The 72,089-nt window shown below is 34.7% G+C and overlaps 1 pseudogene; it reads left to right on the top strand.

Moving 5' to 3' along the window:
• Window positions 1-27,995: 27,995 nt before the first annotated feature.
• LOC145267264 (U2 spliceosomal RNA) lies at window positions 27,996-28,133 on the top strand (annotated as a pseudogene).
• Window positions 28,134-72,089: the final 43,956 nt, after the last annotated feature.

Here is a 72,089-nt window from a genome sequence, read left to right as displayed (position 1 = left end):
GAGAAAAAGTAGGAAAATAAAGTGTGAAAAAAAAAAAAAAAAAAAAAACATCTGCAACGTTAACAGTTCGGCCACCAAGAAAAGTCCATTCCAGTTGTTTAGGAAAAAAAAAACCGACTACGGTAGGTCGGCGCGAACGTGAAAATATAATGTGAATTGTCCAGCACGCTAACCACTACGCCACAGAGCACTGCAGCTTAGTTTAGTGATTTTAAATAACTTCACATGAAAGAACTACGAAGCCAAACCGGTGTTCTCTTCTCAACTGTTCCTTGTGAACGATCCCCAAACGGTGTTAAGTGGTGGCAGGGGGAGGAGGAATTTATTAGAGAGAAAATATTTTACCACTTCCATTGATCTTAACCGATTTTGGCCGTGACTTCTCAGCAGAAAAAGTATAGAAATCTAAGATTATCGAGGAATTTGAGAAATAATAAGCCTATAACACACCTCAGATATTGTTCTGCCGTTTGTGCATATTATATTTGCATGAAATATCTTGATTTTTAATCCTATTAATGTCAAAATCCGACGGGAAAAATGAGTTCATTTTATTTATATAGAAGACTAGCGGGGGTACCCGGCGTTGCCCGAGTGTTTGTTTCCGGGACGGGGGGGGTTAAAAAATGTTATGGTAGGTAAGTAGGAACGATCAAACCCGGAGCCATGAGAAAAAGTAGGAAAATAAAGTGTGAAAAAAAAAAAAAAAAAAAAAAACATCTGCAACGTTAACAGTTCGGCCACCAAGAAAAGTCCATTCCAGTTGTTTAGGAAAAAAAAAACCGACTACGGTAGGTCGGCGCGAACGTGAAAATATAATGTGAATTGTCCAGCACGCTAACCACTACGCCACAGAGCACTGCAGCTTAGTTTAGTGATTTTAAATAACTTCACATGAAAGAACTACGAAGCCAAACCGGTGTTCTCTTCTCAACTGTTCCTTGTGAACGATCCCCAAACGGTGTTAAGTGGTGGCAGGGGGAGGAGGAATTTATTAGAGAGAAAATATTTTACCACTTCCATTGATCTTAACCGATTTTGGCCGTGACTTCTCAGCAGAAAAAGTATAGAAATCTAAGATTATCGAGGAATTTGAGAAATAATAAGCCTATAACACACCTCAGATATTGTTCTGCCGTTTGTGCATATTATATTTGCATGAAATATCTTGATTTTTAATCCTATTAATGTCAAAATCCGACGGGAAAAATGAGTTCATTTTATTTATATAGAAGATAGATAGAAGAAAGAAGAATAGAAAAGAATAGATAGAATAGAAGAGATGAAATAAAATTCCACCTCCAAATCTGTCTTAAAATGGTTTCTTCACCTCATGGAAAAAAAGAAACAGTTATTCTTGGCCTTCGGCCCAAGAACAACTGTTTCTTTTTTTCCATGATCAAAGGGCAAGGATCAAAGTTTAGTATCTGTTATGATGCCACACTTCAAGTTTTTCACTTCACTTTTTTTGGTCTCGATTAACGAAAGAGAAACCCTTCATTAACAATACATTTTTTTATTTTTGTTACTAACCAGAGTACCCCTTCTAACTCTGCCTTCCTGGGGTAGCAAGATAAAAAATTTTTTTCATAACATTCGATATTAGTAATTACTATCAGTCTATCTTCCCAGTACTTCTTAATAAGGCCGTAATTATCGTTAAAAGCCCCGTGAATATCACAATTTTGGAACTAAAACTAAATCTCTTGATGAGTTTTAATGGAAAATATTAGACTAGAAAGGACACCCAAACAAAATACACGATTAAACCCGAATCTCCATCTTCCAACGCAAACACCAACTATCATGTCTCCTTCTCCAACATCAGGGGTCTACGTTCTAACCTTCCAGAGGTGGAAACCCAATTACAGGAGAATAAACCTGACCTTTTCCTTTTAAGTGAAACTGGCATTGGGCACGCTATATCCCTAGATGGGTTCGTAATTAAAGGATACTCTAACTTCACTTCTAAATCTGACACACAAGATCGCCATGGGCATGGAATATGTGCCTATATTAAAGATGGCTTCCGGGTTACACTAGCTCACACTACTGCATTTATATTTACTCTCTATCGCCCCTACGACAGCAGAGTTACTATCTTTAAAAGCATATCTGAGAAAATTTACCATGTCCTATCTGCTTATACTTCAGCTAACTTTCACGTATGTGGAGACTTCAATGTTCACAATGTGGAATAGTTGACTCACTCAAACAAGACCGATGATGAGGGGAGGTTCTGTCATGATTTCTCCATTGCTTATGACCTCACTCAGATTGTTCACGAACCCACCCATGTGCCCTACAATGACAGCCAGTATGCGAGTCTACTATACATTTTCTACAACTTGCCCTGAACTATGTTCAGTTTCTGTTCTGTCTCCTCTTGCATCTTCCGACCACTATGTTGTATCAATTAAGATCAAAATGAAATATAATAAGTCCCCAGAGGTACCTCCATCATACAGTATATCGATACAATATGGCTGACTGGGATAGCTTCCGTACATTTATATCGGATCTACCTCTGTGTTCCATGTTTAAAAAGGATGTGTCCTCTATTGTATCAGACCTGACGGAATGATTAATTGTAGGTATAGACCGTTTCATACCCTCGAAAAGTTCCAGCAAAAACCTAACAGCCAGCCATGGTTCTCTCCAGAATGTGCTTCTGCCATTGCGCACATAAATCACTTTTTCCACTGCTTCCAACGTAATAGATGTATGGAAACTAAACCCGCTTTCAGGACTGCCAGCAACCATTGTAAGAAAGTAATAAAGAACGTTAGAGAGTTGTATGCTTAGTCTATCAAGCCAAAAGTAGCTGAGCAGCAGCTTGGTTTTTTACCAGTTTTGGCAAATAGCAAACAGAATCCTGAACAGAAGCGTGTGCTCTATCCCAACTATCATCAACGGACCTGAGATAATCTCGTCAACATCAGACAAAGCCAAACTCTTTGCCAAGAACTTTGCAGCCAATTCTGCCCTTTACGACCAAGGCCACCAACCCTCAATCTTTCCCCCTGTATCAGAAAACACGCCAAGTAATATACATATATCTGTACGTGATGTTGCCAAACTAATCAAAAACCTTGATTCCAGTAAAGCAACTGACCCTGGCGGTATTCCAATTATAGTACTCAAAAAACTTCAACCAGAACTAGCGCCCATACTTACAAAACTGTTTGAACGTTGCTTTAAAGAGAATAGCTTCCCATCACCCTGGACAATCTCATCAATATGCCCTGTATTTAAGAATTCAGATGATCGCTCATCCCTCTCTCAGTATAGGTCAATAAGTCTGCTGTGCGTCATGAGTAAGTTGCTGGAATCTTTGTTAAATATAGAAGTAATCAACCATTTCAACAAAAATAACCTTCTTAGTGACACTCAAAATGGTTTCCGTTTTGCTAGATCTACAGCAGATGTGCTTACAATTATATCTCATAGGATTAACAAATCTCTCGACGGAGGCAACCTTTCTAGGGCAATTCTCTTGACATATCATATGGTATGGCATAAAGGTTTATTTCACAAGATCTCTAGCTATGGTATCGCTGGAAATGTCTTCTCAATTAATAAATCAGTTCTTTCTGATAGGTTCATAAGAGTGTAGTTGATGGGCAAAAATCTAAAGCTCACAGTATTAATGGTGGAGTCCCTCAGGGGTCCATCCTGGGCCCAACTCTTTTCCTGATCTACATTAATGATCTTCCAAATCACATCCTTACATCATTTGTGGACATTTATGCTGATGACACTACCATTTATGGTAGCACATCTTAGACAGTAAACGACCAAGTTCTCTCCAATTCTCTCTCTTTTGATCTTGAGCACGTAGTACAATGGGGAAAGGAGTGGTTGGTTACTTGTAATGCATCTAAAACTCAGCTTCTCTCTTTAAATCATCAACACTCTGATCCACATCTGGCATCAATTGAAATGAATGGCTCTCGTCTTCAGGAGGCCTCTAGTTTCGACAAGCTTCTGGGATTGAGCGTTACTCCTGATCTTAAATAGAACACGTACATCAAATCTGTTGCCAAGGCCGCTGGGAAAATGGTGAAATCTTTCTATCGATTCAGTAGATATCTCAATGCTGATGGAATTCTTTATCTATATAAGAGCCACGTAGTCCAAGGATGGAATAGTGTTACCACAGCTGGGCAGGAGCTGCTAGAAAGGACTTGTCCTGCCTTGATAGTGTTCAAAATAGACTTCGTAGCCTCGTGGGAGATATCTATTTATCTTTCCTACAATCTCTATCTCACAGAAGAAATGTTGCGAGTTTGTCACTGATTTCTCGTTATTTTCATGGAAAGTGTTCGACTGAGCTTCAGTCTATGGTCCCCACCTCGCCAAACTTTCACAAGAAACACCGTCTAGCTGAAAACACGATCACTAATTTCCCCCACTCTTTATCTGTGCCTAAACCTAAACGTAGATTCCATGAACAAAGCTTCTTTCTTAGAACTGCACGCCTGTGGAATTGTCTTCCGTTTCCCTGCTTTCCTGCTGACTACAATATGGTTGTGTTCAAGTCTAACGTAAACAAGTTCTTGATGAACCGTTTCATATAAGTTAACAAATTTACCGAATTTTCATTACTAATGATTACTATATTGTCCAATTTCAACTGTACACTCTTTAACCCTTATCCTCGAGTAGCCTATTGGCCTTGATAATGTGGTGATGCCTGTGTAAAAAAAACTTTATTAGCGTGAATCGAAGTAAAAATAAAAACTTATGAAAAAAATATATGTATATATATACACACACATACATATACACACATACATACATACATATATATATATATATATATATATATATATATATATATATATATATAAACTAGTTACTTAAGCCATAATCGAAACCGAAATCAAAACTTATGAAGAATTCTTGTAAAATTATTATTAAAAAAACTAGATGATTAAAATCTCATCAGCTATAGTCGAAACCGAGACTAAAACTTGTGAAGAATTCTTGGTAAAATTATTTATGATAAGAAATAGAACTTAACAATTAAACGAACCGGATGTAAGCGTGAAAAACAGGAGAACACACACGCTATCGTATTAATATATACATTAAGGCGGAAAAATTTATCTTGTCCAAGTCACCATCTAGCTCTAATGTTAAAACTAATGTACTAAGGAATTTTATAACTTAAAATATTGCAGCGTTAACAATTGTTTATATAATGTTCGAAAGTGAATTAAAAAAAAAATTCTTAATGCTGCAATATTTTAAGTTATAAATTTAATATTTTCTCATTTTCTTTTCCAGTTTTACCAACTAGTCCTTAACTTTTCCATGTTTAAGCTTAGCCATGTTTCTTTTCATGCTCGCATTTTTCTATTGTAATCCATGATTTTTCCAGGCTTCAAGTAAATTCACTTGCTCCTTGTTTAATTTCAGTCTTATTTTTTGCCCCCATAAACATAACATACACATATGTAATAACAATGTACGGCACTCGTCTGCTTTTAATAAAATCCAACAATTATCTCCCTTTCATTCTTTCCTTCCCTCTGTTTCAATTTTTCTTTTTCTTTTCGAGAGAGCGGTGAACTGGTAGCAACAGTAGTCGCTGAAGCGACGTGTTTGCTATGCATACCAATTATAAAATTACCAATTATAAAAAAACGTCGCTCACCTCCTTACGAATTTTTACGATTCTTACAACCAGTAAATTCGCCATAACCTTTGTTTTACTGAACAATAATTGAATATTTTTCACATTATAGATGAGAAGGTGATCTATAAACTGTAATAACTGTTTGAAATTTGGTCGAAAAATGAGTGAGCGGCGAAGCTTTAAAGCAGTTCTAAATAACTAAAACTGCCACTTAACCATATATTAAAACACTACCGTGTTTGAATTATATATATATATATATATATATAGTTGTATTCATCGACATAAAGTACTATTTCGTTGTATCACAACTCATCAATGCCGTTAGACTACCACTTCTCCCAAGCCGAGGATTGGACCTAAAACCATCGTGTTGACAGTCGGCAGTTCAACCCATCGACCCAGGTTGCCCGATAGTAAGTTCCCAAAGATCTATTTCAAACAAACATTCGTCCACCACGTTTATAGTGCTCAAACCGCTTATATATATATATATATATATATATATATATATATATATATATATATATATATATATATTTCCCCAAAACTTCTAGCCTTGATGGAGGGGTGACTAAAACTTGCTGCTATGGTTTTAAATGATCAGAAATACCAGCAAGGGGAGACTGTTATATCTCCTCTCGTCTGAGAATAGTGTACGATTATGAATATCTCCAGTATCAAATACTCCTTATGCACTGTGAAATTTAATTATGTATGGCAACCAAGCAGGGGAGATATATAACATATGAGAAATATTTGCAATCAAGTCTCCCCTTACTGTTATTTCAGATCGTTTGAAACTATAACATCAAGTTTTAGTCCACACCCCCCCATCAAGCCCAGAGGTTTGGGGGAAATATCAAATATTTCGTAATTCATATAAAAAAAATAGGTAAAAAATGACTATAATTGAATTATTTTCATGGCTTTAAAAAAGTGCAAAAAATAAGCTCTGGATGATGGATGTGAAATTTACTTTATGTATGAAAACCATCTATTATATAAATCTCAGCTGTTTGTATGTATGTATGTATGTATGTATGTATGTGTGTATGTATGTCTGCCTAAAACTCTCCACAGACATCACAGATTTTCATAATATCAGTATCATTTTGAAGCTCGACCCTTCGAATGACAAATATCGAAAAATTGGCTAAAAACATTGATTGCTTCACCCTCAACTGGGCACTTTTCTACATTGAGGGGTCGATTTTTCACTGACATTTTTGCAAGTCATTCAAACTTCGCGTCAACGACATCGCATAAAAGGCGTTATTTCGACCGCCCCTGGCGTCACAATCGCGGTGGGCGTATCGATAAGAACGTTTAGTTTTTTCCCCTCTTTTTCCGGCGCGTTAGGGGTTCGAGCCTGGTTACTACTCCTTTTATTTCTGATTTTTGCACTTGAATTTTTCCCTTTTTTTTTTTTTGTTTTTTTTGTCTAACCAACACTCTTACACACACCATTTTTTTTCCAACTTCCGATCACGGGTTCGAGCCTGCCTGCCTACTACAACGTTTATTTATTTATTTTTGCTCGCCACACACCTACAAACACCCAGACAACGCTGGGAACCCAGACTAGTTATTATATAAAACGAAGAGTAGTTTCTCTACAGTGCAATGTAGACTACAGTTTATTGTAGACAAAGCTACCACGGTTAGGCATGTAAAGCTTTTCCCCGGGGCACAGTGATGTGTCCCCACCAATATTGATTGAAAAATGGGCAATTCCACCGTTTTCAAAGACAATAAGAATATGGGACTGTGAAACATCTGTTGATCATCATTCAAACCCGGGCAACGTCGGGCCCCCCTGCTAGTAAAAATATAACGGGTATGGAAATGGATAATTGCCGCAAGAGGTTATATGATTTATCGGTATTTGTGCGTATTTCGCACCGGATTCCTGTAAATGTCCGCTCAGGATAGACCGATACCTGCGGTAAACAGTCAGAATATGCCGCTTAACTTATTCCGTCCTCAAGTATTCACATTCAATAAACGATGTTTCTGACAAATAGCGAAAATTGCTGTTTTCTCCGTGAGAATCCATCCATCTCACACTTAGTGTTTGCTAGTTTTTGACCTTGAACTAGTGTTTTTACTGCCTTAGATCAAGTGGCTTTACACATTGTCTAAGACAATTTCCATTAAAAATATCTTTATCTTTATATTGTGTTCCCTGCACGGGATCACGGTCATACATAGGAAAAGAGAAGAAAAAGAAATGAAAAATAAGCGACCGCGCACGTATGTATACAAGATTTTTATTATTTGACGTTACTCGGCCGTACAATATTGTAATTCATGCAGATTGCATCTGTAATATTACTGAATAAATCATCTATTGAATATTATATATTACGAGGAATAATTTGCCCGGTGGGCTTATTCGAAAAAAAAAAATAAATAAATAAAAAATAATAATAATAATAATAATAATAATAATAATAATAATTTCGTTCCTCAAATTCCGTCTGTGTTTGTTTACAATATCACGTCAGCTGATATTTAGTCTTGACGATCTGAAAAATTGCGTTTGTTCTCTTGTAGATAATAAAAAAGATTTCTTACAGTGGAATATTTTTCTGCTACATCAGCCACCGGTGTAACGTAAAATATTCCCCGTGCATTTTTTTTATATTATCTATAAGAGAAAAAGACTATGCTTACGATCGGATTTTTCGATTATCTATACTGATCAAATGAATTTCGGTACAAAGCTTATCTAAGGACACTGCCAGAAATATAAGTTAGCTTTGTGTGAAATTTGAAAAGATAAGCGCAGCAGTTTCGGAACCTCTGAGGAAGAAACTCACACTCACACACACACACACACACACACACAAAATGTGACTTTGTAATAGACTAGCGAGGGGTACCCGGCGTTGCCCGGGTGTTTGGATGTGTGTGTAGGGTGTAAAAAGTAAGTATGAGGATCGAACACGAACCGTTGAGGCAAAGTTGTAAATTAAAGGGTGAAAAAAAAACGTGCGACGTTAACCATTGCTCCACCGTGAGATGCTAACGGAAACACGTTTGAATTTATTTAATTACTTGGATTTCGCAGGTGCCTGTTTTAATGAGTTAATGAGGTCAAGTTTGACTGCGGGATGGTATTCATTTACTGCTGAACGCTCAGCCCCCACCCCAAGATGTTATAGGAAAAAGACTAACCCACATGTGGCGAGCGACAAATATTGAATACTTATCTTCCCGAAATCGAGCAAATTAAATAGACAGGCGAGCTTCGTTGTAAACTGTGAGATATTACGATTTATATGTGATATAAAAAGTTTTAAAAAGTTGTGAAGCGAGCGACCGATTCTCTGAAAAAAGCCTTTTGTTGACATACAGAAAAAGTGAACACACATACATACATACATTTTCGCTTTTATATATATCTATATATATATATATATATATATATATATATATATATATATATATATATATATATATATATATATATATATATAGATGATTTATATCTTGGTCGTTCATTAGCAAAAACCACAAAGTACAGATAGTGCCCGTTTGTTTATGAAAACGATATAATTAAACCAGATTACACACTGGCAAGGTCATTCTTAATATCATCAGACGCTTAAGTGAGACCAGTGATCAAGTAGGATATATTAATAAAATTTTCGATTGTTTTCGACAACACCCACAGCAAAACAACAGTACAAAAACGAGTTAATAGCATAATAAAATACCAAATCAATAAACTAATCGATTGAAAGAAAAACAATAAAGATTAACGAAAACCATTCGATTATTTGATGCTCTTCGCTAACCAATCATTCAAATTGCTTCACGAAAAATTTGAAATCGTTTCAATTTAGTTAAACACCTCAAATCACTGCTTCTTTTTGTTTGTTTTTTTAAATTTTATCCGGTTTCTTTTTTTTTACCACACCAATCAATCAATCAAGTGATCGATCAATCGCTGATTTTTCTCTATTATATTTTTTGAAACTCCCGTGGCAATGTTACATAAGACCTGAATAGAACACCATGCATGTAATTACTTTTATTAATTTCAAATTAAAAATTGAAAATTATTGCGCGAGAGGAAACGGTTTCTTTATTAATTTTGCTATTAGGCTGAGAAGAAAGCTATTGCGAACTTTTTAATTTCAAATGATGTATTTCCGAATGTCTCTTCGTTATTATACCTTTAATTTATATATCATTTTAAAGTAATGTTTTCGTTCTATTAATCGTCCAAATTACAATCGTTTTAAGACAAGTGCGTCTTTATTTCAGAACGTTAAATACAAGATGGAAAAAAAAACGCAAATTCGCCCAATTTTAATATTTCAATCCAAGCTAGGCCGAAAAGCTGCCGTAATAGCTTGCGATATCAACGAAGTGTTTGACCCAGGAAACACTACTAAACGCATTACACAATGATGGTTTAAGAAATTTCCTGGCACCGACAAGAGTCTTGAAGTTTATGAGCGTAGCGATCGGCCGTCGGATTTTAACATCGATCAATTAAGAGCCTTAGTCGAAGCCAATCACCGTACAGCTGTTCGAGAACTTGCTGCCGAATTTGACGTTATGTAGACGACGATTTTCAGCTATTTGGGAGAGAGTTGAAAAAGTCGAAATAAAAAAAAGACTTGATAAATATATGCCCGACGAATTGGACAAAAAACAAACAAAAAAAAAAACAACAACAACCGTTATGAAGTGCAATCTTTTTTCTCTTATGCAACAAAAACGACTCCTTTCTCGACCGTGTTTTGACTTGCCATGAAATGTGAGGTTCTTTAAGACAATGGGCGACGCTCAGCTCAGTGGTTAGACGCCGACGAAGCTCCAAGACACTTCACGAGTTTCAGTAAAAGAAGGTCATGCTGACTGTTTGGTGGTTTCTGACCAGTCTCATCCATTAGTTTATATGAATGCAGGCGAAACCGTTACGGCGGATAATTATTGTCAATAAATGGATGAAATGTATCAGAAACTTCAACAACAACACCCAGCATTAGTGAACAGAAAACGTCCAATTCTCTTTTACGACGTTGAAAAACGGACCCAGCAGAAGTTGAACGAATTGTGCTATGAGGCTCTGCCTCGCCCTCCATACTCTCCAAGCCTCTCACCTACGGATTACTACTTTTTCAAGCATCTCGACAACTTTCTGCGTGAGAAATGCTTAAAAAAACCTTAGACACTTACAAGGTCAGCAAGATTTTAAGTGAAAGCGATTTTTGTGGAAAAAACTGCATTCGAAGTTAGCAAAACCAAGTTGTCAGTCTCTGTCTTTAACTACTGACTGGCCGTCACCTCAAGGTCAGTAGAGCTGGAACTAATCGTTAGCTGGATCTGAACTTTGAGCATCCAGGTCGTCAGTCCGTGTGGTTGACAAGTGCACCACTATCATCTCCCAGAATTCTCAATAGAAAGATATCGGAGGAACGAACGCCAACAAAAATCGTAGTTATGACTGATTTCCCAAAAGAACAACGACAATCCACCACAATAAAACAATAGTAAAAAAAAAACAACAAAAATTATTATAAAATACAAATCAATAAAGTAATCGATTAAAAAAACAATAAAGACTAATGAAAACCATTCGATTACTTGACGCTGTACGCCAACCAATCATTGAAAACGTTTCGCGAACAATTTCAAATCGTTTAAACACCAGAAATCTTTTTTTCACACTTTTTGCATTTGACTTGTTTTTTTTCCTACTTTTTTTTTAGCAAATCAATCAATCAAGTGATCAAGTGATCGATCGATCAATTGATTGATGTTTCTATAAATTTAGTTTGATTGTTTTTAGCATTAGACTCCACTACTTATTATAGCGCCTATTGAGACGGAGTTTAAAATAATTGGATCGGGTTTCGAATCGTCTAGAAATGCTTGGACGTGATAGTCCTGGATATGACCTTAAACTATATCCAGTGGTGAGGCCTCAGCTTGCGGGCTTTGGGGAGTGTGGAGCCACCCTTTAATTGTCATTGCTCCCAGTTCCACTCTGACCCGGAGTGGTAGTACCTGTTAGAGTCCCAACTATGGGTTAAATAGAAACCGACTTGAAAACAACAAATATATTCTATTAAAAAATTTTCTTCAAAATCTTTGGATTCGGCATTAAATAACCCAAAAAGAGTTAATATTGCGTAAAAGAAAAACAACAAACCGTGAGTTTCGAATCGTCTGAAAAGTCATAGGACTACGTAATTCTATACGTATTACACTTATTTGGGGTTTCAACGTCTGGCCAATCGAAAATATATCTGACCCAACTTTGGTCTTTTGTTAACGAGAAGTTATAATTGAAACTCTCCCCGGGTTTTATTTTCGGCAAATGTAAAAAGAGTGGGGGTTTTCCAGAGTTCTTTCTCCTCTTTTCCAAAGTTGCAAGGTTTTATTTTCAACAAATTTAAAAAGAGTGTTCTTTTCTTTTTTTCCAGAGTGTTTTCCCCCTTTTCGTAAGTTGCAACGCAAATACTGACTATTGCCATTTCTGCCACCATCTCTTTCTTTCACTTGATTCGACTGACTTTTAACTAATTTTCACGTATCTCAAAAATCCTTCTCCTCTTCTTAATGGCGGTATTTAATATACGCCACTAAGATAATCACCTGATGTTTTTACATGTCATTATTTCTAAGTAGTCAACTAAATATTTATCATTACATTTTTACGTTACATTCCTAAATGAATGTAAATATTCTAAATATTTTAATTATCTAAAACATATTTTAGCTGAGAAACATTTTGACTTGAAAAATCATAAGAATTTCGACCAGCCACATTTCGCCATTGCCCGCTCAATATCTAACATATTGACGGTTACCGAAAATACTACATTTATATATTGTTTATTTGGATGTATCTTTGTCAAATCCTTCTACTTTTTCGCGAAAAATACTGAGTCGATCTATTTGAAATTTTGTACGAAGCTTTTTTTATAATACGAGGCAGATAACAAAGTATTATGTTATTAATTATATCGCAACTATTATATAAAAGCCAATTTGTGTGTGTGTGTGTATGTGTGTGTGTGTGTGAGAGAGTTCTTTTATCATAGGCTCTGAAACGACTGAGCCTATCTTTTGTAAATTTTACAAAAATGTAATTTATATGTTCTTAGAAAATTCCAAACAAAAAAAAATCCGATCTTAAAAATAGTCTTTCTCTCTGAAAGATAAAAAAAAATAATTTTTACAGGAGACTATTCTACGTTACATTGGCAAGGGAGATAATAAAATCTCAACAAATCATTCCTTCTTAAAACAACAGAACAGCGACATCTGGAAATATAGCTTAGTGGAAACTCATTCGATTACAGATTACGGGTATTCCTCATCATTTTATTTTTAAAATTTCAGATTTAATTATATGATGCTAAATTGAATTTAAAAGAAAACTCTTAATGCTGCAATATTTTAAGTAATACATTTATTATATTTTTTACTAGAATATCTTGCCCTTTTCTTTTCTGGTTTTAACAACTAGTCCTTTACTTTTCCATGTTTAAGCTTAACTATATTGTTTTTCATGTTCGCATTTTTTTTATTGTGATCCCTTATTTTTCCAGGCTTCAATAAATTCACTTGTTCATTGTTTAATTTAAGTCTTATTTTTTGGCCCTCATAAGCATAACATATGTAGTAACAATGTACGACACTCGTCTGCTTTCAATAAAATCGTCTCCACTTATCTCCCTTTAATTGTTCTATTCTGTCTTTTTCACTTGCATCTTCTCTTTTCGTGACAACAGTGAATTAGTAGAAACACTAGTCGCTTAAGCGAGGTAGTTGCTATGGAAACCAGTCATGAAAAAACGTCCCTCACCTCCTTACGTTTTTTTTTTTTTAAGATTTTGAGCAACACTCAATAAATCATGAGTTTCACTTTACTGGAGGAAAATTAAAACAGCCGAGAAGTTGGTCTATAAAATGTAATACTTGTTTGAAATATTGTAAAAAAAGTGACCTGCTAAGTTTTAAAGCAGTGCTAACTAAATAAAACTGCCACTTAACCATATATATATATATATATATATATATATATATATATATATATTTTATATATATATATATATTTATATATATATATATATATAACTACTTAATTTACTCACATAAAATTAGTATACGAAGGTATAGATTTATGCGTAAACTTTAAGTATTTACTACAAAATTGCTTCAATAGGTAGGTAGAGCTAGTTAGTAAGTTATAAAATGTATATGGCGATTAAGCTACGCTGAATATTCCGCGTTTCATTCACTCTAGGACTTTTCAGGCTTATGCGCATAAGCCTGAAGAGTCCTAGAGTGGATGAAACGCGTAATATTCAGCGTAGCTTAATCGCCATATATATTTTATAACTTACTATATATATATATATATATATATATATATATATATATATATATATATATATATATATATATAAGTGAACGTGTCTGTGTGTGTGTGTCTGTGCACATTTCCTCACGCAACAACTCTGTCAATTTTAAGTCGACAGACTCGAAATTTGATATACATGGTACTGAGACTTGGAAAAAATCTTTGTAATCCATTTTCGGCCAGAAATTTAGCTATTAAGGGGTAAAAGTTAAAAGATTTGACTTTTGAGAACTCTACCAAACTCCTCCGACAATTTTGGGTCTAAACACTTGAAATTTTAGATACAGGTTCCTTGGACATGGATCTAACTAAATAACTGGATTTGAGCCCAAAACAATAAAACGGGTCATAATATGGGTCAAGGTATAAAAAAAAATTGGCCGTTTTTTTTTTTTTTTTTTTTTTTTTTGCTTAACATACACCTCCAAACACACGGGCAACGCCGGGATGACATGCTAGTATTATAAAATTTTTTTTATAAAATCAGCAGAAATTCTCTATATCGCTATGCAATCAATCGATTTGATTGAAAAGTGGACGATTTTATCGATTGCGATAAGGATAAATATATGAGATTGATCATCATTAAATCCCGTGCAACGTCGGATCTCCATGCTGTTTGGCATTAAATTGCGCATCGGTTAAAACCAATTAAACTAATATAAACGTCGCGTGTTCGATTCTCACCTTAGTTTCATCTCTTTGTTTTAATTTCATTTGTTCATCTAGATTGATAGATAAAAAATCCGACAAATAGATTTTTAGAAAATCAAAAGAAAAAAAAGAAAGAGTTCGCGAGGCGGATCGCAAGTGCCCGCAAACAAATCCTCGTGCCCGTTTATTAAAGGGGTCCTTTCATCGTCAATTGTTCTACTTCCCCACCCACGTAATAGTGTGCCCTACTCGTCTTGAACTCCTGCTTGTTTGCCCCGACCCCTTATTCTCTTATCTAATCTTTTTTCTTCATCTAATCCACGCCTATTTTTAGCTTCCACAGCGACCACCATGCTGCTCACACGCCGGTCCCCAGCGTAAAAAAAAAAAGAAAAAGAAAATTAAAAAAAATATATATATAAAATTAAAAGAAAAAAAAAGGTAAAAAGAAAAGAAATAAAAGAAGACCTTCCGGACTCGCTATTCGAACCTCTTACCAGCTCGATTAGCGCCTTTTCTATTGTCACTTCTTGATTCCCGCCTTTTCGCATTTCGGCATTTTTCTTGCATTTTCCGCCATTTTTTTTTTTTTTTTTTTTCATTTGCTCTTTTCTATGTTCGGTGTTTTGGTGAAAATATCACCCCAACGCAAAAAAAAAAACCCAAAAAAAACACAAAAAAACAAAAGAAATCTAGCACAGCTTTATCCCATCTATATAATACTAGCAGGGCGCTCGGCGTTGCCCGGTCGGAAACACGCTTAAATGTTATGTTTTAATTCAGGCCAATTTCTTATTTTTTATAGAGGCAATTCACTAGCGATTATTCAATGAGGCGCTGAATGTCATAACTCGGTAAACGCCACAAAAAAAACAAACAAAAAAAAAAACAGAGAAAAACGCTGCTAAAATTTAGTTTGTTTTGTATACTGTGCATTAGTCGCTTTCGACCAATTTTCCAGTCTTAATTAAACACTAACTACTATTTTACGTGTTAGAGAAAACTGTGGGGAATAAAATGAAATACTAACTTGATATTTTTCGCGATGACGCTTATCGAGTTATGACATTAAGTGACCCATATTGTACATATAATACATAGTAGAGACTTCAAAAGTAAAAAAAAATGACTTGTTTGCCATCAGCTAGAATCGAACCCAAAACATATAGCTTACCGTTACAGACGTAGCTATAAAAAAAGAACGTTGTTTAACCTATAACTTTTAGTTTGCGCATGCGAAAATAAAGGGTATTGTCGACTTCCACTATGCCAATTAAAATGGTATTTGTTGTTGTTGTTGTTGTTGTTGTTTTAATTTTGAATCTTTTGCAACTATTTAACCGGTTAAAATCAAACACAAAAATGTGCTACAGGTCAAAATAACTCACATACACACGCACACACATATATATTAAATGAGTTCCTGACTAAATAGTTTTCTAACGAATGATAAACAATATTTTTGTATAGTTTTCAAGGTTAGAAACTTCCAAGACATATATATATATATATATATATATATATATATATATATATATATATATATATATATATATATATATATATATATATATATATATATATATATGCTAGCAGTTTAGCCCGGCTTTGCTCGGACCCTGTGTACCGTTCATATCTTTATGTGAACATGTATTTATATATTAAAAGTTTTGACTTAAGTCCAGGTAATCTACATCTAAAATTTCAAGTGTTTTAGACCAAAATATGGCTAAAGAGTTTGCTAGATACTGCAAAGGTAAAATCTTTTGAACTTTGACCCCTAGGCAGATAGATATTTGGCCAAAAACGGCTTAAAAAGCTTGCTTTATGTCTGAATAGACTTTGTTTAAAATTTCAAATGTTTAGACCAAAAATTGACTGCGTAATTTGGTAGAGAACGCAGAGGTATTTTTTTCTTTTATTCGACCTCAATTTTGACCCGTTTACATTTATTGTGTAAGGCTCCAATCAAATTAAAAAGTTAGATCTATGTCCAAGTAATCTATATATAAATTTCAAGTGTTTCGAAAAAAATTGGAGGAGGAGTTGGGTAGATTTTTCAAAGGTCACATCGTTGAACTTTGACCGCTTCAGAGCGAAATGTCCGGCCTAAAACCAATTAAAAAAGTTCCCAAATCTCAATTCCTCTTATATGTCAATCTCGAATCTGTAGATTGACAATTGTCAGAGTAGTTAGATAGGGAAATGTACACACACAGACAGATAATTTCACTTATATATATATATATATATATATATATATATATATATATATATATATATATATATATATATATAACAATTTTTGACCCTTTAAAAACTATTTTAACCGGCTAAAGACCCATAAAAACGATCCATAAAAATACAATCATCTGAGGCCCCCAGCGCTGCTCTACGAATTTTAGTTTCGGAGGAGATAGAGTTTGAATACAGACATACAGACCTGATATATATATATATATATATATATATATATATATATATATATATATATATATATATATATATAAAATTTTACCTCTGTAGAAAATATTCAGAGAGAAGTTTGGTAAAGACCTTTCGAAAACGTCGACAAGTTGTTACTAATATATATATATATATATATATATATATATATATATATATTTCTGAAGAAATATATTTTCTTATAATATATATCAATCCTTGTTTAAGAAGCTCAATGTAATTATAGAGCAATATAGAGAATAAATGACAAAAATATTCCAAAATTCATGATGTTGACCAACATCTTATAATTTATTTCTTTTATTCAATTGACTCATACAATTCTTTACAGTATCTGTTTCGTATCGCAAAATCAATCAATTAATTATTATATCAATCAGTGAATCTATTATGCCCTTAACTCATCAGAAGAAATAGCAACAATCAATCCGTCAAAGGGAAATAAAGTGCGTTTTGACCTGATTAAAATCGGAAAATTTTAAGAAAAGCTGCAAATACCTTTATATTTTTCCAGGAGAGAGAGAGAGAGTGAGTGTCAGGTGCTTACACGGTTTCATTTTAAAGTTTACGCAATTATGCAGAATGTAGAAACTCTACTTAAATTAAACCAATCGTCTAATAAGAAACGATAAAAAGAATTTTGTAATTTTTTAATGCTCGCTTTTCAAAGGAATGCGCAAGTTATTCAGCCTTCACGAAGTCGCTCGCATCTCCATGACTGAGTATATTAAAGTTTGTTTTAATAACTTTAAATAGAACAAAACGGTAGGTTTTCATATCAATGTTACAGCGAGATAAATAGTCAACTTTATTGATAGATTTTATTCCCTCCTTCCTTAGTTTGTCCGGAAGGTAGAAGAAAAAGCTGTATTCTAGGTTGGCAGTATTTTGCGTGAACAGTCGACAGAGATGGCGGAAATTTTCTGTTCTATGTCTATCCTTGTAGCCATGTCACTAGTAAGGGTGCTGGAGGTAAACGTTTTATCTGGGCTGACGTTACCCGCCTGATAGTCAGGGACCCGAACCTTGGATTAACCACTAAGGAGGCTGTCCTATCAGCAGGCGCAAAGTACTGGGGCTGCTGTATTGCCATTTGGTGAATGGATTCTGAACGATGCAGTAGTCTCTGGTGGGGCCTCTCGATGCAATACTAGTGGAAAATTGTTACGGCTTTACCTTATCATGTGCTACAAAAAAAATTCTTCGTTACTTTTCTCTCTTTGTTTCCCCTCTCTGTCCTGCTCTAAGCAAGTCTGACGACCTAGTCCACAAACTCCAAAATTCCATCATGACAAGTTTCAATAAAAAATACACGATTAAACCCAGATCTGAAACTTCCAACGTAGACCCCCACTACCATGTCTCCTTCTCCAACATCAGGGGTCTACGTTCTAACCTTCCAGATGTTGAAGCCCAATTACAGGATACTAAACCTGACCTTTAATTTTTAAGCGAAACTGGAATTGGACAGACTATTTCCCTAAATGAGTTTGTAATTAAAGGATACTCTAACCTAACTTCCAAATCTTACCCCCCAAGATCGCCATGGGCATGGAATATGTGCCTATATAAAAGATGGCTTTCAATGTGGTAGGGACATCTCCAGAGAAGATCCTAACTTACCCTATATGTGCTTCCGAGTAGCACTAGCTCACACTACGGCATTTATATTTACTCTCTATGTCCCCCATAACAGCGGAGTTACTATCTTTAAAAGCATATCTGAGAAAATTGACCAAGTTCAATCAGCATATCCTTCAGCTAACATTCACGTATGTGGAGACTTCAATGTTCACGATGTGGAATGGTTGACCCACTCAAACAAGACCGATGATGAGGGGAGATTCTGTCATGATTTCTCCATTGCTTATGACCTCACTCAGATTGTTCACGAACCCACCAGTGTGCGCGACAATGACGGCCAGTTTGCAAGTCTCCTAGACCTTTTTCTTACAACTTGCTCTGAATTATGTTCAGTTTCCGTTCTGTCTCCTCTGGATCTTCCGACCACTCAGTTGTATCAATTAAGATAAAAATGAAATGTAATAAGTCCTCAGACGTACCTCTCCATCGTACAGTATATCGATACACTATGGCTGACTGGGATAGTTTCCGTACATTTATATCGGGTCTTCCTCTGCGTTCCATGTTTAAAAAGGATGTGTCGTCTATAGTATCAGACCTGACGGAATGGTTAATTGTAGGTATAGACAATTTCATACCTTCGAAAAAGTTCCAGCAAAAACCTAACAGCCAGCCATGGTTTTCTCCAGAATGTGCTGCTGCTATTGCGCATAGAAATCACTTTTTCCACTGCTTCCAACGTAATAGATGTATGGAAACTAAACCCGCTTTCGGGACTGCCAGCAACCACTGTAAGAGAGTAATAAAGAACGCAAGAGAGTGGTATGCTCAGTCCGTCAAGTCCAAAGTAGCTGAGCAGCGGCTGGGTTGCCACCAGTTTTGGAAAATTGCAAACAGAATCCTGAACAGAAGCGTGTGCTCTATCCTCAATCTATCATCAATGGACCTGAGATAATCTCGTCAGCATCAGACAAAGCCAAACTCTTTGCCAAGAACTTTGCAGCCAATTCTACCCTTTGCGACCAAGTCCGCCAACCCCCAATATTTCCTCCTGTATCAGAAAACACACTATGTGATATACATATATCTGTATATGATGTTGCCAAGTTTATCAAAAACCTTGATTCCAGTAAAGCAACCGGCCCTGACGGTATTCCAATTATAGTACTCAAAAAACTTCAACCAGAACAAGCACCCATACTTACAAAACTGTTTAAACGTTGTCTTAAGGAGAATAGCTTCCCATCACCCTGGACAATCTCATCAGTATGCCCTGTATTTTAGAATTCAGGTGATCGTTCATCCCCCTCTCAGTACAGGCCAATAATCTCCTGTGCGTCATGAGTAAGTTGCTGGAATCTGTGTTAAATATAGAAGTAATCAACCATCTCAGCAAAAATAACCTTCTTAGTGACACAAATATGATTTCCGTTCTGCTAGATCTACAGCAGATGTGCTTACAATTATATCTCATAGGATTAGAAAATATCTCGACGGAGGCAACCTTTCTAGGGCAATTGCTCTTGACATATCAAAGGCCTATGATAGGGTATGGCATAAAGGTTTACTTCACAAGATCTCTAGCTATGGTACAGCTGGAAATGTCTTCTCAATTATTAAATAATTTCCCTCTGATAGGTTCATAAGAGTAGTAGTTGATGGGCAAAAATCAGAAGCTCACAGTATAAATGCTGGAATCCCTCAGGGGTCAATCCTGGGCCCAACTTTTTTCCTGATCTACATTAATGATCTTCCAAATCACATCCTTACATCATTCGTAGACATTTATGCTGACGACAGTACCATCTATGGTAGCACATCTAAGACAGTAAACGACCGAGTTCTCCCGATTCTCTCTCCTCTGATATTGATCACGTTGTATAATGGGGAAAGGAGTGCCTGGTTACTTTGAATGCATCTAAAACCCAGCTTCTATCTTTACATCATCAACGTTCTGATCCCCATCTGGCATCAATTAAAATGAATGGCTCTCGTCTTGCGGAGGCCTCAAGTTTTGGCTTCTGGGCTTGACCTTTACTCCTGATCTTAAATGGAATACGTACATCAAATCTGTTGTCAAGGCTGCTGGAAAAATGGTCGGATCCTTCTATCGATCCAGTAGATATCTCACTGCTGATGCAATTCTCTATCTATATAAGAGCCAGATACGTCCAAGGATGGAATACTGTTGCCACATATGGGCAAGAGTTGCTAGAAAGGACTTATCCTGCCTTGATAGAGTTCAAAATAGACTTCGTAGTCTCGTAGGAAATATCCTTTTCTCTTCCCTGCAACCTCTGTCTCACAGAAGAGGTGTTGCGAGTTTGTCTCTGCTTTATCGTTATTTTCATTGAAAGTGTTCGACTGACTTTCAATCTATGGTACCCCCTCACCAAACTTTCACAAAAAAAACACTCGTCTAGCTGAAACCACTATCAATAATTTCCCCCACTCTATATCTGTCTAAACCTAAACGTAGATTCAATGAACAAAGCTTCTTTCTTAGAACTGCACGCCTGTGGAATTGTCTTCCGTGTTCCTACTTTCCAGCTGACTACAATATGATGGTCTTCAAGTCTAACGTAAACAAGTTCTTGATGAGCCGTCCCACTTGTATCCAAAGTTACCGAATTTCCATTACTAACGATTACTATATTGTCCAATTTCTACTGTACACACTTTAAACCTTATCCTCGAGTGGCCTCTTGGTCTTGTTAAGTGGTCATGCCTATGTAAATAAAAAAGAAAGAAAGAAAAGGATTTATTTCCGACGTCGGCTTTTATAAATGTGTATCAAGCAACACTGGACAAGAATATGAGAGTGACCTCCCTGTGATGTAGCCTCGTTTCCGAATATTATTATAATAATAAGTGATCAATGTTGTTTTGATACTGTGACAAAGCAACTCGATTGTATTACAGGCGTGTGAAGTGAGAATCAAGCTGAATAGCCATTTGCATTAGTTGAAGTGTGACGCAGATTATAGAAAACGTTATTTTCGTGAACATTTCTATTCCTGTTTTTCTTTTTTTTACTTAGAAGTCACTACTTATCAAGGCCCGAAGGCTGCTCGAGGAAAAGAGTAAATAAATGTAAAGTAGTAGTTTAGTGATCGTTAATGTGGTAAATTTAGTAGAATATGATTATTTATGAGGACGGCCTAACAATAACTTGTTTCCATTGGACTGTAAGGCTACTACTTTTTATTTAATCGGGAAGCAGGCCAGCGGAACAGCGTTTCACAGCCTTGGGGTTCTGAAAAATAAACTTTTTTAATGGAATATGCGTTTAGATTAAGGCACTTATATATCGTGGGGGTAATCGTATATAGTTGTTGTAGCTAGTCGAGTGTTTCTTGTGAGAGTTTGGCAAGGGAGGACTATAGATTGAAGCTCAATCATGAACATTACGATAGAACAGAGACAGGCTCGCAACGACTCTTCTGGGAAAAGAGGTTTTAGGGAAGAGGAAAGAACATAACTTATTAGGTTTCGAATCCGGTATTAAACTCTATCAAGGCTGGATAGAGCGTTCCGAGCAGCTCCTGTTTAGATGTGCTAACAGTTGTCTTTCTTAGGACGTGCCTGGCTATTATACAAATAGATCATATTATTTCTATTTCTTTTGTTTTTCATTTCAGTTATAGGGTAACCTGGGGCAATACCCTCTTAGCTGTAAAGCTGGTCAGTTAAAGAAAAAGTAATCCCGTACTTTAGATTGTTGTATTGTTGGTATCATAGAAGGGTACCGTTGTGTTATCGTTTAAATGTTACTGTCTATTTATGATATATTCATATCTAATTGTTCATATGCAGTTGTGTGTGCCTGTGTGTGTGCGTGTGTGTGTGTGTGTGTGTCTCTGTGTGTGTGTTGTACATGTATTTTGGACATACCTTCCTCATGCGTCGTTGATCTTGTCCACCTGGAATTCATCTCGTTCTTGGAGTGGAGACTGGAAACCTGTTTTGTACGAATATTCATTCACTCCAAGACGATGAATGGTTTTATATAGTTTTTTTTTTTCACCTTCCAGATGTCGATAGCAGAAGAATGGAAAGTGAATATCTTTGCTTGCATAGGTCTTATTTTCACACACGTCAACGTGACCCCCCAGTAAAGCGGACGGGACGACCTGTTAAGCTATACGCTGTTCTCTACGTCCAAATCCAAACTCACTGAATCCAGCTAACCTGATCATGTGACTCACACGCAGATCCGATCAACTGACCCTCACTTCCGGTAAAACGTGTCTACAATATGATTTAACATATTTCTGTCTTATTTTCTATCTATTTCCTAAAAGGAGGACGTTTTTCAAGGAGATAGGTTTGTTGATGGGCATCAATTTATACAGCACTTTTCAGTCAGTTAATATACTAATATTCATTCCATCTATACTGTTCTAAGTTATATACTCTTTGTCATATACAAAAAAGAAAAAAACACATAAAAGACAGCTAAAAAAGATTTTAGGAGTATGCTTTGTCAGATGAACATGTGCTTATGGGTATTCCATGCCCCTGGTGTATAGAATTTCCCAAAGGATTCCAACACACAAACTGACCATGTAAAAGGCTTTCCTTGTATATATCTTAACCTGTTCTCCTATTTCCAACTAATGCATTTGCAATTATTCTAGATTTTATCATTGTTTGGTTCACCAGGAAGAATCTTGTCGTGTTTTTTGAAATGTCAAATCTTTATGGCAGTCAAATTGCTTCTCAGCGAAGAACATCAAAGTCGATTCAAAAGGTAATTCCATGGGATCCTACACAGATGCCACCTTCTGTGGATGGTTCTACAGAACTGTTTGATCGACCGGCACGCCCACTAACATACCTGACCAGATTCTGACACAAATCTGTTGCCAGAGACGCTGGGAAAATGGTGGGATCTTTCTACCGCTCCAGAAGATATCTCACTACTGATGCAATTCTCTATCTGTATAAAATCCAAGTACGCCATTGATTACTGTACACGCAATAACCCTTATCCCTGAGTGGCCTTCGAGCCTTGATAAGTGGTGACCTCCATGTGAAAAAAAAGCCAGAAGAAACATTTTTGAGCGTTTCTCTTCTGCTATGAAGGAAGGTTTATGCAGTTGGTAATTTGTCAGAGACAATTGACAGTCGAATAGTCTCTTTTCTCTTTTCCATTCATTCCTATACCTATAGTATGATGTCAAATAAATGTTTAGTTTACTGGTTGGCTTTATGTCGACGAGGTGCCTTCAATAAATTTCTAGACGTTTTTGTACAGGCATTTAAAACTGATGCAGACACTTTAATATTCAGTATGCGTTCGTTTCTGCTTTGATCACGGAATTTGTGTGTAGATTAAGGCAAAGATACAGGTTGTGGGAAATTGTTGACATTAGTGATAGTTAGACGTGTGCTTTTTATTAATGTTTTGCAGGAAGATCTATAGATTGAAGCTCAGAGGAACACTTGCAACGAAAATGTCGATAGAGCAGTCTCGCAACGCCCTTTCTGTGAGAAGCATACAAAACTTTTTTTGGTCGTCTTCAAGTTCAATGTAAACAAATTTTGTATACCTAACCCTAACCCTAACCCTAACCCCATTAAATAATCATGTTTTACCCAACTTGCATCACCACCGCTAAGCTAACGTCTCCATGACCACATTACACGCATTAACCATTATCCTCGAGTGGTGATCGGGTTTTGATAAGCGGTGGCTCCCATAGTGGGGTATCAAATTATCGAGGAATAATATTTTACTTGACCTGTACTGATACGATGACGTGAACATATCGACATATTATTTTGAGAGGGATAACAAATACTTGCAGATGAGGGAGCTTCAAACGACGAAAGGAGATAATGTGCCATTGATCGAGAGTTAGATAAATGTTCTTTGGCGAAGAAGAAGAAGAAGAAGAAGAAGAAGAAGAAGACGAAGAAGAAGAAGAAGAAGAAGTGCATATAATAACAACGGTCTATATTATAGACAGGGCCTGTAAACATTAAAAAGTTCGATAAACAGTTAACTCGGCAGCAACAACCGGGATAAATTCACATACCTGTTTCTTCGAGAGATGACAGCACACAACGTTATTTTTCGTATAACATTTATTCACACGCCGTCAACATTTCAGAGATTACAACATATTAATTTCACATTTTGGATCTGGACTTCACTGGCTTCCACGGTGTGTTCTCCCTGACTTTTTCGACTGACGTATCCGCCTGACTTCGACTGACTTTCAACTCACCTAAGTCCCTGTATATATGAAAACTATTTCTTTATGATTGCGTCATTTGCACGTCCACATATCTTATCAGCCGACATCTGCATTACATAGGTATTATTATTCTTAGCACATATTCCTTTTTCGGAAAAAAAATTTGTTTTTATTCATCTAAAATTCCTTCTTGTTATTGTTTTTAGAATCTAGTCAAGTTAAATCGCTAAAACGTCATTAAACATATTTGTCCTTGAATTATTTTTTCGTCTTTATAACAAATTTAATTCAATAATAATAATAATAATAATAGTAATAATAATAATAATAATAATAATAATAATAATGATAATAATAATACCTAGCAGAACCCGTGGAAATTCCACGGTAGTTGAAAATTTTTAAAAACACATAAATAATATAAAATGAATAAAAAATAAAATAAAACAAATAACGACGAATTTCAAACAATTTTTTTAGCAAATTCTTTTTTAAAGCTATATTATATTTTTCAATTAAAATTCAACACCCAACATATTGTTTTTTTTTTTACTGAAGAATTTTTAATATATATATAAAAGCAGATAGATGTGTTTTTTTTTTAATTTTTGGAAAGGAAATATGTTTAATAATTTTTAAATTATGAAGAGCGACTATGAAGGGAGGTAACTCGTTTCTCATTAATAAATGTTTGCGATGATGGTGTTTCTTTTTTTGTGACACCGGGCGTTTGACAAGTAAATTAATATATTGATGGCGATGATACCAACAACAGCAACAACAAAAACAACAATAATAATGATAATAATGACAATAACAATAACAACAACAACAATAACAATAATAATGATAATAATGAAAATAACAATAACAACATACAATAACACTAATAATGATAATAATAACAATAATAATAATAATAACAATAACAACAATAACAACAACAACAATAATAATAACAATAACAACAACAATAGCAACAACAATAACAACAACAATAACAACAACAATAATAATAATAATGATAACAATAACAATAATAACAACTATAACAATAATAATAATAATAACAATAATGATAATAATAATAACAATAACAACAATAACAACAACAATAATAATAACAATAACAATAACAATAGCAACAACAATGACAATAATAATAATAATAATAATAATAATAATAATAATAATAATAATAACAATAATAATAATAACAACAACCTGGCCTTCGGGACAAGATCAAAGTGTAGTATCTGTTCTTCAGATGCTGCACTTCTATTTCTTGTTCTCTTTCGGTGGAGGAGAAATCCTTCACGACTGAGACAATTTTTATTTTTGTACCTTTTCTCCACGTTAAAAAAACGACCCTGGTGTCTAACTCTGTCCCGTGGGGAGGCATAGTAAATAGGTACAATAATAATAATAATAATAATAATAATAATAATAATAACAATAATAACAATAATAATAATAATAATAATAATAATAATAATAATAAATAAGGCATAGTAAATAGGTACAATAATAATAATAATAATAATAATAATAATAATAATAATAATAATAATAATAATCTTGCTCAGATAATTCGACGGTACCCCAGCAATACTAATTAGCACCACCATATAAAACATACATTTCTTAATAATAACAACAATAATAATAATAACAATAACAATAACATATAAAACATACATTTCTTTTCTCACCTCTTCCATTTTTTAGATGTTCGTTTCATTTCTTTAGAGAAAAATGCTTTCTTTTACCTAATATATAATTATTATTAAAATATTCTTCACGGCAGCAAGATCTCCATCAATCTATGCGTCTCCCCATCTAAATCAAGACTTAATTACTCCAATGAGACCTTTGTACGGCGAGTTGACGGCTAATATTCAACCGATGTTAGCCTTCACACAAGATCAGTTGATAATCGCCTTGGGGTACCGACGAATTTCGACGCTGTTTCGACTCACCCTTCGCCCGCGTCTTCGGCACCTTTTCGCGTCTACCAACACCAATATGGGTGTGTCATCGACCGGTGTCATTATTTTTCTCGTTATTGTCAACGAAGACAAGAAGAAAGTCCGCGCAGGGTTAGGGAGTTGCCTTATTGTCGATGTCAAAATATTTCTCTTAGCCCTTCCCCCACTCCCCGGAGTTCTTTTGCGCTGAAATGTCGCGTGTCTTGGCGTCTCGACTAAGCGGCAACCAATACGCGAGGCCGCCTCCAGTTGCTTCCGGCGACTTCGTACGTTTTAGCCCTTTTCTTTGTTTTCTCCAGCAATCATCATTTTCAACGAATATGGATCATCATCATCATCATCATCATCATCATCATCATCATCATCATCATCATCATTACCACCACCATATGTTTCTTTTAGTCTTTACTGTTTAATATATTTTTCTACTTTTTCCTGATTTTCTTTTTCTCTTCCTTGTTTACTACGTTTTCTTCTTCATCTTCTGATTATAATTATCATCATCATCATTGTTATTATTATTGCTATTATTATCATTATTATTATTATTATTACGTGTTCTTCTTATCATTATTACGTTTTATTATTATTATTATTATTATTATTATTATTATTATAATCCTCATTATTATTGTTTTTGCTATTATTATCATTGCTATTATTGTGAGTATCATTATAATTACTGTATTTATTGTTTTTATTTTTATTATAATTAGTGTCATTATCATTATTATGTTTAACATTATTATCATTATTGTTATTATTATCATAATAATTATTATTATTATTGTTATTATCATTATTGTTACTATTATCATTATTATTATTGTTATTATTATTATTATCATTATTATTGTTATTATTATCATTATCATTATTATTATCATTATTATTATTGTTATTATTATTATTATCATTATTATTGTTATTATTATTATTATTATTATTATTATTATGGTTGCTGTTGTTATTATTATTGTTACTATTATCGCTAATATTAGTATTCTTCTTGTTATTATTATGATTATTATTATTGTTTTTATTATTTCTATTACTCTATTTAGTCTTGGCCTTTTGGCCAAGATCAAGGTGTAGTATCTGTTCTTCAGATGCTGCACTTCCATTTCTTGTTCTCTTTCGGTGGAGGATCAGTCCTTCACGACTGAGACAATTTTTTTTTTATTTTTGTACCTTTTCTCCACGTTAAAAAACGACCCTGGTGTCTAACTCTGTCCCGTGGGAAGGCATTGTAAATAGGTACTCTATTTACTCTTGTTATTATTTTTGATAATAGGGCAATTATCATTATCATTGTTATTATTATTGTTATTATTGTATTTATCACTATTATTACCATTATTATTATTATTATTATTGTTGTTGTTGTCATCATTGCCATTTTTATTATTATTATTATTATTATCATTCTTGTTATTGGTATTATTGTTACTGTTATTAACATTATTGTTGTATTGTATTAATGTTATTATTATTATTATCCTGGTTTTTATTGTCATCATTGTTATTGTTCTAGTATGTACATTTTTATCATAATTATTGCTGTTATTATTGTTATTATTGTACTTATTCTCACCATCACCATTATTATCATTATTATTATTATTATTATTATTATTATTATTATTATTATTATTATTATTATTATTCACATTATTATTATTATTATCATTATTATTATCATTATTATTATTGTTATTATTATTATCATTATTATTATTATTATTCACATAATTATTATTATTATTATCATTATTATTCACATTATTATTCACATTATTATTATCATTATTATTATTGTTATTATTATTATCATTATCATTATTATTATTATTATTATTATTAGTAGTAGTAGTAGTAGTAGTAGTAGTAGTAGTAGTAGTAGTAGTAGTAGTAGTATTTCGAACGCGCCCCTGTCATATCAAAGAACCTACTGTTTATTTTATCTGTCGAGCGGTCCGGCTTGTGTGGTAAGAAAACTTTTCAAATCCACTTGTGATGTTAGGCTGTGTAAGATGTTAACTCTGGTAAAAATCGCCTGTTACTTTTTTGATAGACTCATTTTAATTATCGATGCATATCGAAGACATTCCGATACCAAACCTATCTAAGAACACTACCAGGCGGATAAAGTATCTTCATGTGAAATTTCATAAAAATCGGCGCAGCCGTTTTTCAGGTGCATAGGGAACGAACTCATACACACACACATACACAAACATACACACCCATCCACACACTCACATACACACATAAACACATACACAAACACACACGCGCGCGCGAACACACATCCGCGCATACATACACCCACATACACACACACGAACACACATATACACACATATGCGCATGCACACACCCACATACACATACATAAACACATACACACACGCGAACACACATACGCACATATACCCACCGACATACACACACATAAACACATATAAACACACGAACACACATATACACGCATATACGCATACACACACCCACATACACACATAAACACATACACACACACACACGGATACAAATATACACACATGCGCACATCCATACATCCACATACACACACAAACACATACACGCATACGAACACATGAACACACATATGCACACATACGCACATACACACATACACATACACACATAAACACATACGCATATACACACACACGAACATACGTATACTAACATACGCACATATGCACACGAACACATACACACATATACGCACACCCACACATACACACACACTAACACACACACACACTCACACACACTCACGCACACTCACACACATACAAGCACAAGTAGAGGTAAAGATAGGGGTTACTCAAGTAGAAGGTATTACACATATCTCACTACTGATGCAATTCTCTATCTGTAAGAAAGCCAAGTACGTCCAAGGATTGAGCAGTGCTGCCACATCTAGGCAGGAGCTACTAAAAAAAGCCTATCCTGCCTTGACAAAGTACAAAATAGACTTCATGGTTTAGTGGGGGATGCCCTTTTCTCTTCCCAGCAACCTCTCTCCCACAGAAGAGACGTTGCGGGCCTGTCTTTGTTTTATCGCTATTTCCATGGCGGGTGCTCGTCTGAGCTCCAATCACTCGCCCCCCCTCGCCAATCTTTGACGAGAAACACCCGTCTGGCTGAAACTACTGTCAATAATTTTCCCCACTCTTTATCTGTGCCTAAATCCAAACGTAGATTCCATGAGCGAAGCTTCTTTCTTAGAACTGCACGCCAGTGGAACTCTCCGCCGCTTGCCTGTTTCTCACCTGACTACAACTTGGACGTCTTCAAGTCCAACATAAACAAACTCCTGACAAACCGCCCCTTTAAGTAAGACATTCTATCAAAACCCCCTAATACTAATGATTACGACAATACTACCTCATTGATTACTGTACACGCAATAACCCTTATCCCTGAGTGGCCTTCGGGCCTTGATAAAAAAAGATGGGCAACTTCATGTTTATTGCTCTCCCTTATCGGAACAGTCGTTTGCTATTGACTTCTAGTTGGCAATAGATATTTGTCTTCACTGTAATTTGAGTGACAATCAACTTCTCAGGAACCAAGACCCCTTCACCCTCATCTAACGGAGTTCTAGATTATGCATTCTTCCAATCGATATTTCCATCCTCCTTGGACCTTCAATTTGTCGGGTATAGAATTATATACTTTACTGCTTTTTGTATTACGATCTTCTTTGGCCGTGATCTTTACAAATAACAGAATATGTTTTACTCTGCCTCCGATTCTGACGAGTCCGATTTCGACGACGACTCGTTATTAAGCCTCCGACTCCGCAGTTGGACCCTCCTGCAAGATAAGACCACTTACGTTCCTATCCCGTCGCGATTACCACCTGATGAAGACCGAAGGAGTAGTTGGCCGAAACGTCGTGAAACAAGAACAAAAAGATGAGGATACTAGTCCGCAATAAATAAATCGAATAAATAATACTCATCCCAATAAACATTCCAATTAATTCAATAATAGGAATACAGATTATATATATATATATATATATATATATATATATATATATATATATATATATATATGTATATATATATACCATTTCTACTATAAATATATATATATATATTAGAAATGGTAATTAATAAAAACTGAAGAAAGTGGCCAATACTGTTATAGAGCTAATATGCGTTTTATTTTTTTATTACCGTATCTTTCTGTTAAGTTATATTATTGTTTCAGCTGCCCGGCCGTGTTTTTTTTTTTTTTTTTTGCCGTCTGTAGCTTCCTCAAACTTTTACATAAAAGTCTGAGGAAGCTACAGACGGCAAAAAAAACGGCCGGGTAGCAGAAAAAGAAAACGTATATATATATATATATATATATATATATATATATATTTATAAAAATCAAATGAACTTGTAACGATGGATGTAACCCACTTTCCGGTTTACGGCATCCGGTTGCGTATGCGCGCATGACCTGCGCATTTAAATATTAACGTTATTATTTCGAAAGATAAGTTAAACGTAATACAGATGTTTAAAATAACTCAAACCTAATACAGATGTAAAAAAAAAAGCAGACAGTAATAACAATTGTCTATTTGGATAATTTAAACGCGAGAAAAGAAACAAAAGAACAATTGGGACGCTGAAATATTAACGTTATTATTTCGAAATTATTATTTCGAAATTATTATTTAACATAGGAAGAGTGGGGTTTAAAATAACTTAAACGTAATACAGAAATGAAAGATACAAAAAAAAAAAGAAGCAGATATATCAAAATTTGAATTCCACTATGATAAGTATTATGGTATCTGTTCAGTGCACATTTACCTATAAGTATGGCCAACCACTTATAATTAAGTAACTGTAATTTTTTTTTCAAAAATGATTAATTATAATAAACAGAACGACTCATAGAAATCTATCTATATTCTTTTTTCATTTTAATATACTTTCATACAAATGATTCTATTATGTAAAAAAAAAAAAAAACTATTTTCTTTACGTCACAAGTATCACGCTCATACAAAAATTCCATAGCTAATATAACATACTGACCCAACGGGTCACGGGTAGTCTAGTATATATATTATATATATACATATATATGTATATATATATATATACATATATATATAGTGAAATGGGGAGGTTTCACCATTATTATGCTCCCTAAAATGTCTAAGATATCACAAAGAAATTAAACAATTAAAAGATGAGGATAATAGTCCGCAATAAATAAATGAAGACCACTTGACTCAGAATTATCTGTGCATTTTAAACCCTTCACAATATTAAACAACAACAACAACAACACAAAAACAACAACAAAATTAATTTCAATCCAAGAACACAAACGACGTCGCCATTTTGTTTTGGTTGCTGGTGTCTCACGTCATTTTTTATTTATTTATTTATTTATTTATTGTTATGCCTCGAAAATGTTTGTTTAACCCTGACTCTTTTGTTCGCAGCTAAAAATTGCGGCGATGTCCTTTTTTGTTCTTTTGGGGGCGTTAAAAGCGACCCTTTATTATTCTCCGCGCCTGCCCCTATTGTCCTTCCTTATTAAACAGGTATCTTTTTGATGAAATCGTATTGAATGTGAAAGACTACAACTGAAGAGTTAGGAAGGTGACAATTAAAAAAAAAGGGGGGGAGGGGAGACGAATAAGACAACGAAAATGAAGAGAAAAAGACGACGAAGAAGAAGAAAAGGAAATAGAAGATTAAGAAAGGGAAGTCTAAGAAGACAAAGGAAAATAAACGAAGACGAAAAAGAAATTGAAAGACGAAGAAGAAACAGAAGACTATAAAAACCAAAAAGAAGAAATTAAGAAGAAAAAAGAAGAAAAATAAGAGGAAGAAGAAAGAAAACAATGAACAATATAAAGAAAAGAGAGAACGAAGAAAACAAAAAAGAAAAAAGGAAGAAAATAAAGAAGCACACTTTCACGAAAAACACTCGTCTAGCTAAAACCACTATCAATAATTTACCACACTCTTTATCTGTGCCTAAACCTAAATGCACATCCCATGAACAAAGCTTCTTTCTTAGAATTACACGCCATCAAACTCTCTTCCGATTCCCTGCTTTCCAGCTGACTACAATCTGATTATCTTCAAGTCCAACGTAAACAAGTTCCTGATGAACCGCCCCCTAAGAAATCCAATTTACAAAATTCCCACTACTTATGTTTACTACGCTATAATCATATTGACTAATATATGCCCATTAACCGTTATCCTCGAGTGGCCTCCGGGCCAAGATAAATGGTGATTCCTGTGTAAAAAAAAGTTAAATAAAGAAAAGACAAGGAAAACAACAAAGAAGAAACGTAGACAAAAAAAAAGCAACAAAAAAAGAAGACGAAGAAGGAAACAAAGAATAAGACACAGAAGAAGACAAAGAATAGGAAGGCAAAGAAGATGAAGATGAAGAAGACAAAGGACAAAAATATGATGAAAAAGATGCAGAAGACAATTAAAAACGAAGCGTAAAAGATGAAGACGAAACAGACATAGAGTACAAGGTTGTGACAGGAAAAAGAAGTAAAATACACAAACGAAATAAGAGATATACGAAAACACATCTAGAAAACGAGGAAATACAATCAAAATTATGACTACTAATTATAATGATAATAACAATCTCTCTCCCCATCTCTCCCTCCCTCTCTCTCTCAATATATATATATATATATGTATGCATGTATATATATATATATATATATATATATATATATATAATTCAGAATAATGAAATAAAATAAATCTACTGGTGTGCACATCCAGTGATTGTCGGTTTTACAAAATATTATTGGATGTAATGTTTTATATAAGACTATCCCAGCTAAACAAAATTACTCAATATACTAGATAGAGCAAATAAATCATAATTTAGGAATTTAAAATTTGTGATTTGAAAAAGTTAAATTTCAAATGTAGAAATGTTATTGTATGCAAGACAACGAATATAGTATAGTAAAATATATGTCCTTAACCCATGAGTTTTCGATGTTTATACATCTCCTCGGTGACAAATATTAGCAGATATTATAAAAGGTTTACACCTAATTTGCTAAAGGTAATAAACATAGAAAATTAAATTAAAGTTTTGAAATCATTTTAGCTACATAGAATAAGGGAAATTGGATATTGAAAAAAAAAAAAAGAAGGATATTGAACTTCAAATCGAAAGCGTATGCTTAATCTTGTAATGGAAGTTTTTGGTATTCAGCAGGTAAAAAGATCCAACGCTGAGGAAGCAGGTCACAATATATATATATATATATATATATATATATATATATATATATATATATATATATATATATATAACTACTTAATTTACTCACATAAAATTAATATACGAAACTACACACACACACACATATATATACACACACACACACATATATATATACATATATATATATATATATATATATATATATATAATAGGGCGATACCCGTTGTGCAAACAAATCGAGCTTAGGTATTTAGGACGATGTCAAAACATCGTTAATTCACGACTTGCACAGCAGCCGCCGATTAGCTTAATGGTTAGAAGCCTTAGGTGACGTATACGCGGTCGGTTTTCGACCCTGACTTGAAGTTAGTTGCCTGTCTAGCCGCACTGATGAGCTGTGAAACAGCGGTATGTGGATGACTATATATATACATCTAACTTCAGAATCGAAGAAAACGCAATTAAAAATATCAGACGTAGATCCCTGACACATTTTGACAGTAATTCTAAAATTAAATTTATTATTTACTACAAGAAGTTTAGAACACAGAACCTTGTGGTTAGAAACAACTCCTCATGGGCTATAAAACTTTGGAACAAACCAACGTAGTGTGTAAATTCAAATGCTCTCCTCAAATAATACATACATTGGACATACAACGACAACGTTATCGCCGCGAATAACCATGCATCTAAATAATAATAGTTCTATACGTAAACATTTGATCAAAAGAAAAATACATTTTTTACAATATTTTTTTTTTGTTTTTTAAATGTTTTTGTGTTTGAAAAAAAAAATCATATTTGTTATTTATTTCCCGTGTTATTTGACCAAGAAGAAATTGGACATTCTGTCCCCACCCCAAAAAATGGCAATTTCCGTGTAATGCAGGAACAGTAGTTATCAATCTGTATCCCATTCTTGAGAAAAACAAAATGCATCTCTACTATTATATAAAAGTTATTTTGTGCGTGTATGTGAGTTCCTTCCTCATAGGTTCCGAAACGGCTGAGCCTATCTTTTACTAATTGATTTGTCTGATAGTGTTCTTAGGTAGGATTTGTACAGAAATTCATGCGATAAATATCAGAAATCGAAAACATCTGACCTTAAAAAAGCTTTTATTTTTTATAAAAAAGAATAACTTTTACAGGAGAGTATTTTATGTTACACCAGCCAAGGGAGATAATCAAATTTCAGCAAATCATTTCATCTAATAAAACAAAACAACAGATTTATTATAATCTGGAGATATAACTTAGTGGTAAAGCATTCAATTAAAGATTGAATCATGTCCTGTTAATACCCGACTGTATCTCCCCGTTTGATTTTAATGTGTTCTTATTAATAAGTTCAATTTACGATAAAATAAGCGGTAGCATTTAAAATCGCCGCAAATCATTTCTTTGTTTGCATATTTTAAAACTAAGCATTAATCAAAAGTGACTATTCCAGGGCATTCATCTTCAAGCCCAAATATCAGCTGACGTGATATTGTAAACAAGCACAAGCGGAATTTGATGAATGGCATTATTATTATTATTTTTCTATTTTATAATTATTTATTTTATTTATTTTTTTTTTTTTACGAATTAGTCCATCGGTCAAATTATTCCTCATAATATATAATAATCTATACAAGATTAATTCTATAATAATTACATACGCAATCTGCCATAAATAAAAATATCATGTTTAAGCGTAATGTACGACCGGGCAACGCCGGGCAACGTTCAGCTAGTAAAAGATACATGGAATAAAGAAAATAATAAGCAAAGAAAGAATTTTAAAAAGAAACAAAATAAAAAAAATGAAACGAAAGAAAGAATAAAAGAAAGAAAACTACAGGAAGGAAGTCTCAGGGAAGTATGGAAGAGAAAAGGAAATGGGTGAGAGGATAATGGAACAGAGGGGAGGGGGGCGCAGCACCCGGCACAGGGAGAAGTGTTTTTGTTCCTCATCAACTCTAAGATTTTAACCTGAGGTCGCCCTGGGCAAAGGGAGATAACAAATGCGTCTTAATTAATCAAAACGTCCGTACACCAGGTGGTTCCGGCAATGCCGGCACGGTGCTTCGTACGAGTCAATTGTATAACCGAGCCACCAAGCTGTGGGATCGAGAGAGAGAGAGAGAGAGAGAGAGAGAGAGAGAGAGAGAGAGAGAGAGAGAGAGAGAGAGTGTGTGTGTGTGTGTGTGTGTGTGTGAGAGAGAGATTGATATATATATATATATAGAGAGAGAGAGATAGAGAGAGAGAGATATATACATATATATATATATATATATAGAGAGAGAGAGAGAGATAGAGAGAGAGAGAGAGAAAGATAGATAGATAGATAGATAGAGAGAGAGAGAGAAAGAGGGGAGACCATGCTGAGACGAGAAGAACTTGGAAACGATTGGAGTGGTTAAATGCTGTTTGGAGAAAAAAAAAAACACTATAATAAATAAATAACAAAAATCCGAGGACGAGGAACGTCGGATTCTGGGAAAATCGAAAAAAAAAATTAAGAAAACGAAAGTGTCCGTCTAAGGACTCTGGAAAGGAACTGTTTAGATTAAAAAAATAAATAACAAAGGATAGATTTACTTGCGTCCAATCAATCTAGGCTATTTATGGTAAAAATGCAAATATTTTTCTTAAGTCTAGCTAGCCAACATACTGCTCATTCACATTGACCTAACTTTGTATTTCTTACAGAGGAGTCACCACTTATGAAGGCCGGGTGGTTACTCGGGAATAAGGTTAATTGGTGTAAGGCGGTCAGTGAAACAACAGCTCAGTGATCGTGTTTGGTGGAAATTATGCAGAATTAGATTAAGGGGGCGGGATAGTAGAAACTTGTTTGGCACTTGTACGGTTTAATTAATACATTTAAAAATGAAAACATTGAAAAAAGTTTTATTGTACGTACTCGTTATGGAATGAAGTTCTCCTAAAAATATCACTTAATTTGATCAAGTAGTTTATTTTTTGACAATAGAAAAAAACCTTTTTCATGACACCAAGCAAAATGTAGCCATGTTTCGATTTTCGACCACGAGGAAGGAAGAGGAGTTATTATTCAACATGGGGAGGGGGTGTCAAAATCCAAACATGGCTTACTTCAGCTTCCTGTCATATATTTTTTTCGCGGTAAAAAAAAAAAATTACTTGATCAAATTAAGTGAAACATTTTTTCGGAGAACTTAATTCCATAACGGGTACATACAATGTAACTTATTTTCAATATTTTTATTTTTTAATGTCTTTTTTTTTTTAAATTCTATTTTTAACCCCAAACAACGCACAGTGATACTTTGAAGTAGGGGGGGCTACTATCGGGGGCATAAGTTGCAGGGAGTTGAGCAGCAAGATGTCTGTTCACATTACACTTGAACTTCTGCATGTCAGTATCGTTGGGAAGAAACTATTGGAGTAGAAATTTTTCTTAGATCTAGGGATCTCCACTGTGTACGGGTGGGACTTAAGTATCATTTGTTTACATTGGACTTGAATACCACCATGTTGTAGTCTGCTGGGAAGCAGGTGCGTGAAACAAAGTTCCACAGACGGACAATTATAGGAAATAATCTTTGTTCGTGGTATTTGCCTTTAAACTTGGGCATTGATAGAGAATAGGGAGACTTGACTGTAGTGGTTGTAGTTTGATGAGTGCTTTGTTTGGATTATTCGAATTCTTCTTACTACTGTTCTTATCTTCATCAGGGACATAATGTATAAATTCAGTTGTAAGTCACACTATACTCAAGGTTGAAGGTTCAATCCTCAAAGGGGCGGGGTGATATTCAAAATATAATTGAGAATTACTAAGGAAAATACTATCAATAATTTCCCCTCTGTGCCTAAACCCAAACGTAGATTCCATGAACAAAGTTCCTTTCTTAGAAGTGCACGCCCGTGGAACTGCCTTCCGTTTTCCTGCCTTTCAGCTGATTGTCTTCAAGTCCGACGTAAACAAGTTCTTGATGACCCGTTCCACTTAAATTTATCGAATTTCCATTATTAACGATTACTATATTGTCCAATTGCCTACTGTACACTCTTAATCCTTATCCTCGGGTGATCTCTGGCCTTGGTAAGTGGTTATGCCTATGTAAAAAAAAAAATTATACCCGGTTATATCTGGCAAAAGGAGAAACTGCCACGCCATCATCCAACGGTGAATTAAATATAAAAGGTTTCATTCGAAATTCCCTGCAGATTCCCGAGTTTGATAAAAAAAAAACAAGTTCTACTGAGGATTTTATCGATCTGAGCCGAGCTGAGGATTTTATCCACAATGAGTAGTGTTGACGTGAGCAGAGGGATGCTCCTAGAATTGAAATTTGGCTTTACTTAGAGACCATGAGGTCATAGGCGATTGAGTCGTAGTTTCAACATGGCGCAAGGATTAGCGCCAAATGACACTAATTGGGATTTTATTTATTTCTTTGGTGGGCATATTTAGTTCCTCTTAATTTAAATGAGAGAAGTAGAAAACGTATGTCTTCGTCATACATTTCCATAAATGAATGTTATATAATAGCCGAGAAGAAGCAGTTAATTACCTGTGTATCTATCTATTTATGTATGTATATATATATATATATATATATATATATATATATATATATATATATATATATATATATATATATATATTAAGCGATGAGTGAACAACAGAGATTTGAATCATCATGTTTTGAAAACATATCAAACTCTGTGACCCGGTGAGTGAGCACCGGAAATATGCAAGTAGAGGCCGGACGTGACGTGTCACGTGTCATGTGTTCCGATTTGCGCAAGCATAGTTCAGTTGGATCCGAGACGCCGAGAAAGACAGATAGTCTCCTCATGAGGGCAGGTACGGTCTCAGAACGGAGACCTAGAAAAATCTACAAACTGAGAGTTCATCGGTCACTCCCCATTCTGCTATGACGAATATCTGGGAGATAATAAAATATATAAAATCTTACAACGTCTTTATCTATGCCTTGTGAAGCATCTTCATTAAAGCAGGGCCGGCTCCCCAAGGCGTTAGCGCACCCCCCCCTCCCAGATGCGACCAGCAGCAAACAGGTACGTCGTCTTTGTTATGTGTATGATATATGTTGAAACGCACGCACCTGAGACACTAGATGAGTAACGTGCCCTTAAGACATTTAGGACATGAGGACAACAGCCCGTTATATACCACAAATACAAAGTACATTCATATATTGCGGTATGATAAGAACACAACATACATTTATTTAGTATCACGTGCACACACAAAACACGTACGAGTTAACGCTATGCGAAACATATGTTAATTCGGTTCCAATACAAGATTTGGATCGACCAATCCTCATTGAAAGAATTCAAATTTTAAGTTAACCGTCCGCAGTTAATATAAATATACGATTCGGTTTTCTTTATTTGGCTGATTGATAATACTAGTGTGTTACACCCTTCTAAGGGATAAAGGTTCAATCCCGAATGCGGGCGATACTCAAAATACAATTGCGGAACCTAGTCATATCTGACATATACGAGAGTCTGCTGCATCCCCTTCTGTGGATTAAATAAAGAGTTTCCTTTCGAAATTTGCTGCAGATTTCCGAATTGGACAGAAAAATTCCCGAGTTCGACAGAAACATCCCCGTGTTCAAGAATATACCTATGAAGAAGGTCGGAGGTTAGATCGACCGAAATATAACACTCAAACTGAGGAAAGTAGTGCGAAGAATCTGAATAATGCGTTTCAGTCGATATAACCGCCGACATTTTTCAAGAGTATCTTTTTAACTCGATAATTTCGTAAAAAGTTTATGTCAAGGTTTTAAGTTAGACAGGGTGGAACGATGAAATTGTCACCCTTAGAAAACAACACAACAGTTTATTTTAAAAGCTTCTTTTTGAAAAAAATCCATTCGGGTAACTTAATTATGTAGTAGAGCTGACATCTATTCAATGTAGGCTCAATCACCGCTTCGATTCGAGCCCGGAACTGAGAGCATGCCTTTTTTCAGATGTGTCAGTGTGAGCACGGCGAATATTTGACGATCAGACTGGCTTTGTTGTTGTGAGAGGTCCTGTTGGTGATGTTCTCGACGTATGACCAAACCAAGTAGCTTCGCAGGTTTATGTCGGCGGAGGAGGGGGAAATGAGACAAGGGTACAAAGTCGCAGCACTCATTCTGAAGCAAGCATCGGTCGGTTTCTTTAAACTTGTTGGCCAGCGCCGAGTCCTGCTTCCACACCCACAGTCTGCCAGCGACCACTTCATTGCACCAGGGATGACCACACTCTTTAGCATATCTAGGTGTACTTTGCTATTGATTTTCAAGCCGACTTCGAAGATGGGGGTAGCATTATGTAGCCCTCACTTAATAACATACCAAAGCCTTATAACCTCGAACGGAAACTTTGTCTTCATCACTCTGGGCACGCCCCTGTTATTCGTGGCAATCCAGCAATGCGTTTTGCCATAACTTTGATTTGTAGAGAACATGAATTGTACAGAGGCGCATCTCCCATCACGCTCGTTTAAAATTGTCTCACTTACAGACATGATAGAAGGCTCTTACCGTTTTTGAGACTTGTACACATCTGGCCAACAAGTAGATAGTCTAATCTGGCCAATAAGTAGATGGTCTACAACAAAAAAAGGAAAATCGTTTTTTGCGAAACGGAAATTGAATTATGTCGTCGTTTCTAGAGCAGCAATTTTATTGTTTCAGCATGTATATTGATAATTAACATTATTGAATATTTAAGAACGATTACAAGGATCATGTCCTTTTGACTACTATGCACCTTTTAACCCTTTTTTTACATAGGCGTCCCCACTTATCAAGGTCGAGAGGCCACTCAAGGATAAGGGTTAAAGAGTGTACAGTAGTCAAAAGGACAATATAGTAATCGATAGTAATGGAAGTTTGTTAACTTAAGTGTAACGGCTCATCAGAAACTTGCTCACGTTGGACTTGAAGACAACCATATTATAGACAGCTGGAAAGCAGGAAAACGGGAGACAATTCCACAGGTGTGCAGTTCTAAGAAAGAAGCTTTGATCATGGAATCTACGTTTAGGTTCAGGCACAGATAAAGAGTGGGTGGAATTATTGATATTGTTTTCAGCTAGACGAGTGTTTCTTGTGAACGTTTGGGACGGGGGGACCATAGATTAAAGCTCAGTCGAACACTTTCCATGAAAATAACGATAAAGCAGAGACAAACTCGCAACATCTCTTCTGTGAGGTAGAGGTTGCAGGGAAGAGAAAAGGAGATCTTCTAGGAGGCTACGAAGTCTATTTTGAACTCTATCAAGGCAGGACAAGTCCTTTCTGGCAGCTCCTGCATTAAAAGTAACCAGCCACTCCTTTCCTCATTTTACAACGTGATCAAGATCAGAGGAGAGAGAATCCGAGAGAACTTGGTCGTTTACCCTTATCCTCGAATGATTTCTGGGCCTTGATAAGTGGTGATTCGCTTGTAAAAACACACCAAAAAAAACGATATCAGAGAGAAGATAGTGTAGTCAAAATAAAATTCCCGTCTAGGCGCTTGAAAATAAAAGAAACAGGTAGAGACCTAGCAAGCAAGAGAGAGAGAGAGAGAGAGGGGGGAGGGAAAGAGAGAGAGAGAGAGAGGATGAGGGAGTAGGCATCTCATTTCCGATGCATTGCTCTATAAAGATCAAGCACGTTCTAAAATAGAGCATTATTAACACATGTGGGCATTAGCTTCCCAGCGCAACCTATACTGCCTTGACAGAGTTTAAAAACCATCTTTGAAACTTATCAAATCATGCCTTTTTCTCTTCCTTGCAACCTCTAATCCACAGAAGAGACATCGCGAACCTATCTCCGCCTTATCGCTATGTTCATGGCAAGTGCTCGTCTGAACTCCAATCCATGGCCTTCCTCTGCCAAACTTCACACAGAGTATTCGACTAGCTACAACCACTATCAACAATTCTCCCCACTCTCGATCTGTGCCTAAATCTAAAGGCAGCTTCCATGAACAACGCTTCTTTTCCATAACTGCCCGCCTGTGGAACACTGTTCCACTGGCCTGCTTCCCGACCGACTACAATATGGTAGCCTTAAAGTCTTACGACATATTATGAAAACAAATTCTACCCAATCTATACCATTAACTATTACTGCACTACCTTTTTACACCTCTTTACCCTTATCCTCGAGTGGTATTCCAATCTTGATAATCGGTGACACTCTTGGAAACAATTGCAAGAAAGGAAGAAAGCTCGAGAGGCAGACAGAAATGTGTGAAATCGGCACTGAGAGAAAGAGAGAGAGAGAGAGAGAGAGAGAGAGAGAGAGAGAGAGAGGGAGAAATGAAGAGAGAGGGGGGAGAGAGAAAGGAAAAGAGAAAGAGAGAATTATGGGACAGACAGACAGAGCGAACGGCGGGAAATATATAAGGTGTGAGACCAAGAAAAACAAGGCGATAACGTAAAAAAAAAAGAAACAAAAAGAAAATATAAAACTCTATGTGTTAAGGATTGACGGTTCCCTGCCGGGGGCCCTAACCGATCAAGCGCCTCATCTCTCACTTTCCTATTTAGTAGGACAAGCTTTAATTGAACTCAAGACAGTTAAAAGAATGGCGAACTAATCTGCCCCAAGCGAGAGAGGGGTGGGGCTACTGTTAATCGGCGAGCCTCATAAGAACCCGAGAAAAGAGATACTTCGCTAAAGTTTCGACGATTTCCGTTGAAGAGGTCGTCGGATTATCACACAGAGTGGGACGATAGAGTCGCACGCGTTATTTATTTATTGTGATTGTGTGTCTCTCCCATCTCCTTTCCGTTCCACAGCTTCCGCATCTTTCTTAACCCTGTCGCCTGTCTCCTTATAGCTTGTCAGAAGTCATTGATCGTAGGTCTTGAGGAGTTCTACTTGAGATGTTTATTGTATCCTGTGATAACCCGGCGCGAGAGGGGGGATTATGAAATGAAGAAGTCTATAATTCAATTCGACACCATAATTAAAGCTGGTACCGCAGGTTGGGAATTATAATAGCGATGTTAATTGAAGAAACATTCTACTGCAGATATGTCTCCAATGTCTAGTAATTTAACTAAAATCATGCCCCTTTTCTCTGTCTCTCTCTTTCTCTCTCTCCCTCTCTCTCTGTCTCTGTCTCTCTTTCTCGCTCTCTCTCTCTCTATATATATATATATATATGTATATATATATATATATATATATATATATATATAAAATGAAATGAAAATTACAAGTGAATTTACCAAAATGATCCAAGATGGTAAAATTAAAGTAAATTATAAATATTAAAAAATTAATATTTATAAAAATATCTTCTTCCAATTACGGGATTTCCTTGGATTTTACTTGTACAAATGGAAATTCTTTTAACTTTCTTGAAGTTTTACATTTCGATTTTACCGTCACTAGATGTATTATCTTCCACCAGACTATCCATTCATGTGTAATCACCTTTTTCTTTACCATATCCTCTCTGCTTAACTTATTTTGTTTTCAAGTAAGATCTTTGACTAACTTGTTGTTTCATCAAATACTTCTGCATGCAAAATCCGATCCCGCATTTTGCTAATTCCTACCCTCTGATGAGAAGGAGAGTATTTCTTCGAAACTCCGCGGATTAAGGACTATCCATTTATCTAGTGTTTCCTTTTCAGATAAAATATGTTTTTAACTCATTTCAAAGTGTTTTTTAACATATTTTATTAACTGTTTGCGCATATATATATATATATATATATATATATATATATATATATATATATATATATATATATATATATATATATATATATATATAGAATATACAGACAAAACTGTTTTTAGAATACGTTAAAAATGCAAAATAATTTATTAAAAGAAAAAATAAAATCCGATTAATTTCCTTTATTACTTAAAAATTGAAAATGAACCTGTTACGGTCCGAAATATATCAGAAGAATTTAAATTTAAATATATATATATATATATATATATATATATATATATATATATATATATATATATATAAATTTAAATATATATGTATATATATATATATATTAAATTTAAATATATATGTATATATATATATATATATATATATATATATATATATATATATATATATATATCACGAGTTTTTTTCCTGTTTATTTAATTTTAATAAATTAAATTCTTAATGATGCTCACAGGAACTGTAGTAAAAATTACTAAACATGTTAAAAAAAACTTTGAAAAAGAGTTAAAAACATATTTAATTTAAAAAAAAGAAGTACAAAATTAATGGATAGTCCTTAATCCGCGAAGTTTCGATGAAATACTTTCCTTCTCAGCAGAGGGTAGGCATTAGACAAATACGGAATCGGATTTTGCTTGCAAAAGTATTTAATGAAAGTACAAGTAAGTCATAGATCTATTGGTAAAAAATAGTGAAGCAGAGGGAATATGGTCAAGAAAAGGGTGCTTTCACGTGAAGGGATGGTCTGGTTAAGGCGAAAATATCCAATAATGGTAAAATCCAAAACATTTGATTAAATTTCCATTTCCACAAGTAAAATCCAAAAGAAATCGCGTTATTACAATTTATAGTAATAAAAAAGGCAAAATTCTATATGGCTACAAGGAAAAATGTATGAGTTCAAAAAATATTATGAGGAAGATAAATTGGTCGAAGAAAGGAGAAATGGATAAATTTTAAAAACACGGCTGGCAAAGCTGATTTAAAGAAAAAAATACATATATAATATACTTTATAATATACTTTATAATATACTTTATAATATACTTTATAATATACTTTCCATTTACCATCTAGGATTATCTTGATATACCTTATTGTAATCCTAATTTCATATATATAAATATATATATGTATATATATATATATATATATATATATATATATATATGAACAAATGATTAATAAAACATATTAAATAATATCTTGAAAAAGAGTTAAAAACATATTTAATTTTAAAAAGGAAGCACAAGATAAGTGGATAGTCCTTAATCGGCGGAGTTTCGAAGAAATACTCTCCTTCTCTTCAGAGGGCAGGAATTGCAAAATGCGGGATCGTATTTTGCATGTAAAAGTATTTAATGAAACCACAAATAAGTCACACATCTTACTTGGTTAAAAAAAAGGCTGAGGTAAGGGGAATAGGAGGTAAAAGAAAAATGATAAAAAGATTTCACATGAATGGATAGTCCGGTGAAGGGTAAAAAATCCAAGAATGGTAAAATCCAAACACGGTCGAATTAAAAACTTCCAATCCAACAGGTAAGTTTCAAAGGAATCAAGTAACTGGAAGATGGTACAAAATGATCCAAAACGCAGAATTCCTTTGAAAAAAATCACAAATGGAATGAGTTCAAAATCATTAAAATCATTATATATATATATATATATATATATATATATATATATATATATAATCCCTCCACTTGTAATTGTATAGAAAAGGTTGCGCAATCATCAACCACGCCTCTCCTGAATCGACACTGCTTGAGTCCAGTGTCTAGGAGAAGTCGACTGAAAACAATGTTGAGATAAGAAGAGAGCTCATACATCACCTGGAAGTTTCAAATGGTCACCCATCTGGTATTGGCCAAGCTCCTCGTTGTTTAACTTCCGCGATCTGAGAGAAACCGGTGTGTCAAACATATTATGCCGTGCATCTCTCTCTCTCTCTCTCTCTCTCTCTCTCTCTCTCTCTCTATATATATATATATATATATATATATATATATATATATATATATATATATATATATATATATATATATATATATATTCCTCATTTACAACCATAAAATTAATATACGAAAGTATAAATTTCTGCGTAAACTTTAAGTATTTACTTCAAAAGTGCTCAATACGTAGGTAGAGCTAGCTAGTAATTTATAAAATATATGTGGCGATTAAGCTACACTGAATATTCCGCGTTTCATCCACTCTAGGACTCTTCGGGCTTATGCGCATAAGCCTGAAGAGTCCTAGAGTGGATGAAACGCGGAATATACAGTGTAGCTTAATCGCCATATATATTTTATAACTTACTACACACACACACACACACACACACACACACACGTATATATATATATATATATATATATATATATATATATATATATATATAAAATATAAAGCTGAATGTTTGTGTGTGTGTCTGGTCACGAGTAGGCTCCTATATGGTTGACTATTAAAAAAAAACTGATTACATATAAGGATAGAAGATGTATAGAGACACAGAAATGGGTATGTTTGATCTGGCAGAACGGTGGTTCATTAAAATTGTGGGGTCTGCGTTCGCGTCTGGTTCACAAAGTATGGAAACAAAAAAAATTAAAATAAAATAAAAAAAAATATTTACAAGTTGTTTTGATATAGATGTACATAAGGATACTTTGATAAGTATGTTTTAACTTAAATAGGATAGTATAATAAAATTGTGGGGTCTGCGTTCGCGCCTGGCCTCCATAGAATTGAAATAGGCACAAAATTTAATAAAGACTTTTCATATCTATCTGCATAAGTATACTTTAATAATTTTGTTTCAGTTTGAAGAAATATGGTATAATAAAATTATGGGGTGTTCGTTCGCACCTGACCTCCATACAATGGAAATATGTCACAAAGTTTAACAAGGTTTTTTAATATAGATCCACAGAATATTGTGATAAGTGTTTCAGTGTGAACATGTATGGTATAATAAATTATTGCGTTTATCTATTTTATTTTTACGTTCATCATATTTTGCTTTTGTTTTGATACTCCCAAATTCGAAGCTATCTCTTTACAACCCTTCCTTTTCATAACCTATCATACTTTTATAAATCAGAGTCCATTTTCTGTAGGCTGTTTTTGAACCCAGTCAACGACGGGTACTTTTGCTAGTATATATATGTATATATATATATATATATATATATATATATATATATATATATATAATTGTATAAAGTATATATATATATATATATACATTATACAATTATATATAAATATATATATATATATATAATTGATATAATTGATATGCAGTTTGCTTGAAGCATTGTGTGTGATAGGTATGCAATAGAGGTTTAGAAGGCTATCCCAATGCGAGGAATGAGATATAGTCGGTGTGTGTGAAGGAAGACGAAAACAAGTGGCGATTTACAAATCAATAAGTACATACATTTATGTCTATATATACATATATTTATTCAGTTGTATTCCCCTTTTCAAATGGTGGACCTTACAGATCGATTACAAAACATGCTAGATGAAATTTTTACTTGCGTAATATTTGCGTAAAAAGGTTATAGTAAAAAACCCTTCATATATATACATATATATATATACATATATATACATACATATATATATATATATATATATATATATATATATATATATATATTTCTTTAAAAGATGTTGCCTACCAAACCCCTCTGTCCGTTCTTGGTCTATAAAATATGAAACTTAATATATAGAGTATTCGAACACATGCCAAACTTCATAATTTGCGTTTAAGCCTGGGAAAAGCAGTACAAATGTGAGAATTTTTTTTAAATAGAATTTGCTAGGTGATGGTCAAACGACAGAATTACGAATATGGATGCGTAAGGTAAAAGCTATTGTTTTAAGTGTTTATTTTTAGCTTTGCAGCAAACATGTTTTCATGGCTCCGGCATTAACCTCAAAGGAAAAAATATATCGTAAGCTAAACGTTTGGGTTTCGATTCTCGGTGGTGGCACACGAGTATTTTTTTTTTATTTAAAAAAAAATAATTACTACAGATTGGGTCCACTATGATATAATAATAAATACAAAATCTGCATTAAACAAAATATCAAATGCAGCACATTTTACGATCCTTTTGTTGAAGGCCATTTTATGATGTTATATCTTCATAAAAGTCTCCTCAATATATATATATATATATATATATATCCCTTTAAATAATTTTTATTTTATTTTTATTTTATATTTTATATTTTATTTTTTATTTATTTATTATTTATTTTCTTATTTTAGTTATTTATTTATTTTCAATTTAGTGTCTTCTAACAACTCTAGCTGGCATTTTTTAAGTGATGACCTGTACATTTCAGTTGACCTATATTATTTTTCCCTATATATTTTTTTCGCGCCTTTAACATTTCCTGTCTGGGTCATTTCGACATTTGTTTCCCTTTATTTTATATGATATATTTAACTCTATAATCATTTTTTTCTCTCTTATTTTTCTTCCCTGATCTTTCTCATTTATATTTATGTCTCGGAAGTAGAGTGAAAAGCACATCTTATTTTTCTTTTATTAATATTATTGGAATCTTTTCCTTTTTTTCCTTGTACACATTTTTGCGAATTATTCCATGGATTCCTGCCTTTGGATTATTATAGACAATCTTCTTCCAATTACGGGATTTCATTGGATTTTACTAGTGCAAATGGAAATTCTTTTAACTTTCTTGAAGTTATACATTTGGATTTTACCGTCATTGGATTATTTTTCTTCCACCAGACTATCCATTCATGTGTAATCAACTTTTTCTTCACCATATTCCCTCTGCTTCACTTTTTTTGTTTTCAAGTAAGATCTTTGACTTACTTGTTGTTTCATCAAATACTTCTGCATGCAAAATCCGATCCTGCATTTTTCTAATTCCTACCCTCTGATGAGAAGGAAAGTATTTCTTCGAAACTCCGCGGATTAAGGACTATCTACTTATCTAGTGTTTCCTTTTCAGATTAAATATGTTTTTAACTCATTTCAAATTGTTTTTTAACATGTTTTATTAACTGTTTGCTCGTATTATACGCTCTATTTCCTATTTGGTTTTATCGAGCTTTTACATCTGGCTGAGATAACTTTATAAATATTAATTCTTTAATATTTATAATATACTTTAATTTTACCATCTTGTATCATTTTGGTAAATTTAATTGTAATTTTTATTTAATATATATATATATATATATATATATATATATATATATATATATATATATGTATTGGAAGAGGAAGGAAGTCATAATACCAGTCCTAGATAAATACCGTTGTGTGTCTATAGAGACAACAAGTTCGCAGTTTGATGCCAGTGTGGAAACTGTGCACACATTTATTCGCGATTAACTAAATGTACTGCACTTCTGTCACATACTATTTGACAAAGATGGGCATCCAAGCAGTTCCTCATCCTCCCTATACTTCAGACCTTGCTTCCTGTGACTTTTGACTGTTCGCTAAACTCGAGGAAAATTTAGAGGCTAGCGTCATGAGATAATTAAGGAGATTAGAGACGCAGTGACGAGTTGTTAGAACGCCACAGCAAGAGTATTAAAGCCGGAGGATATTACTTCGAAGAATGTTTCATTTGTGCACTATCAATAACATATGCACAAACAAAAAAGGTCTGGAAAAAAAAAACTATTGCAACGAATGAAATTCCAGCAAATATTTTCCGATGAAATATATATATATATATATATATATATATATATATATATATATATATATATATATATATATACCCGTTCACATACACCTTTCACGATAAAGATAGAACCCAGAATTAGATAGAATCGAACAATTGCATCGACAAAGGACAACGCCAGACCCAAAGTGGGTTTCGATGTACTGCATCTCATCATTGCTCGATTCTATCTAATTCTGGGTTCTATCTTTATCGTGTAATGTGTATGTGAACGGGTATATATATATGTATATATATATATATATATATATATATATATATATATATATATATATATATATATATATATATAATAAATTCTACATCCAAACAACGTCGCATACCACGAAATGAACCGGAAGTCCAAGAGTCGAGTTTCGCCCTCATTTGGGCTCATCAGTTAAACACATCCGAACTCAGGATTCGAAACCTGAGCCTCTTGCATGCGAGGCAAACACTACCAACTGCGCAAACGCCCTGCACATAAGAATTTCTATTAACCAACACAGATCAAGCAAACCGCGCCGAAATCCGACTGTGAAATGAATCTACTTCGTTTCGACAAGTCGACGGTCATCCAACCAAGCCGATGTCTCACAAGTAGGAGTTTTAACTCGAAAGGACGATGCCATCCAGCAATGCTAACCAAACGAGCAACTAATGATAGGATTTTCAGAATGTGAGAGATTGTATATAATAAATTCCACAGCCAAACAACGTCGCAGACCACAAGAGCCATGACAGTAACGAAGCGGAAGACTAAGACTCAATTTTCGCCCTCATTTGGGCTCATCAGTTAGACATATCCGAACTCAGGATTCGAAACCCGAGAGTCTTGCATGCGAGGCAAACACTATCACCTAAGCAAACGTACCTCCAAACATTTATTTAAATATTTTCGGAAGTGGTACAGTCAACACCAAATTGACACTTGTAATAATATTATTCGATTAAGGAGTAGAATTAGATCTACCAACCTCTCCATAGTTTTGTTTGCATTCTTGTCTGGAACAAGGTGTAACCCTACTTTATATCAGTAAACGCATTACTGCATCTAGGGTGAAACCTAGTTTGTCTATGGAGAGGGCGTTTATGCGAGACGATATTAATAAGTTGACGGAGAAGCTAGAGGTGTATATTAGTAATCGTCATTACCTCTGGTCCGTAGTGAAGGGGTTCCTGTCCTTTTTTGACTTTTTTCCGTTTTTGCAAGTATTTATATATCGGTGATGAATTTGCTAGGCAACATGCTTCCAAAGATAATAATAAACAACTTGCTCTTGTATTTCGTAGAAGATATGGGCGTTAACCCATTAATGGCAGTAAACATATTTTCAATTTTTCTAAAACTGTACTTACAGACATTGAAAATAGAGTTCTGGCTAGGGAGTAAGATTTTTGTATTCCCCCAACCAGTATAAATAAAGAGAGAACACTTTCTGCCTTTGAAGTTTTATTCTCCCAACTTAGATATAATGTTCCAATTTCCCCGGAAAAAAATTTATGGGATGAAATCTAGTTTAGTTGCCTTAGCTCATCGATACAGTAACACGCCTGTCGATCATAGCGACTTTGTCTGGAACATAACGCAATTTAAAACTGTGAAAGCGTTAAAGTCTAATGCCGATATTTATATGTGCAAACCAGTTATTCTGAACGATGTTTCGAAATTCCGTAAACTCGGCCCTGTCGAGTTAACGAATAATACTTGCAAGAACGAGGCCAAAATGCAAAGGCGTCTACTTGCATTATTTAAAAAGAATGATTTTGCAAGTACGTCTATGACAGGGCTAGACCCTCTGGGCCACAACGTCCCAGAATGTATGGTCTCCCTAAAATCCATAAGCAAGGTGTTCCACTGAGACCTATTTGATCAATGGTTGGTTCGGCAAAACATTCTTTGGCTCAGTGGCTTGTGGAGATTCTGCAACCTGTGCGCGAATTATATACCACACACTGCATCCCTGATTCTTTTCGGTTTGTTAATTGTTTACGTGGGTTGGATTCAAATGCAGAGACATCTTTTATGTGCTCATTTGATGTCTCTTTACCAACATACCGTTGGATGAGATATATGTACCGACGCGCTCTATGATGGTCGCCTGACTGCTCCACTGTTTTCTAAAGAGATTCTTATTGAACTCGTTTTAATGTATACAAAATCTATGGAGTTTTGTTTTTGTGATATTATGTACTGTCAGGTCGACGGGGTTTCAATGGGGAGTCCGTTGGCCCCAACTTTAGCGGATATTTTTGTCGGATACTGAATCTGATCTGTTCAACTCTATAACAAAACCCACTACATATTTCAGATATGTTGACGACACTTTTGCTATTTTTCCATCGCAAGGGTAAACGTCAATATTTTTTGATAGGTTGAATTCTTTGCATGGGGCTCTAAAGTTCACTATGGAAAGTGAGAAGGACAATTCGCTTCCCTTCTTGGATGTTCTTGTTGAACGTTCAATGGGGGACTTTCTCACTACAATTCATAGAAAGTCGACATTTACTGACCTATATGTGAACTGGTTGTCTTTTGTACCAAAAACTCGATACGATCAGGGAAATATTCATCAATAATGGTTATCCTTTTGACCTTATTAATGACTGTATTTTCAAAAAGGTTGCGAATTTTAAATCCCCTAAAATGTTTTGACCTTTGAAATGCCCACTTTATTTAAAATTATCGTGGATTGGGGAAAAGAGTAACAAACTTTCCAAACAGATTCGCAGAAGTATTTATGACTGCTTTTATTCTGTATCCTTGCGTTTGGCATATACTACGAGACCTGCTTTTCCTTCTTTTCGCAAGGATAGTTTGCCTTACATCCAAAATAGCAATATTGTGTATCAATTCAAATGCCAGTGCGATGCTGGTTATGTTGGGCGAACATCCTTGCATCTTTTGACTCGTATAAACCAGCATGTTCCATCGAAGATCAGACAAGGGAGGATGGGGTCTGGTGGTCTCCCTTCTTCTGCAGCCTTGGACTCTGCTATCGGCCAGAATTTGGTTGACAACCCGTGCTGTGCCGATAGATATAAAATAGAATGGTTCGAGGTGTTACGTAGAGCGGACTCCAGAAACCATTTAAAATTTTGGAGTCTGTCTCTATTGTGGTGCGTAAACCTTCTTTGTGCCGGCAAAGGAGACAGCAAACGCATTGTTTCTCTTTGGGGAACTTTGAATCTTTTCTCCCGTTTTTTTCTCTCCCTCGTTGTGTCATTATTTTAATCGTTTTTTAAACGTTAATAAACTCAATTTTAGTTGTCCCCATACTTTTGGCACATTCAATAGTTCCCCATTAGAACTCTTTAAACTTTCGGCATAATATTATTTTTTAAGCTATCGATTTTCTCCTGATGAGATGATAGCCGAAAGAGCTCTTGAGAAACTTCCGCCTATTTTATTTAAAATTATATATATAGCAAGTTATAAAATATATATGGCGATTAAGCTACACTGAATATTCCGCGTTTCATCCACTCTAGGATAAGTTATAAAATGTATATGGCGATTAAGCTACACTGAATATTCAGTGTAGCTTAATCGCCATATACATTTTATAACTAACTAACTAGCTCTACCTACGTATTGAGCACTTTTGAATTAAATACTTAAAGTTCATGCATAAATCTATACTTTCGTATATTAATTTTATGTGAGTAAATTAAGTAGTTATATATATATATATATATATATATATATATATATATATATATAGGGTGTCCATAAATGTTCTGGCACATGTGTAGGTAAAAAAAATTAAATAGCAATTAAAGAAAGAACATATTTTTTATTTGTTCATAGAATGCAATTTTATTTTTTATTAAGTTAAAAATTAGTTTATATCTATTTATACATTATTTTATTTAATCTTCGGTGGTGATATGGTTAGCCCGCATGATCGCCTGATCGAAACCACAGCAATTTTGTTCTTAATTTAAGTCACAAATATTCACCCACCGCTCTCGATGTCTTTAAGAATGAAAACGCTCTCCGCTCGGAAATTACTGCTATTCCGATCGCCGAAAATCCTGCGTCCACAATGGGGGAGAAAAATTTGGTCAACTTATTATTTAAGACTGTGTGGAATAAATTGGTATTCTAGGTACATTTTAAAAAAAAAAAGTATTTTCTTTATTTAATTGTCATTTCCACACGCACACACACATTGATAGGAAAATAATGTATGTTATTGTTTTTGAGATTATTAGCGAAAAAGCATCAAATCTGACGAATTGGTTTAAAAGGGTCTCGGCTTGTTAAAGCGACTTATCATCTACACTTCTCTCATGCTCTTGCTTAAAAATTTACGTAGCATTTATTAGATGAGAGCGACGCCATTTTAAATTTTGATCTTGTGTTTATTGTTTTCTCTGTCCGAGGGCGGCGCTTTTAAGGGATTGTTTTAGCTAAGCAGTTTTCTTCCTTCAAATATCCTAAATGAATTCTGCCTTTTCTTTTTTTTCTTTTCATTTTTATTATTTTAATTTTTTTTTTTCCTTTACTTTTGGTTTCAGTTTATCTTTTTTCTTTTTTGATATCTATTATTTTTACGTTTTTTTTTTTCTCCATTTTTTTTTTACTTTTGTTTCTCCTCTTTTTCAGTGTGTTTTTTTCTTCCTTAATTGACGAAGTTTAATTTTACAAACGATTTTAAGAAATTACCTCTTTTTGCTTTCTTTTTTCTCTTTATGATTATATCCAGTTTGAGTTGTTTCTTTTTTTTCCTGTCTTTCATTTCTGTTCGTCTTTATTAATTAACTAAAATTTATTTTGCGGATGATTTTAGGAAATTGTTTTTCTTAAGTGCTATTTATTTATTTCGCTAATGACTATAATTCTTCTTCTTTTCAAATATGTCCGCACAATAATGGAGGCTTTAATTCGAAAAAAAGATCACACAAATTAGGAATTATTAACAACTTAACAATCAAAAGGTGACTTCAAGCAAAAAAAAAAAAAGAAAACAAAAAAAAACGAAAATAGATAATTGAACGCCATTTCCCTTAAAGATCATTGTGCTTTCGTATCAGGTAGATTCAAATCAATAGACGTAGAAATACAGTGTTCATCTCAAAACCCAATAAGGTGGAACGAGCAATCAATGTCATACTCTGGATCCTGGATATGACCTTAAACTATATCTAGTGATGAGGCTCCTGCTTGCGGGCTTTGGGAAGTGTGGAGCAAACCTTTAATTGCCATTGCTCCCAGGTCCACTCTGACCCGGACTGGTAGAACCTGTTAGGGTCCCAACTATGGGTTGAATAGAAACCGACTTAAAAACAACAAATATATTCTATCAAAAACTTTTCTTCCGAATCTTTGGATTCGGCACCTGAAAAGGGGTGATAAGCCGTAAAACAAAAACAACCAAACAACTATTGTCAGTAGGATAATATAGTAACCATTAGCAATGAAAATTATATATATATATATTAGTTAGGCGTAGATAAAACGGTGAGATTGGCGAACATTTATTGGTTTCTATATTTAATAGTGGTATATGATTCATGACAAATTAGTTTTAAAAATGATATCGCCTAAATGTTCGCCAAGGCTTCGTTGACATACCTCCTTTCGATGGTCAAAATTTTTGATGTCGTCCATGCATAGCTGATTCCCAATCTCACAACTACTCCTTGTTATTTCATTCTTCACTCTTGAATTGGTCTTGGATTGGTGGCATCGACTTTACACTTCAGATAACCACAACAGAAAATAATCTAAAGGCGTCGTCACACAATCGTGGTGCCCAAATGACTTCGTTGTTTCAAGAGGTGATGATACGACCTGGAACTTCGCATTCAGTAAAACCATTGTCGCATTGGCTGTGCGGCATGTGGCGCCGTCCTGTTGGAACCACACGCCTTTAATATCCATAGCATTCAGTTTAGGCGATAAAATGTTGATCATCATCTAACTGTATCTCTCGCCTGCCAAAGTAATAGAATTACCGGCATCATTTTCCGAAGAAATACGACTTAATGATTCCGTCAGCAAAAAAAAAAAAAAAAAAAAAAAAAAAAAAAAAAAAAAAAAAAAAAAAATGCAATCCAAACGGTGGCCTTCTTTGGATGCACTGGCTTTTCAACAATCGACCGAAGATTTTCAGCAGACCAAATGCTTGTTAACTAATCCGCTAAAAGTAAATAAATAAATAAATAAAATAAAAAATGAGCTTAGTACGTAGTGCGCGAAATACGAGGGGCGTGCAATTAGTAATGCCCCTGACCCACTTCCAGTTCTCTGATCTAGCTGAAATTTTGCATGTACAATGATTTATATCTCTATGGGTTATGTGGCAAAGTACAGCTCTGAAATAATTGTGCTTTCTGTTTTACAGGTGTTTCAACTGAGTCAGGTGTGAAATGGAGCCCATCGAATGTCGAGCAGTGATCCGGACGCACACCACAGGAGACTTTTGATGAAATGAAAGAAACTTATGCCGATAATGCCCCATCATATGACCTTGTAAAACGCTGGCATCGTGAATTCAAACATGGCCGGAAGTCTGTGGAAACAGTTCTCAGACCTGGTCGCCCCTCTTCTGCCATTGATGAGGCATCTGTCCGTCAAGTTGAGGCTGCCATTTTGGAAGATCGGCACATTACTATCCGGCAAATAGCCCATTAGTACAGGGTCTGTGGAAACTATCATTCATGACCATTTGCATATGCATAAGGTGTATGCCAGATGGATTCACAGGATGCTCACACCATTCCAGAAGCGAGGACGCGTTGAGTGCTCGAGGATGAATTTGGAGATGTGCCAAGAAGATGAGTGAAAGTTTTTCAAAAGACTGATTACACAGGATGACACCTGGGTCCATCACTATGATCAAGAGATCAAAGGCCTGTCAATGCAGTGGAAGGACTTGGACTCACCACCGCCAAAGAAGGCAAGGGTGCATCCCTCCGCTGGCAAGGTCATGCTCACAGTCTTCTGGGGCCAGGACGGAGTAGTGATGACAGATTTCCTGCTTCACTTCTGAGGAAATTTAGGGAAGCTATCAAAACCAAGAGGCAGGGCAAGATCAGCAAAGGTACCCTCCTCCTGCAGGACAACATTTCGTTCCACACCTCGCATGTCGCCAGATCAGAAGCACGGGCGTGTGGTTATGAAAATATCCCCCATCCTCCATACTCTCCTGACCTTGGACCTTCTGACTTTCACATCTTCCCAGCCATGAAGTTGTTTTTGAAATGAAAGCGTTTCCCAGATGATGCAGCCTTGATTTTTGAAGTCACGTCGTGGTTGGAGGACCAACATGGGGTGTTCAATAAAAAAGGTATCCAGAGCTGCATCAAACAATGGGAGAAATGCATAACTCTGGGTGGTTTCTATGTAGAGAAAGACTAATAACTGTGCCAAGTTTCGTTGCTCTACTACTATGGGAATTGGGCCAGGAGAATTACTTATTGCACGCCCCTCATACATTCTTCTTTGATGGCCCATTTCTTTATTAAGCTTCAACAACTTTGAGACACTATTCGATTGTCAGCCCACTCATTCGTATTATTTGTATTAATCGGACTACTTTTCTCATCTTGAGTGTGATTTTCACAACGTTTTGGTCGATCTTCAGGTATATCTTGTCGAACCCGAGAATGCTTCTGTCGAACTCGGTAATTTGGACAGAATTTCCAGCGGAACACTTTATTTACTTCACGGGAGTAGCATGCTCTTGTTCCGTCAGCCATGACATGATAGAGGTCCTAAGCAATTATCAATTGTATTTTTAGGTCGTCCACACTGAAGATTGAACCTTACAACCTTCAGGAGAATATCACTTACAAATGGTTCTTCCAAGTACTCTAACCACTGCGCCACAGGTCCTTTCGGACAAGAAGATCGGAGGTTACATCGACCATAACATTGTGAAAATAATACGAAAACCAATCCTCATCTAAAAAAATCAGAAACACTCCACTCGTTTATTAAATTATTTCCACACACGAATAAATACCTTCATCCAGACTCGGGGTCTTCAAACTTTTCGAACAGAGGGTCACATTGCGGACTTTTTATAACTATGTGGGGAAAAATAAACAAAATGACCCGTACGTAATTAACTTTGCTTTTTAGATAAATGGTTGTCTTAAACCTCATTTTTAAAAATCATTTTCTGAACAAAATGAAAACCACATCATTATTTTCACTTATTTCCATTAAAAAAAAAAATCCGACTATTTTTTGTATTTTTATAAGAGCTCCGTGGACCAAATTACAGACTTTGTCGAAAGTTCTAGGTAGACATACATACATACATACATACATACATACATACACACATACATACATACATACATTTAATAAGATTTTTGCCCTTTCTATTATAGATTCTTGTTCTTCTATTTTTCTATTTTTCTTTTCTTTCATCGTTTCGCTTCCTCTTCTTTTTCTTTTTTTCTGTTCTTCAATGTTCCTTTCTTATCTTTTCGTTGATTTTTTTTACATTTTCTTCCTTTTTTCTATTCTTATCCTTTTGTTTTTTTCTTTTTTTCTTTTCTTATCCTTTTGTTTTTTTTCTTCTTTTTTTCTTTTCTTATCCTTTTGTTTTTTTCTTCTTTTTTTCTTTTCTTATCCTTTTGTTTTTTTTCTTTTTTTCTTTTCTTATCCTTTCGTTTTTTTCTTTTTTCTTTTCTTATCCTTTTGTTTTTTCTTTTTTCTTTTCTTATCCTTTTGTTTTTTCTTTTTCTTTTCTTATCCTTTCGTTTTTCTTTTTTCTTTCTCTAAACTTTTTATTTCTTTTTCTTTTTTGTTCCTTATTGTTCTTTTCTTATCCGTTCGTTTTTTTTTTTCATTTTTTTCTTCTCTTTCTTTTCTTTGCATCTTGTTCTTGTTCTTTCAGTTCAATTTTATTTCGTCTTTTTTTTTTTTCTTATTTTACTATTTGTACTCATTTTCCCACACTTTGTCTTCTTCTTCCCTAACTTCGGACCTGATTTTTTTCTTTCCTTTTTCATCTCTCCCTCATTTCTTCAAAACCATTTCTCGACCGAGTTTCCTTCTCTCCCCCATTATCTAATCTATTTAAAATGCCTTCTTAACCTTCCTTCCTACCCATTACGTTTATCGTTATATGCAATGAAATTTTAGTGATTACATGCAAACGAACATTTTTCCAATCGCCATTTTGTTTTTGTTTTTTGGTCTCGTTTTCATTTACAGCGGAGGCCATCTTTAAAGGGGAAGTAACTCGTAATTAACAATGACAGTTTTAAATGCGCTACTGATTAGGGCTTGGACTAATTAAACACCCTGGCACCTGCCCTACCCTGCTTCTCAAAAGCCTGCACCTCATACGGTTTACTCGCCTATCGAAAATCATTTAATTCACTATTTTATTCTTTCTCCCCTTCTCTTTCCTCTCCCAATTTAGCTTTCTATATTCTCCTATCCATCTCTCCTCTCTCCATCCCTCTTTCGCCCTCTATATATACCCTCTCTCTTCCCCCCTCTTTTTCGCTTCCTCCATTCCCCTTTCTATCTGTTTTATCTCTATCCTATCTCCCCCTTTATCTCTCCCCTCTCTCTTTCCTCTTTTTTCCTCTTTCTCTTTATGTCTCTCTCTCTCTATCTCCTACCTCAATAACGTCTTCTTCTTCTGTGTATCTCCTCTCTCTTCCCCCTCTTTTTCGCTCTCTCTATCCCACTCTCTATCTCTCCTATCTACTTCGCGTCTTCTCCACCTTTCTATATATTATTTCCTCTCTCTCTATTTCGCTTTCTATATTTCTCTCTCTATCTATACCTCTCCCTCTCCCTTTTCTATCTCTATTTCTCTATTCCTATTTCTATTTCTCTTCTCTTTGCCCCCCTTATATATATATATATATATATATATATACCACCTCTCTCTTCTCTATCTCGCTCCATTTATCCTCGTCTATTTCACCATATCTATTTTTCTATCGCACCTCTCTCTCTCTCTCTCTCTCTCTCTCTCTCTCTCTCTCTCTCTCTCTCTTGGTCCTGGATATGACCTTAAACTATATTCGATGTTGAGGCCCCAGCTTGCGGGCTTTTGGGAGTGTGAAGCCACCCTTTAATTGCCATTGCTTCCAGATCCACTCTGACCCAGAGTGGTAGTACCTGTTAGGGTCCCAACTATGGACTAAATAGAGACCGACTTGAAAACAACGGATATATTCTAATAAAAAATGTTTCTTCAAAGTCTTTGGATTCGGCATTAAATAACCTGAAAAGGGTTGATATGCCGTTAAACAAAAACAGCCAACCAATCTCTCTCTCTCTCTCTCTCTCTCTCTCTCTCTCGCTCTCTCTCTCTATGTGCTTTCTCTATGCTGTCTCTATCTCGCACACTCTATCACAATCTATCTCACGCCCTCTCACCCTACTTTTTCCATATTATCTGTATCTTTTCCTATCTCACTCTATTTCCCCCCCTCTCTCTCTCTCTATCTATCTATCGCTATCCATTAATCCAAATCGTTCTCTTAATCTTTCTTTTCTATTCACTCTCTCTTTCTCTATACGTCCATTCCCCGTTCTCTCTCTCTCTCTCTCTCTCTCTCTCTCTCTCTCTACCTTTCTATCTCCGACTGCCCCCCATTTTCCCCACTATCGCTTCTCGTTTTTTCAACTCTCTGTCTCGTCAACACAGAGAGAGATTGCCGTACTGTACCGGTCAGCAGTACAGTAAGATGACCTTATTGTACTGGGTTCGAATCTAGTAAATTCGCTAGTATCGCTATAACTTATGGATGTTGGCAACATTCACCGTGTGCCATATACTAGATAGAATAATTGAAACCAATACAACAACAGAATTGATTCATACGCGTTTTTTTTTTTTTTACTTTCTTTCATCCCTAACAATGCATACCACCACTTAGATGTAAGAGGCAACTACTTAGGACAATGCCTACGAAAGGTTAACAAGATGCTTGATTACGTTACATTTAAACTTCTGCATATCAGTATTACTCGGAAAGCAGGTATCAGGAAAGAAATTCGAAAGTCTAGTTGTTCGATGGAATAAAATATTAGAATAGAAAACTTTCTGGCATTTCGGGACCTTAACATTGAAGGTTCAAGGTTTTATTGCTAAGCGGGTTTGTCGGGGATAGGTATGTCAAGAACGGAACACTTGCAACGAGTTTATTTTTCCCCGTAATTGTCCTTCAGTAATGGGCAAATTCATTTTAATAAGCAAATGTAGTTTGCTTGAAGCATTGCGGATGATATATATTGACATATATTTACACACAGATGTCAGAAACCAAAACGTAGATTCCATGAACAAAACTTCTTTTTTAGAAGTGCACACCTGTGGAACTCTGTTCCGTCCGCCTGTTTCCCACCTGACTACAACTTGGATGTCTTCAAGTCCAGCATAAACAAATTCCTGATGAACCGCCCCCTTAAGTAGACACTTTATCAAATCTCAACAATAACGTACTGTACACGCAATAACCCTTATCCCCGAGTGGATTCCGGGACTTGATAAGTGGTGACCACCTTGTAAAAAAAAAAAATGTGTTTGCAGTTTTTGAACTTTTAGATTCTGATGAAAATATCTCCGTTCAAAAAATATTAATCGAAAAAAGTAACATCAGAATAAATACACTTTTGCCAACGCAAAACAAGTGTATTTATGCCAGTAACGTAAAAAAATCTCGCGTTCTGGAAGTGATAAATCTTTGAAGGCGTTTTCGATATCGTTTAGGTTTTTGAAGCATTTCCCAAGCAGGAAGTTTCGAGATACTTGAAAACTTTAAGAAAAGAAGACATAATTGTTTTAAAACGATAGTAATTTAAACGATAGAGCGAAAACCGCTCTTTAAAATTGATATATAAAGTAAAGGTATTGTCACGAAACCTTATTCGAAAATGCATTAAGACAAACTGCATTAAGAAAAACTATATAGTAACACGTGTAGATGTTATTTGTTTTGTTTTTGCGATACGTTTCGAATGAATTCAACTATTTACGAAAATGCATTTTTACCTAAATGCGAGTTGGGAATAGTTTTCCCTTTAACCAATTTGGTATCCCCATATGAGGAGCGGCATATATTTTATTTTTAAAATATAATTATCCACTGACACGTGTTTCGTCGTCTACGACTCATCAGAGTGGCTGAAACTGGCTGAAACTGGCGAGATTCGAAACATATTAGTACCAGATGAGTAACATATGAGTATTTCGTCCGTTCAATAAGGAGTTAACGTCACAGATAAAAAGGGGTTATAGGAGCTCTTTATGCTGTGACATTCCCAAGCCTAATACTTCTCATCCGAAAAGGAAAAATGTAAGCTTCACATATCCTGATAATTCCCCACTGAGAATTTATACGAATTCTTTAAACTCTCTTGATATTTATTTATACATATACATATATATATATATATATATATATATATATATATATATATATATATATATATATATATATTAAGTAATGTGATTGATAATTTAAAATTTAAAAATCAAATTTTAATTAAATTAAAAATCCGTTTCATAAGAAGGGACAACAACGAAATCAGATAATTGATTTTGTTGTTGTTCCTTCTTATGAAACGGATTTTTAATTTAATTAAAATTTGATTTTTAAATTTTAAATTATTAATCACATTACTTAATATTGAATTAGCTCTTGGACATTTAACTATCGAGCTTATTATATATCTAAATTACAACGACCACTTTCTATTTCCTGTATTTTAATTAAACTAGTAATTTCACTGTTACATTAAAATACACTCAGCTCTTTAGACTATTGTTCTAATCTCCTTTAAATTATATATATATATATATATATATATATATATATATATAACTACTTAATTTACTCACATAAAATTAATATACGAAAGTATAGATTTATGCGTAAGCTTTAAGTATTTACTTCAAAAGTGCTCAATACGTAGGTAGAGCTAGTTAGTAAGTTATAAAATGTATATGGCGATTATGCTACACTAAATATTCCGCGTTTCATCCACTTTAAGATTCTTCAGGCTTATGCGCATAAGCCTGAAGAATCCTAAAGTGGATGAAACGCGGAATATTCAGTGTAGCTTAATCGCCATATACATTTTATAACTTATATATATATATATATATATATATATATATATATATATATATATATATATATATATATACAAGAATGTGAGAGAGAATATATGATTGTTTTCACAGCCAGACAATGTCGCAGCTCACAAGAGCCATGAAATCCAACAAAGCGGATGTCTAAGACTCAAGTTTCGCCCTCATTTGGCCTCATCAGTTAGACACACCCGAACTCAGGATTCGAAACCCGGTCTCTTGCATGCGAAGCAAACACTCTACCAACTGACCAAACGCAACGCACACAAGAAAATCTCATTAACTATCACACATCAAGTATTCGCCGAGCTCTCACTGGGGCTTGTGGAAAAGGCATGCTCCCAGTTCCAGACCCGTATCGAGGCGGTGATTGAGGCGGAAAATACAAACATATCAAGTAATCCGAAATGAAATCCTACAGTGGAATAACCCTACTTTCATCTCGAACAAGGGATGTGATCTTCGCGACCAGCTATAACCCAAATCGATGTCTCATTAGTAGGAAATTTTTTACTCGCTAAGGATGTCATCACGACAAGCTTACCTAACGTGCAATAAGCAATAGAAATTTCAGAATGTGAGTGAAAATATGTAATTATTTTTACAGCCAGACAACGTCGCAGCTCACAAGAGCCATGAAAGCCATCAAACTGGTAGTCCAAGCCTCACATCCATTGTTCAGTTATTTTTTCTTTCTTTGTTTATTTTATTATTCTTTTTCCCTTAGCTTTCTGTGTTCTATCTACTGTGGCTCTATCCTGTTTTGGTGCATTTTCACACCAAATAATGCGCAGTGCAATTTGATGTAGCGGGCTCCTGTCTGGGACATAATTTGCAGAGGTACTATTTAGGGAGTTGGGCTGCAAGATGTCTGTTTATATTACACTTGAACCTCTGCATGTCAGTATATTCAGGCAAGCACTTGCTTTGTTTTATTCCTCTGCCCGCTATTTATCACTTTCCAACTTTCTATTATGAAATATAAGAAGATATATTCGACGTAATTAACGTAACGTTAAATTCATTAAAAAATAAAATAAAAAAAAACGCAAAGAAATTGAGACATGTGCATGCAAGTATTATCTTTGTTAAACTGTTCAGTTCTTGTAAGTAAAAAAAATACTCGAGCTGAGATCGAAACCAAAACCTAAAGACAGCGAGTCAAGTACGATAACCACTAGACCAACTTGGGAGGATTTAAAAAAAGTTGTTTTAAAGCCTTGTGAACACTTGACAAACCATTTACAAATTTTTCAATTTAGATTCCTTAGATGCCCTTTTTCAGATTAAAAAAAAACATTAAACAGTTTTCCACGTGCATGGATACCTTGTATACCAACTTTCAAGTCTGTAGATCAAAAACTCGTTGAGTATATAGGTTGAGAAGAATCCTCGCACACACACACATTCTCACCTTGATAGATATATAAATTGCCCAATCACGTTGAACAGCCAGATCACCGAAGTTAAGTAACATTGATCCTGGCCAGTATCATATGAAAAACCATTTGGGAAGGCTTTATAGCGAAGTAAAAAATACCAGGTTGGGAAACTGACGCGATCTATCCTTCTCTCGAGTGTAGATGAGCCTCTCTTAAGTCATGGCAGACAACCCATCTAATGATGGCGATACGATAAAAATACCCTTGATAGCTCTAGCGAAGCATCAGGTATTCAGCTACGGACAAGATTTGAATTACACTACAAATTCGTGCAGTGAGTTCAATCTCGGCTGCGGCCGCATTAAACATTTTTTTTTAGGGGCTGTATGTACCGCACCGACTCATAAGAAATTTCCAGGTTAGTATCTGGAGGCGCATTAATTCACTGGGAGCGATGCCTCCCTAGTCTTAGTTAAGAAATTCATCTAGTGAGAAGGTAACTCTGATGACGTCACCAGCAGGATGCCGGATTGCCATGGAGGAGGATGAATCTGTAGCAGATCAACGCTTCTATGGTATTAAAAGTTACATTTTTCCACTGCAGCTATGCGGATGATCTAAGGACAACGGATAGGTGCAAAACATGGAGTCAGATTCCACTGTGCTGGTGGAGGTAATGGCAAACAACACCATGTATTCTGCCAAGTTCAAATCATGTGGTGTCTTCAGAGGAATCGGACCAATAATAGACCGAAGCCTATGGAAAACACTAACCATGATCTTATCTACGGCATGAACATGTTATGACACGAGAAAAAACAATCGTGTCATTAATATCTTAATATGTTAGTCGATCTTTTTTTCTTTTGTTTCTTTATTTTGCTAATTATTTGTTTAAAATAATTTTTTGGAATCAATAATTTGTTATATTTTAACTGAATTCTCTATGAATGTTCATTTCTCTTTTTCGGGGTCAAAAACACTTTTTCAAACCCCTAACCCTAACCCTAATCCTAATCCAAGTTTAAGCCTAAAACTTTCGAAACAATGTTTAATTCCATTTTAAATACGAATTGTCTAGAGTTGTTCTTTCCTTTTTGGAAACGGTACCAAAACTCTGTTTCAAAACTCTGTTTCAAAACTCTGTTTGAAAACCATGACCTGACCCTGACATTAACCCTAACCCTAACCCTAAACCTAATCCTGACTCTAACTCTAACCCTATCTCCAAACCTGACCCGAAACCTGACCTAACCCTGACCCTAAACCTAACACTAACCCAAACCCTAACCCTGACCCTGACCCTAACTCTAACCCTGACACTAACCCTAACCCTAAACCTAACTCTAACCCTGATCCTAAACCTAACCCTAACCGTAAACCTAACCCTATCTCCAAACCTAACCCGAAAACTGACCCTAACCCTAAACCTAACCCTAAACCTTACCCTAACCCTGACCCTGACCCTAAATCTAACCCTGATCCTAATCCTTACCCTAAACCTAACCCTAACCGTGACCCTAAACCTAACCTAACCCTAAACCTAACCCTAACCCTGACCCTAATCCTAACCCTAACCCTGACCCTAACCCTAACCCTAAACCTAACGCTATTCCTAAACCTAACCCTGACCCTTTCTCCTCATAACCGCGATCTCCCATTCATCTATAACAAGAAAATATAAACGCGAAATTAAAGTTTAAAGATCATGACTGAGATGGACTCGGTGGCTTTTCCTTCTATCTTACGTCACAAAGTTCTCGTAGATCATTCTTGTGTAAATAACAGGTTTCTGTTAAAAATGTTCAGATATTCTTGATGAACCATCCCTTTGAATAATCCAAGCTGCACAACACTTCCTGAAGTCGAAATTGCATCAAAAAAGTGTTATGGTTACTGTTTGGTGGTCTGCGGCCGGTGTCACCCATCACAGATTCTTGAATCCGGCCGAAATGATTACGGCGGAGAATTCCTGCCGACAAATTGATGAAATGCACCAGAATCTCTAACCTATGTGCCCGAGATTGGTCACTACGAAGGGACCAATTATCCTCCATGACAACGCTCGCCGGCAAGTTGCACAACTGACCCTGCAGAAGCTGATTGAATTGGGCTACAAGACTCTGCCTCATCTGTCATATTCACCGGACCTCTCGCCCACGGATTATCACTTTTTCAAAAATCTCGACAACTTTATGCGCGAAAAATGTTTCAAAAGTCGGGATTATACCGAATATGTGACTTCATTGCTTCCAGAATTCTGGATGTCTATGCTAATGGAATAGATTAACTTTCTTCTCGAAGTTCTGTTTGGCAAAAGTGTGTCGATTCTAATGGTTCTTGTTTCGATTAATAAAATTTATTATGAAATCGAGTTATGATCTTTTGACATTGAACGTCAAAAATCGACGGTCTTTTTGCACCAACTTAACCCTTAGCGTTAACAATTGTTCTCTGTGGGTTTTTTTTTTTTTTACTTATGTTCACTCCTTACAAAGCATATCGCCACTTAGACGTAAGGGGCTACTATTTGGGGCCATGTCTAGGAAAGATTACCAAGATATTTGTTTATATTACATTTAAACTTCTCATATAACTACAGCCAGGGAAGCAGGCAGCAGGAAGGGAATTCCAAAGTCAAGCCGTTCGAGGGCAGAAACTATTAGTATAGAAAGCATTCTCGCAATTAGGGGACATCAATAGTGAAGGGGTGAGATTTTTTTGCTAAACTGGTCCGTCGGGTTGTACGTCGAGGGGGTACAAGTGAAACTAGTTCATCAGAACACATTCTATTAAAATATTTGTAAAACAGGCACAGCGATGCAACATTGCGGCGATGGGACAGGGGCTGGAGCTTAGTTGATAAAGTGGGACCGATTAGGTTGACAACTCTTTTTTGGACTCTATCTAAGAGGGAGAGGCTAGTGGTAGATGCACCAGGCCGGATGTGACAACAATACTCCATGCATGGGCGAATGGTGGCTTTATAGAGGTACAGGATACTCTCAGGTGTGGGTTGTCTTGTAGATCGATATCTGTTTAAAATGTGCGGATATTCTCAGTGTTCTTTTAAAGGTTTTGTTCTCTCAAATATTGAGTTGCGTTTTCATATATGTTTGGAAAACAAAACATTATTAATCAAGTTCTTTTTTAACACGTGTTGCCAGAGAGACAGGATGTTGCTGTAATTAAGTAGATGACGACGTGGATGTATGACCTCAAAAAAAAAATGTTGCCGTAGAAAATTCCGTAGAATCAAGTATAGAAAGTCTCTACTTAGAGAGGACCAAATCTAATATATAAAACGGCTATATGTCTGTCTGTCTACATATTTTCAAACTCTATCTTCTCCAAAACTTAAAGTCGTAGAGGGGAGCTAAGGGCTTCAAACGATTGGATAGTTTACAGACCATTTTTTATGGGTCTTTCGCCAGTTAAAATATTTATTAAGATGTCAAAAAATGGGTAAAATTTAAAAAAAAAATCGTTATACATTTTGCACATTCATTACATACCTTTATTATTCATGATATTCATAGATGACCTCCTTGATAATATTCTCTGAGATGGGTAGATTTGCTGACGACACCATGCTCTATCAGAGATACTAAGGGCAAACGAATAAACAAATGAATATATAAATTAACGCGAAATTAAATAAAACAAAAATTCAAGGGAAATTAAAGCAATCACTAAAACATGGCTGATCAAACAACAATCAGTCGAGAGTGAATACACCGGCTTTTTAACGAAATTGAAACACGAATTAGTAAGATACTAGAGGAAGTTTGGAAGAATATCAAATTATTCACCTAAACTAAATTGAAGAACAACAAGAAAATAAATTTACATCAGCAGGAATTATATCGAAACAGAATTAAGGAATGATAAACGGAATGAAAGAATATAATGAAAGAATAGAATAAAAGAACAGAATGAAAGAATAGAATAAAAGAATAGAATAAAAGAATAGAATGAGAGAATAGAATAAAAGAATAGAATGAAAGAATAGAATAAAAGAATAGAATAAAAGAATAAAATGAAAAATAGAATGAAAGAATAGAATGAGAGAATAGAATAAAAGAATAGAATAAAAGAATAGAATGAAAAAATAGAATGAAATAATAGAATGAGACAATAGAATAAAAGAATAGAATGAGAGAAAGAATGAAAAAATAGAATGAAAGAATAGAATACAAGAATAGAATAAAAGAATAGAATAAAAGAATAGAATGAAAAAAAAGAATGAAAGAATAGAATAAAAGAATAGAATAAAAGAATAGAATAAAAGAATAAAAGAATCGAATAAAAGAATAGAATACAAGAATAGAATAAAAGAATAGAATAAAAGAATAGAATGAAAAAATAGAATGAAAGAATAGAATAAAAGAATAGAATAAAAGAATAGAATGAAAAAATAGAATGAAAGAATAGAATAAAAGAATAGAATAAAAGAATAGAATGAAAGAATAGAATGAGATAATAGAATAAAAGAATAGAATAAAAGAATAGAATGACAAAATAGAATGAAAGAATAGAATACAAGAATAGAATAAAATAATAGAATGAACGAATAGAATAAAAAATAGAATGAAAGAATAGAATGAGAGAATAGAATAAAAGAATAGAATAAAAGAATAGAATAAAAGAATAGAATGAAAAAATAGAATGAGAGAATAGAATACAAGAATAGAATGAAAGAATAGAATAAAAGAATAGAATAAAAGAATAGAATGAAAGAATAGAATGAGAGAATAGAATAAAAGAATAGAATGAAAGAATAGAATAAAAGAATAGAATAAAAGAATAGAATAAAAGAATAGAATGAAAAAATAGAATGACAAAATAGAATGAAAGAATAGAATAAAAGAATAGAATAAAAGAATAGAATAAAAGAATAGAATGAAAGAAAAGAATAGAAAATAGAATGAAAGAATAGAATAAAAGAATAGAATAAAAGAATAGAATAAAAGAATAGAATGAAAGAATAGAATAAAAGAATAGAATGAAAAAATAGAATGACAAAATAGAATGAAAGAATAGAATAAAAGAATAGAATAAAAGAATAGAATGAAAAAATAGAATGAAAGAATAGAATAAAAGAATAGAAGAAAAGAATAGAATGAAAAAAATAGAATGAAAGAATAGAATAAAAGAATAGAATGAAAGAATAGAATGAAATATAGAACTAGAGAATAGAATAAAAGAATAGAATGAAAGAATAGAATAATAGAATAGAATACAAGAATAGAGTACAAGAATAGAATAAAAGAATAGAATAAAAGAATAGAATAAAAGAATAGATTGAAAGAATAGAAATAAAGAATAGGACGAAAGAATAGAATGAAAGACTAGAATGAAAGAATGCATCTTTTTTTTTTAAATTATAGTAATTTCATTTTTTGCTTTTCCTCCTTTTTCTTTCTTCCTTTAGTTTTCGTTTTCTTTCTTTTACTTTTTCGTTTTCTTTCATTTCACTCCTTCATTCATTTCGTCTTTCATTGTTATGTTTCCCGAATTTCTTTCTTTCGTTTTTGTCTTTTTTTCTAGGTGAAAAATGCTTGTATTTTAGAGTAACTGTTTACCAAGTTTAACGATGTTTGTGGGCCATGAGTGACAAGGATTCTGTGGCTTTTCTTGCGATTTTACTTCGGCAAGTTCTCGTAAATCGTATCTTGTGTTAACAATTGATCTCGGTATAATATGAACAAGATAACAGTCATTAGTTTGGACTGTTTTTTATATTTTACTTCAGCAAGTTCTCGTATATCATATTAGGTTGTTGCAAAAACAATATCATTTTTGCGCATGTGTTATTTTATATATGATTTCTAAAAGTAATTTCTTGATATATATAGCCATGTTATACATTATTTTGAAGCGCGTCTTAAGCTTTATCGAATCGTGTTATTCATTACCATTCTCAATCCCGTCATTCATTTTTTGCAGGCGTTTCGGCAGCATGGAAAAAATTCAAATCCGCACAATTTTCTTGTTCCAGGTCAAAATAAGCCGAAAAGCGGTCGAGACAGCTCGTGATACCAATGACGCGCTTGGCAAAGGACCTACTAACAAATGTGTGGCACAACGATGATTCAAGAAATTTTGCAATGGTGACGAGAGCCTCGAAGATGAAGATGGTCGCGGCCGGCCGACTGCGGTCCATAACGAACGTTCGAAAACGTTAATGAAGCTGATGCTTGCAAAACCACCCGAGAAGTTGCTGTTGAACTAGAGGTCGACCACTCAGCAGTTGTTCGCCATTTAAAGCAAATAGAGAAGTCAAGAAAGTTGGATAAATAGGTGCCGCATGAATTGAAAGAGAACCAAAAATGTTGTTTTGAGGTGTGTTCTTTGCTCTTTCTGCGCCACAAAAAATTACCCATTTCTCGAATGGATTGTGACGTGTGATATAGAAGTGGTTCATCTACGATAATCGGTTACAGTACAATGGTTGGATGCCGGAAACGCCCCAAAACACTTCCTCAAACCGAAATTCCACCAAAAAACTGTTTTCGTGACTGTTTGGTGGTCTGAAACAGGTCTCAGCCACCACAGCTTCTTGAATCCGGGCGGAGAATTACTGCCGATAAACTGACGAAATGCACCAGCATCTCCAACGTATGTGCTCTCAAAATCGATCAATAGGAAGGGAGCAATTATCCTTCATGACAACGCTCGCCCGCACGTTGCATATATGACCCTGCAAAAGCTGATCAAATTGGGCTACAATACTCTGCCTCATCCGCCATATTCACCGGACCTCTTGCCCACCGATTATCACTTTTTCAAGCATCTCAACAACTTCCTGCGCGAAAAATGCGTCAAAAGCTGAGCTGATGCCGAATAGGTCTTCAATGACTTGATCGTTTCTAGTGTTTCTATACTAATGGAATAAAGAAACTTGCTTCTCAAAGTTCTCGTTGGCAAAAATATTTCGATTCTAATGGTTCTTGTTTCGATAAATAAAGTTTATTATGAAATCGAGTTATGATCTTTAGATACCCCTGTATGCTATGAACAGTATTAAATATACCTTTGCAAAATCATCCCACGAAGCAGCAAATTTATGGCAACCTACCTGCCATATTTAATACCATCAGGGACAGACGCCTACGATTTGCTGGTCACTGTCTGAGGAGCAGGCATGAATTGGTGAGTGATGTATTGCTATGGACTCCCCGACACGGACGCGCAAGCAAAGGACGACCTAGATCCACGTACACTGTGAACCTGAAGATCTGAGGCAACTGATAGAAGGCAGGAAACTCTGGAGAGGAAGAGTCACATTGGTCCGGGCAAGGAGCCCGTCATGATGATGATGATGATGATGATGATGATGATGACGATGATGCTATCTTTGATTGTCCTTTTTCGTTTTGAACGTTTCTAGATCGCTAATAATAAACCTTTCCACGTATAACCCATTCATCTATAACAAATGAAAATATAAATTAAGGCGTAATTGAAGAAAAAGAAGAAAAAGAAAAGCAAGAGACATCAAAGCTAAACACAAAACATGTTTGATCACGCAACAATCAGTCAAGAGGGACCATTTCGGCTTTTTTAACGAAATAGAGACACGAATTAGTAAGACACAGAGGAAGTTTGAAACAATATCAAATTATTCATCGAACTAAATTGAAGAAAAAGAAATTTCCGTTAAAAGGAATTGATATCGAAACAGAATCAAAGAATGATAAAAGGAATAAAAGAATAGAATAAAAGAATATTAGCAAAATTGAATAGGTCGATAAATATTAAATTAGCGATTGCTTATTGAATATCGATTATATTACGTCATTTTCTATTTATTCTTACAGTTATTATTTTTCCTTTATTTTGCTTATCTGTATTCTGTTTTCTTTAATGGCCATTATACTATTTTTGATTTCATTCTTACTGTTTTTTCTTCTTTTTTTCTTTTTTTTCTTGGTTTTATTTGAATCATTTATTCATTCAT

The sequence above is a fragment of the Euprymna scolopes genome, chromosome 42 (assembly GCF_053919585.1).
Source record: "Euprymna scolopes isolate OS-2025 chromosome 42, ASM5391958v1, whole genome shotgun sequence".
Classification (NCBI taxonomy): domain Eukaryota; kingdom Metazoa; phylum Mollusca; class Cephalopoda; order Sepiida; family Sepiolidae; genus Euprymna; species Euprymna scolopes.
This window is presented reverse-complemented; position numbering and strand designations above follow the sequence as displayed.